This window comes from Cupressus sempervirens, chromosome 6 (genome assembly GCF_028749045.1).
Source record: "Cupressus sempervirens isolate cs-2001-9-10 chromosome 6, ASM2874904v1, whole genome shotgun sequence".
NCBI classification, from domain to species: Eukaryota; Viridiplantae; Streptophyta; class Pinopsida; order Cupressales; family Cupressaceae; genus Cupressus; species Cupressus sempervirens.
The window spans coordinates 699,142,799-699,199,750 of record NC_143123.1 but is presented as its reverse complement, the minus strand read 5'-3'; the positions used below and the strand labels follow the sequence as shown (position 1 = coordinate 699,199,750).

At 31.3% G+C, this 56,952-nt stretch overlaps 5 protein-coding genes and 2 pseudogenes across 5 annotated transcripts; all 7 read left to right on the top strand.

Moving 5' to 3' along the window:
- Positions 1-14,011: 14,011 nt before the first annotated feature.
- On the top strand, positions 14,012-14,767 carry LOC149554180 (G-type lectin S-receptor-like serine/threonine-protein kinase At2g19130). The gene is made up of 2 exons (XM_089790473.1): positions 14,012-14,500; positions 14,576-14,767. Exons 1-2 carry the CDS (start codon positions 14,012-14,014, stop codon positions 14,765-14,767), a joined length of 681 nt encoding a protein of 226 aa, XP_089646599.1.
- Positions 14,768-14,861: 94 nt separating this feature from the next.
- On the top strand, positions 14,862-15,855 carry LOC149554179 (G-type lectin S-receptor-like serine/threonine-protein kinase At2g19130 pseudogene; annotated as a pseudogene).
- A 16,706-nt stretch (positions 15,856-32,561) lies between these two features.
- LOC149554178 (G-type lectin S-receptor-like serine/threonine-protein kinase At2g19130) lies at positions 32,562-33,317 on the top strand. Its single transcript, XM_089790472.1, has 2 exons — positions 32,562-33,050; positions 33,126-33,317. Exons 1-2 carry the CDS (start codon positions 32,562-32,564, stop codon positions 33,315-33,317), a joined length of 681 nt encoding a protein of 226 aa, XP_089646598.1.
- A 94-nt stretch (positions 33,318-33,411) lies between these two features.
- Positions 33,412-34,405, top strand: LOC149554177 (G-type lectin S-receptor-like serine/threonine-protein kinase SD2-2). The gene is made up of 2 exons (XM_089790471.1): positions 33,412-33,582; positions 33,911-34,405. The coding sequence occupies exons 1-2, from the start codon at positions 33,412-33,414 to the stop codon at positions 34,403-34,405; spliced, it is 666 nt and encodes a 221-aa protein (XP_089646597.1).
- Positions 34,406-39,225: 4,820 nt separating this feature from the next.
- LOC149554176 (G-type lectin S-receptor-like serine/threonine-protein kinase SD2-2 pseudogene) lies at positions 39,226-40,636 on the top strand (annotated as a pseudogene).
- On the top strand, positions 40,633-53,872 carry LOC149554175 (S-locus-specific glycoprotein-like). Its single transcript, XM_089790470.1, has 3 exons — positions 40,633-40,637; positions 53,114-53,278; positions 53,338-53,872. The coding sequence occupies exons 1-3, from the start codon at positions 40,633-40,635 to the stop codon at positions 53,870-53,872; spliced, it is 705 nt and encodes a 234-aa protein (XP_089646596.1).
- Positions 53,873-53,992: 120 nt separating this feature from the next.
- Positions 53,993-55,160, top strand: LOC149554174 (G-type lectin S-receptor-like serine/threonine-protein kinase SD2-2). The gene is made up of 4 exons (XM_089790469.1): positions 53,993-54,056; positions 54,196-54,332; positions 54,420-54,456; positions 54,676-55,160. The coding sequence occupies exons 1-4, from the start codon at positions 53,993-53,995 to the stop codon at positions 55,158-55,160; spliced, it is 723 nt and encodes a 240-aa protein (XP_089646595.1).
- The last annotated feature ends 1,792 nt before the right edge of the window (positions 55,161-56,952 follow it).

The following is a 56,952-nucleotide window of genomic DNA, read 5'->3' as shown; positions in this document are numbered from 1 at the left end:
AAGTGGCCATCAATGAGACCTCACCTTAAATCATGGAGACGAGCAACAAGGAGTTAAAATACAAAGACAAGCATGGGCCTTATCTAATATGCACGAGATGAGGGATTCATAGTTGAGTGTAAAAGTATCTAAATACTTACACCACCAACTCTTAAACTATATGCAAGGACATTTTTTTTAAGGCTCATCATTTGTTATATAAATTGTACTAGTAGTTACGTGCTTATATGCATGCGATGAGGAGGAGCCAATAGGTTTTATTTATCAACAAGTTGGTAATAATGGCTACTAAGCACATAGGAGAAGGGAAAATTGATATCAAATACAATATAGGTGTGTAAATCCTAATGAGCCTTTGATAAGCTTAATAAAGTGTGTGAAACTATTGATGACATGAGGTATTGAAATTTGGTTAGGCAATGATTCTCTTTCTATGCTTTCTTTTCTTTTTGCAATTTGTGGGCCACCCTTTCTAGGTAGATCAATGAAACTTGGGATCTTTGACAAGATTAGGTATTATATTGGAAGTGGCCTTTATAGATTCTGACCAAGGAGAAAAGAGTGATATTGTAACTTCATATTTGATCTATTTGAAATACTATAATTTTTTTGTATTGTTGAATGATATATTAAATAAATCCCCTCAATCAATATTTTAAAGTAATCTAATAATTATCCTTATGAATTCTTTGAGAATCTTTATTAATAATATATGAGGTTTATTAGGGTTTACAAATCTATTCTTGTGTTACTCATAATTGCATTTTTCATGTGCTTCTCTTTCCTTATTTTTGCTTTTTTTTTTCTGAATACATTTACCATTGAGTTGTTTGTTTTTTTCCTATTTAAATTGTACACCGAGTCATTCTCTTATAGATGGAAAGATGACTTTATTTATTTTATTAAAATAAATAAGAAGTCTACGTGTGTTAGTTGACAAAGCATTATAAATGATGTTAAGTGTTATTTGAATTAAATATATGTTTTGGATAAAGCTATTTTTAATCTAATGATAAAATTATATGAAATTATTATTTATAAATAATAATATGACTTATTCTAATGGAAATAAAGTATTTAATAATCACTTTAATATTTTAGTAAATAATCAATTTAGTATTTTCAAAATATTTTTTTATTATATTTATCTTTTATTAATATAATAATAAATGTTAAGTAATTTTTGAAGAAATATAGTTAAAGTATCTAATAATGATTTTTTTTTTTTATGTTGTGTTGTATTTAGGTAAGAATTAGTTTTATTTACTTAAATGTAATAGCTAAAAGTTTTAGTAAATAAATAGAATTTAAATAATTGATAAAAATCTATCTAAACTAAGAGTGTTTATTATGCCAGGGTCTATATTTTTTTAGATATCATTAATTAATATTCTATCAAATTGATACTTATTTTTTGGTGGATATTATGTATATATTTTTTAGTATTAATTATAATTTTTGGTAATTATTTAACTTAACATTGATAAAAAGATTTAAAAAAAATAAATGTGATAAATATTTTTGATTGGCTATTAATTTTTATAAAAGAGTTCTAAATAATGATGAAAAAATATATAAAGAGTACAAACTAGAATATTAAATACAAAAGAAGTCACTTATTTCAAATGTAACAATATTAAATAACTTATTTTTCCTTTTTAAAATTGATTTTTGAGATAAAATTAGTAAAATAATTTTTTAAAAAATCCATTAAAAATATTATAAAGATTTAAATAAATAGAAATGATTATTTATTAAAAAATAATAATTTACAATGAAATATTTAAGATATTTTTTTTTCTTAAATATCAATCATAAAATGGTCAACTTACATTACATTTTAATTTTTTTACTATTATAAAATTTATATATATATTTACATTTGAAAATTAAATATTAATTAAATGAGAAAATGTCTTTTTGTAATTATAAATTTTAATGAGTAAAATTTATGAATTATATGGTCCAATATTGATTATGAAAAATTAAAATATTATTAAAAGTAAAAATAAAAATAAAAATAATAAAAATATATTTTAAATAGTCAATATTATAAAACTAATTAAATTCACCTAGTAAAGGAAGAACATTAGTAATGACAATTAGATTGAACAATGATCCTAATAGTTAAATACTTGAAGATTATTTTTTGATTGGGATTATGTTGGTTTTTGACTCACTTTGTGTCTTTAGTCTAGAATATTCACTATAAAAGATATTAATAGTTTATTTCTCTCTTTCAAACTATTCCCAAGAAACCAACAATTCTCAAAGTTCTCATGACTTTAGTAGTACAATAATCATAAGCTACCTAACTAAATGTTGGCTTCCATTCTTCCTACACTTCCAACATCTACTCTCAAGCACCCAAGGGTTCTTGTGGTTCTAGAATGTTACAAGCACGACAACAATAATTAGAAAAAACCAAGATAAAAATACTCATTCAACACACACTAAAGTTACTTGACCATTTTCTCATTGCTAATTTGTAAGCACAAATCTAATAGAAGGAAAAGTTCTAAAACCATATGTAAGTTTTTCTTTAAAATTTGTATGTAATATGCTCTACAAACTGAGGTAGCTAAATTGTTTTCCACAAATGCAACTATAAATATAATAAAACTACTCAAAAATATCTTGGTTATATATGTAATATAATAAACTAATAGATTGTTACTTTCTTTCAAAAACTATTCCCAAACAACCAACAATCCTCATGGTTCCTATAACATTATGAGTACAACAATGATAAGCTACACTACTAAATAATGGACCTTACATTATAAGCATTAATGTAGTACTTGTACGAGATCTTTCATATTCACAATTAAATTCTTTGCTTCAAATTTTTCGTGTAAGAAATCTGTAACTTGATTAATTCATAAAAGTTTGTTACCAAAAATTCTCATTATTGACCTTGCTAATCCCAGTTGACAACAACAAGTATTTTATATTTTAGTGCCTTTGTATCATATATGTATGTGGCATCACAAAAGTAATACAAATAATTTTATATATCATTTTTATGGAGTTGAGAGTATTTCAATAGTTGATTTGGACATTACTTTATAACTATACTAGCAGTCCAAGTTCCAAGGGTCTAATGATTGCTTAAAGTGCTTCTCTAACATGTGTTCAATTGTTATTGTATTTGCCATAGCAATATACTATTGCAATCACTTCTATTTAACAAGTGATTAATCCTTTTCCTTCGAACCAATTATGTTTAAATATTTTAATTTTGAATTTTGAATTTTTATTTTTCTAAGGTATATATGTGATATTTTTAGTTTTTAAACCAATAAAACTATTTTACTTGCAATTGATTGGCTTAGATATTTGGGTCTTATAGGAGAAAATTTACAGGAAGTATCCCTATTCTAAGGCTATATTTTTGGATGCACAAATATATAAACATATGAAGGTGGGTGTGTGTGTGTGTGTGTGTGTGTGTGTGTGTGTGTGTGTATACTTTAAATAAAATAAAATAAAATATTAATACACTAAGATACAACTATTCTTTATTTTTAATATACAACTGTGCTATAAATATATTATTTAATAATATACAAATTTGAAATAGTTTTTTTTTTTAAAAAGTAAAATGAAATTATTTATGATGATAACCATTTTTGCTGAATTTTGACTTCATGCTTAGTTAATTTTCTATGGGTTGGTGATTTGTTATTGAATTTTCTTTTTCTACCTAAAATTTCGTTGATGTTGCAATTTTTTTTATATTGACCTCTATATCAAGTACTTTTGGAATGTTTTGAATGAGTTTAATCCACGAGTAGTTTTAATGAAACTTTAGTTGATTTTGGAACTATTTTTAAAAGTGAATGTTTGAATTGACTGAAGAAACTTTGAGCAATTTGTAAGATGAAAAGGAATCACTAAAATTGGTGCATGGGAAAATGGCTATAAAAAAATGAAAAAAGTGTCATAATTGAATTTAAGCAATGTAAAATTTAGAAATGCGCATGTTTACCTTATAGATTTCATTAGGAAGTTGACAATACCAATTATTCTTCAAACATCTGTGAAATGGCCCCAATTGAATAGTTACATAAAACTTGTGAAAATTGTATTCAGCTATCTTTGCTACAAATTCCAAATGTATAGATGACATATATATCAATATTATTCTTTCTTGGTTTTCCTTCACATCCAATCTCAATTCATGTTATATTAAGACCGAACTTCAAACTTGGAGGGCTTTGGAGGTTGACATGTGCTCCCAAAAGGATAGTGTTGTAGGCAGGGTTGTATGGAGGACTGTTTGTTATTTTGTTGGGCTCTATTGTTCTATACTGCTCATCATCCCTAATTCTATTTTTTCTTTCCTGATATTTGTAAAACTAGAAACGTCGAACAAATGGGTTGCCATTACTTTTTGGCACAAAGTTTGGATTGTAAAAGCCATCAAAATTTTGATTTGGCCTCATTGCCCTTGTTTTCTATTTGGATCTTCTGATTCATGCCTAGTCAATTGTATAATCTATAATTAGTTGATTGGAGAGAGAGAACAACATAATTTTTTGCAGGCATGATTATTTGCGAGTTTTCCAAACATAGGTAATTTTTCTTTGTTTAGAAGGTGGAGACCAACATATTTTTTTATACATGATTATTTGTGAGTTGTCCAAATAGAGATAACTTTTCTTTGTTTAGAAGGTGGGGATTAATGTTTTTGACTTGCTATTACACATTTATTGTTGCATTGGGACCTGAAAAAATTGCAAAACAAGCCCATTTATACTATAGACTGAGATAAATTCCTATTAAATCGAATTTCTAGATTTCAATTATTTTTTATCAGCATTCAATTTTCCTAGTAGTATTTTTAATTTTATATTGAGAAAATTTGATGAAAAATAGAAAGATGAACTCTTTCTTAAAAGTGGGTGAGTCATCTTCAAGGAACGTTAGGGTTCTTGTTGACAGTTTGAAAGATAAGATAGAATTTTTAGCATTTTTTGATGTTACTAGTAGATTATTTATATATTATATTTTATTAAAGGGCTTGACTAGTCACTTGGAAATGTTAAAACAATACTAGTGCCTCACTTGTGCTTTCAAATTTGGCATGCATTTTTGATAGAGTTAGCCACATAAGTGTGTTTCTAACATGTCAGTTAGACAGTAGCTTGTAGGATACAATAATATACTTAGTAGGACTGGTATTTTCTTCAACATATTGCATAGATAATATCTTGTCTATGTTCCCACATTTTACATACATGTCTAGCATGGTAATTTCAATGATAATATGGCAATGCCCTAAAAAAATTTTATGGATAATATCTAGGTGCTATGACACATATAATTTTTTTTCCCTTTATCTTGACACCTTTCTCCTCACAATTTTCGGTCCCAGAGGTAACTGCTCTTGCTAAGAGGGTTGCATTTCTTGAATATGAGTTGTCTTATTACAAATAACTTAAATCTCATTTTAATCCTATTAAATAACTCTAAAAATTATATTTTATCTATTTATCTCTGTTATGTTGCTAATATTTAGTTGTGAAGCTTTTCTTAAGAAAAAAGTCGGTGAAATTTGATTCTTACAAGAACAATTAGCAAGAATTCATCAGCTTTATGTTAGCAATCTTAGCAATGATCATTTTCGATAATAATTAAAATATAAGTTTGATAAACTTTTTTGATCTATATCTATAAAGGCTTATACAATTTAATATTTTTATATAGATTTTTAAAGAAAATTTATATGAAAACAAATGGAATCTCATTGATTACAATAGTAAATATTTTTAAATAAAGAATAGATTGTGTATATAGGGATAGTCTGATTAAATTCAATTGTTGAACGTGCATTGTAATTTTAATGAAGATTTTATCAAAGTTTACAAAAATATTTGGAATAAGTATATAAGAATATAAGAATCTTACAGTCATTTATTATTAAAATTTATTTTTCAATTCTTATTTTTGAAATAGACCGTGTAAGGATTTTTTCGTCAACTTTTAGATCACATTGTATGATCCAACATTCTTTCCTTTTATTTCTCTTTCGTTCAGATGATAGATATGGAAGTATGATCTGAAAAAATATTTACATAATCATTTCTAAAAATAGCTTACCACTATTATTAAAATTCATTTCAAATAAAAATTTAAAGTATAATAAATCAAATAACAAAAGATCAACACTTTACGTAGCCAAAAGAAAAAAACTATTTAATGCGAATGGTGTGGACTAAGAAGTCATGTGACATGTCCCTTTACTAATTTTGTATGATATTTCACGCCTCTAATTAGATTTTCAAGATCAAACAACTAATATCACAAAGATCCACCAAATTTATCAAGAAACCCCAAATCGGGTATGCCAGAAATAGTGCCAAAAGCTTCACAGCTTCACCTATTATTAATAAATTTGAAAGTGGACATTTTTACAAAAATTTGAGCAGCATAACAGGCTTAAGCAGAACTTTTTCCTTGATTTCACCCATCGTTAGTTATGGAAGGAACCTCCTCAAGCCTTAAAATGTACTTAAAAATAAATGCTAAGATGGATATTTTCGTCAAAGATAAACGCCACTTCCAAGAGGCCTTGGATTTAGAAATTAACTCCCCAGTTTTCCAAACATGTGAGCTGCAGATTCATACCAAAGAGCTAGGAATGCACTACGCTCTCACATTTAATAATCTTAAAGTAATGCTTTAAATTTTGTGGCCAAGAAACAACTGTGTTGGTTCATAGTTAGGTGGGAAAGGGTTTGGAGAAATGTTTTTGGGTAGACAAGTCCAATAAACTAGTCGTCGCAGAAGCAGCTCCCCGGGATTAAGTCAGTCGTTCTAGTCAAGCTGCTCCGTGGCTAAGCCAGTCATACAAGTCTACGTGTGGATAAGTCAATTGTCGTAGTCCACAAAGTAGAATTTGTTTCTCGTGTTTCATGGAAAACGGTTCTAAAAAATATAGCCAAGCCAAATTTTAATGTAAATGTATAAGTCAATTGTAATAGTATGCAAAGTTTAATTATACTATCATAGTATATAAAGATAATGGAGAGAATCATAGGTATGTTGGAGATATGTAGGAGGTTTAAACTTCTACTTTCAAGGAAGAAGAGATAACATGAAGATTTATTTTTGTTATGTGAATATTTGAAATATTTTCCTAAATTGTATTTAGGAGATCTTATTTTTCAGTAAGCGGATGAAAATGAGATGGGAACAAAATTTTTCTCAGATTGTTATTTGCCATTTAGTAACCATTTATGTTTAAATTTTCAGTAAAAATAAAATTAGAAGGAAAATATTTTTTTTAACTTGTTTTTATTGTTGCACGACATAGATATGTATTAATGAGAGGACCAACTTATTTCAATTTTAGAGATTAAACTTTTAATCCAAAATTGACTACAAGATTGCTGGGACCAACAACTTTGAAATATTCCTAAACAAAATCCATAATCTCGAACTCTATTTTTTAGGAAGTGGCCATCAATGAGACCTCACCTTAAGTCATGGAGATGAGCAACAAGGAGTTAAAATACAAAGACAAGCATGGGCCTTATCTAATATGCACGAGATGAGGGATTCATAGTTGAGTGTTAAAGTATCTAAATACTTACACCACCAACTCTTAAACTATATGCAACGACATTTTTTTTAAGGCTCATCATTTGTTATATAAATTGTACTAGTAGTTACGTGCTTATATGCATGCACTGAGGAGGAGCCAATAGGTTTTATTTATCAACAAGTTGGTAGTAATGGCCGCTAAGCACATAGAAGAAGGGAAAATTGATATCAAATACAATATAGGTGTGTAAATCCTAATGAGCCTTTGATAAGCTTAATAAAGTGTGTGAAACTGTTGATGACATGAGGTATTGAAAATTGGTTAGGCAATGATTCTCTTTCTATGCTTTTACTTTTCTTTTTGCAATTTGTGGGCCATCCTTTGTAGGTAGATCAATGTAACTTGGGATCTTTGACAAGATTAGGTATTATATTGGAAGTGGCCTTTATAGATTCTGACCAAGGAGAAAACAGTGATCTATTTGAAATACTATAATTTTTTTGTATTGTTGAATGATATATTAAATAAATCCCCTCAATCAATATTTTAAAGTAATCTAATAATTATCCTTATGAATGCTTTGAGAATCTTTATTACTAATATATGAGGTTCATTAGGGTTTACAAATCTATTCTTGTGTTACTCATAATTGCATTTTTCATGTGCTTCTCTTTCCTTATTTCTGCTTTTTTTTTCTGAATACCTTTACCGTTGAGTTGTTTGTTTTTGTCCTATTTAAATTGTACACCGAGTCATTATCTTATAGATGGAAAGATGACTTTATTTATTTTATTAAAATAAATAAGAAGTCTACGTGTGTTACTTGACAAAGGATTATAAATGATGTTAAGTGTTATTTGAATTAAATATATGTTTTGGATAAAGCTATTTTTAATCTAATGATAAAATTATATGAAATTATTATGTATAAATAATAATATGACTTATTCTAATTGAAATAAAGTATTTAATAATCACTTTAATATTTTAGTAAATAATAAATTTAGTATTTTCAAAATATTTTTTTATTATATTTATCTTTTATTAATATAATAATAAATGTTAAATAATTTTTGAAGAAATATACTTAAAGTATCTAATAATGATTTTTTTTTGATGTTGTGTTGTATTTAGGTAAGAATTAGTTTTATTTACTTAAATTTAATAGCTAAAAGTTTTAGTAAATAAATAGAATTTAAATAATTGATAAAAATCTATGTAAACTAAGAGTGTTTATTATGCCAAGGTCTATATTTTTTTAGATATCATTAATTAATATTCTATCAAATTGATACTTATTTTTTGGTGGATATTATGTATATTTTTTTTAGTATTAATTATAATTTTTGGTAATTATTTAACTTAACATTGATAAAAAGATTTTAAAAAATAAATGTGATAAATATTTTTGATTGGCTATTATTTTTTATAAAAGAGTTATAAATAATGATGAAAAAATATATAAAGAGTACAAATTAGAATATTAAATACTAAAGAAGTCACTTATTTCAAATGTAACAATATTAAATAACTTATTTTTCCTTCTTAAAATTGATTTTTGAGATAAAATTAGTAAAATAATTTTTTTTAAATCAATTAAAAATATTATAAAGATTTAAATAAATATAAATGATTATTTATTAAAAAATAATAATTTACATTGAATTATTTAAGATATTTTTTTTTCTTAAATATCAATCATAAAATGGTCAACTCACATTACATTTTAATTTTTTTACTATTATAAAACTTTTATATATATTTACATTTGAAAATTAAATATTAATTAAATGAGAAAATGTCTTTTTGTAATTATAATTTTTAATGAGTAAAATTTATGAATTATATGGTCCAATATTGATTATGAAAAATTAAAATATTATTAAAAGTAAAAATAAAAATAAAAATAAAAATAATATATTTTAAATAGTCAATATTATAAAACTAATTAAGTTCACCTAGTAAAGGAAGAACATTAGTAATGACAATTAGATTGAACAATGATCCTAATAGTTAAATACTTGAAGATTATTTTGTGATTGGGATTATGTTGGTTTTTGACTCACTTTGTGTCTTTAGTCTAGAATATTCACTATAAAAGATATTAATAGTTCATTTCTCTCTTTCAAACTATTCCCAAGAAACCAACAATTCTCAAAGTTCTCATGACTTTAGTAGTACAATAATCAAGCTACCTAACTAAATGTTGGCTTCCATTCTTCCTACACTTCCAACATCTACTCTCAAGCACCCAAGGGTTCTTGTGGTTCTAGAATGTTACAAGCACAACAACGATAATTAGAACAAACCAAGGTAAAAATACTCTTTCAACACACACTAAAGTTAGTTGACCATTTTCTCATTGCTAATTTGTAAGCACAAATCTAATAGAAGGAAAAGTTCTAAAACCATATGTAAGTTTTTCTTTAAAATTTATATGTAATATGCTCTACAAACTGAGGTAGCTAAATTGTTTTCCACAAATGCAACTATAAATATAATAAAACTACTCAAAAATATCTTGGTTATATATGTAATATAATAAACTAATAGATTGTTACTTTCTTTCAAAAACTATTCCCAAACAACCAACGATCCTCATGGTTCCTATAACATTATGAGTACAACAATGATAAGCTACACTACTAAATAATGGACCTTACATTATAAGAATTAATGTAGTACTTGTACGAGATCTTTCATATTCACAATTACATTCTTTGCTTCAAATTTTTTGTGTAAGAAATCTATAACTTGAATAATTCATAAAATTTTGTTACCAAAAATTCTCATTATTGACCTTGCTAATCCCAGTTGACAACAACAAGTATTTTATATTTTAGTGCCTTTGTATCATATATGTATGTAGCATCACAAAAGAAATAAAAATAATTTTATATATCATTTTTGTGGAGTTGAGAGTATTTCAATAGTTGATTTGGACATTACTTTATAACTATACTACCAGTCCAAGTTCCAAGGGTCTAATGATTGCTTAATGTGCTTCTCTAACATGTGTTCAATTGTTATTGTATTTGCCATAGCAATATACTATTGCAATCACTTCTATTTAACAAGTGATTAATCTTTTTCCTTCCAACCAATTAGGTTTAAATATTTTAATTTTGATTTTTGATTTTTGATTTTTGATTTTTCTAAGGTATATATGTGATATTTTTAGTTTTTAAACAAATTAAACTATTTTACTTGCAATTGATTGGCTTAGATATTTGGGTCTTATAGGAGCAAATTTACAAGAAGTATCCCTATTCTAAGGCTATATTTTTGGATGCACAAATATATAAACATATGAAGGGGTGTGTGTGTGTGTGTGTACTTTAAATAAAATTAAATAAAATATTAATACACTAAGATACAACTATTCTTTATTTTTAATATACAACTGTGCTATAAATATATTATTTAATAATATATAAATTTGAAATAGTTTTTCAAAAAAAAAGTAAAATGAAATTATTTTTGATGATAACCATTTTATTCTACTTAATTAAATCGTTATGTCTTACAAAAAATACAAGCAACTACATCGCGCTTGTTTCATAGATAATCTGCACAACTAATTATATTAAACAAGTAGTTAACTAAATAAATTTGTAGTCTTTAACAGATGGTTTACATATAGTGCTTCTAAATTTATATTTCTAAAATTATACATCAAGAGTTTTCCTCTACAAATAGTTTGACTTGTTGATGTTCATTTTATTATTGAAACTTAAAGACCTCTTTAAAAATTATTAAACCACCCCAACTTAAATTTAAGTCCAAGACAAATAGTAAGTCAGGATCGACAAACTAGGCAAACACACATTCCTGTATGAGGGCTCCCAACTGCCACCTTCTTTTGTGTTATTTTTTAAATGTGCTAATTTTGTCTCCCAAAATAGAAGAAACTAAAACATGATTGAAACTACCATGGCATGTTGGAAACTAAAGATTCAAACATTTAGAAGAGTGTTATGTCTAAACAAGGCTATGTAAAACTTTAAATATACTTATCTACATTATTTGTTTTTAATATTTTATCTAATTTACAACTTTATAAGTACCAAATATATTAAAATTTAATATCCATGAAATTACTAAATATACTCTCATTCACACAATAATAAATTAAATAAAAGTTTAAAGAAGAAAAGGGCAATAGGCATGTGCTTGATCAAACTGAACTATTATAAAATCTATGAAAAACTCTTAGTTAAATAATTTCTCTTGAGATGACGGTTCACCTTTGTCAATATTTAAAAGATGATTCTACAAGCATGACAAGAACACAGAGCATACAAAATAGTTGATAAAGATGATGTTTATGATGTATATTTTGTTGATAAATAAGTGACAAACAATCGTAGGAGAGTAGATAATAAAATTGAGATTCTATATGGCCAAGGGGTGACCTATTGTTGGAGTTGAAAGAAAAAAATTATAGGGTCTGAGAATGATCAGAAGGAAAGTTGCATTGTTCGAAGACACACAAATACAGAATTTGTAGCTCCTCAATTAGTGCATTCATTTTTTATTTCATCAAACATAAAAAATAGAATGGGACTGCTCATGGTCAGCCTGACTCTCACCCTTGGCATCATGGGAGGGCACTTGTTTCTTCTACTTATATATTTCCAATTTAGGGAACAATTTCTTCATGAAGTATTTTATTTTACATATCTAGTAGTCAACAAACGATTTCACATTTAGATAGAATCTTGCAAAAGATTCTTGGTCTACTTTTTCCTGTTAAAACCATCAGGGGCCAATGTATTCTTATATAATTAGAAATTTTTTCTTGGATTAATCTTAGAAGACCAAGTCACTATTACCACCAAGGCCATCTCCACCCTATTGCCAACTCTCGTAAGTCACCCTATAACATTTTGTAAACTATTAAGACACCAACATAATAAATGTTGACAATATGATAGTCATCAAGCAGGACTTTCAAGAACCACCATTTCCTTGCTCTGTTGTCGTCACCTTTTTCCGTTGCCTCCAAAACATTTTTTGTATTAGACATCACCAAATTGGTGAATGTCTCAACTATAATAGCCTATCGGCTAACAAGGTATGCATGTTAGACAATAAACAAATAGTACTATGGACAAATATTTTAATAGAAAGTTGGGAATTTGACAAAAAGAGAAAATACAAGAGGGGTCTACAATTGAGAACATGCTAAGTCAAAGCTTAGTGTGTTATGTGTAAGACTAGTTTACCTATTGCACACTGAAATACCATGACTAATTTTAATTTCAATGGAATTATTTTCTTGTTTCAAACTTCTTGTCAAGGTCCACCACTCTTTTGAAATAAATCTCATTAAATATTTTACCTCATATTTTTCAAATATGCTAGTAGGTATATGCCATATTCAACAAGAGCTCTGTAGCGCTGGAGTCCCACCTAATGAATAAATAGATTGTGAAATTTGTCAAGTGTTCAAGTAATATTTTAATCAAAATTAAGCTTCTCATAATTGAAAATAATTAAATTTTTGATAAAATAATAAGATAAAAAAAAGTGAGTAAGTTCTTTTTTTTTTCAAAAATCAATAGAAAATTAATACATATGCTTTATAAAATGAAGACACTATGAAGGATGCAAATATTCAATAAATAAAGAAACCAATTAAATTACTTGGAGTTCGTAAATAAAAATGCCTATAAAATTTTGCCCACATAAGCATCTTCCAAAGATTTAGGCAGATCAAAGTGGTATCATGTAACATGCGGTTGGATGCCTAAGAGTTGAAACAAAAGAATGAATGTCAAGATTTCCACTTACATCAAATGTTTATACACAAAAGTATATAATGTTAACAAGGAATAGAGGCACATACACCTTTTGGATTGGGTCTAGTCATGCCATACAAAATGATATAGTTAAATCCCAATAGTATCACACTATAGTATTTAAAATGAAATACATAGAAATAGAAATAATAAAAAATAAAAACAAATAAAAAATTGTAGAAATAAATAAATAAATGTGACTTTTCTATAAATGACTATAAATTTATCCCTCCACATGCCCAATGGTAAACAAACAACTTTAGAAAATAGAGTAAATCTATTTTACCCTCTATCCCACATATAGGGCACTCTTAAAGGTTTACCACGTATAATGCTAACACAAGGTCAAAGGAAAATTCTCAAAAAATAGACTTTCTACAATACCCGATTATCCACCTACTACTGCTTTGATCAATTAAATTTGCATTCGAGCTGAAAAGAATGTAAAAGAAATGTGTGTACAAAATCTATTCAAAGATTCAAAGGGAGATATAGTGAATTTGACATGGTGGAGATTGGGGACTTAATTTTTAGATGTAAAGTCCTCATTGTCATGCAATTGAACTTAGCCAATTTCTCTTGACGCAATGGGTGCATCTCTTTAGTCTGCCAATGTGACCAAAAGGCTATTTTACTAGATTCTGGTAATTTTGTGATGTTCAGTGATGCCAACAAATCTGAAGCTGTTTGGAAGAGTTTTGACTATCACGTCGACACCTTGTTGCCAGGGATGAGCTTCGGTGGGCAGCAAAAGCACGTCTATTGGAAAAGCCCAGTAGATCCTGCTCCTGGGATTTTCTCTTGTCAAGCAGACCCATCTGGAACCAAACAAACGGAGAAATATGGAACTTGGGATGGCAAGTCTTTCAGTGAAATCCCATGGATGATAAACCAAGTCTACTTCTACAATGTCGGCGTTGAAAGCACTCACTCTGGCTGTTATGTCAAGTATACATTGAATGGTACCAAGAATATGCTCTCACGTTTCGTCCTAACAAAGTCTGGAGGAATGCAAGCATATGATCTGCTTGATGATAGTAAATGGAATATGTTCTGGTCTCGACCAGCAGAACCCTGTTCCATATATGGTCTCTGCGGCGCCTACGGAATCTGCAACTCCAACAATCTTCAGTTCTGCAGCTGCGTACAAGGCTCCACCCCAAAAGACACTCGTGCTTGGGATTCGCGAGAGTCGTGATCGAGTGGCTGTGTTCGACAGAGCCCCTTAAACTGCCATGCCAAAAACGGAAGCACCTACGGATTACGAGATCCGAGCAACAGTTTGGCTGCTGCTAAATCTGCATCGTCACACCCTGCAACGACAAAGATAGATTGCCAGAAAGCCTGCCTCCTCAACTGCTCTTGCACTGCGTTTGCTTTCAGTCCGCCTTCAGGGCCCTGCCAAATCTAGTCAGGCGATATTTTGAACTTGCGTACCTCTCTTCCATCAAAAAACAATGCAAATATTTTTATTCGAGTAGCTGCCTCTGCAGACGCTACGATCGATGGAGAGTCATGCAGATTCCTCAATTTCTCTTCTAAGAATGTTTAGCTACATTGAGTTGAAGATTGCGACTAGGAATTTCAGGACAAAGCTGGGGGGCGGAGCATTTGGCACGGTGTACAAAGGACGTCTGGTAGACTGTACACTTGTGGCGGTAAAGAAGATGAACGGTGTACAGAGACAAGATGAGAAGCAATTCCGAGCAGAAATCAGCTCTCTATAACTAATTTATCATTCTTAGTAAGGCTCCGAGGCTTTTATGCAGAAGGCAAGAGAAGGTATTTGATTTATGATTTCATGTGTAATGGCTCTCTTAGTTCCTTACTCTTCTCAAATAAATCTAAAGGTAAACATAAGGTACTCGACTGGAAGACTCGATTTGAGATCGCATTAGGCATAGCAAGAGGATTACTTTATCTCCATGAAGAATGCAGAGATTGTATCATTCACTGCGATGTTAAGCCCGAAAATATTCTTCTCGACAATAATTTTTCGACTAGAAGTTGGCAGATTTTGGACGGGCAAAGCTTGTGGGTAGAGATTTCAGCCGTGTTCTCACTACAACAAGAGGAACGAGAGGATACTTGGCTCCAGAGTGGATCTCTGGTCCTTCCATTACTCCCAAGGTTGATGTGTACAGTTTTGGTATGATGCTTTTGGAAATCATTTCTGGCTGAAGAAATTTGGATTTAAGCATTCAAGACTCAACTAAGTATTACTTTCCCTCGTGGGCTGCCTCCCAAATTTTCAACGGCAACACAATTAATATTGTGGAGACAGGAACTGCAGAGGAAACTGACAGTGAAGGGGTAAGAAGAACAATTATTGCGGGGTTGTTATGCATTGAAAAGTACGAGGGAGTGAGGCCGAACATAAGGAAAGTGGTGCTAATGCTGGAAGTGAAGTTGCAGCCACAAATTTCACAAATTCAGTACTATGCGCTTATGGACAATCCAATAGACCAAAGAAACACTAGTAGCAGTGGCGATATATGATGTAAATAGATTTCAATAGTTGTGAAAGACACGAAAATTAGACTTGCAGTGTTTTATGCACATGGATTGTGGCTGCCTCTTGGTATCAACATGGAAAATGCTTTACCTTCCCAATTCTATTGTATAGTTTAGATTTTTGAAGATCTGAAAGATTAATCATTGACTATTTTTAAGCCAATAGGCTTATTTCTATTGGGCTTGCCGCCTTAATGTTGTGACATTCTGGTGTTGTCGGAAATCATAAAATAAAATCCGGTCATTAACAACAATCTGTAGAAAGGTCCAAAAGACATAATCAAATTTAGGATTTCTAAATCGGCTTAAATATTGTATGTCATGCAAAGATTAGTTTTAAAGCCCTTCTTGTCCAGTAAGACCATGTACGGAGCTCCTTCCTCCAAATCTTCACAATACCATTTTCCAAATTATAATTGAATAATGCAAGAGATTAGTGAAACATGTAAGGTATCACAATGGAAACTCTCAAGGGAATTCGCTCTCCTTTCCTTTGCCAAATTTCTTAATGTTTGTTTTGTTATATTAGTAGTCCCAGGAACTAAAGTTATTAATGCTCTATTTCTCATTAGTTCTGCTTAGGTAATTGTGCATGTTCTTCAGTCTTCATTTTAACCTATAGTTGGCATGAAAAATTTCATTATACGCAATTTAGAGCATTTTAATATCTCCTTTTTGATTGGGCATGTTGCTTTTTCTCGGTGGTCTTTTTGTTTTTTAGCCTCAAAAATTGAACAAAAATAGAGTTAGGATAACTAGCAGGGACAAGAGATGTGTCTTTCTCTAGAAATTTTATGTGTCTTGTTACATGAGCTCCACGTGACTCACTCAAATAACAGGCTGCTACAGATGAGGCTATTACAGATGGCTAATATCTTTCAGCATGCAACATTTTATCTTTGTTCATCCATATCTGGTGAAACTTGTCAAATTCAACTGAAAAGAAAAGAAGAAATTTATACCTGGCAAAAAATATTTCTACAATTTTTCGCTGGACTAACTAGACATTAAGATGGCTTTTTTGAAACAATACTAGTTAGGGTTGAGGAATTTCATGTGTTCATTAGACAATCACCAGTTTTATCTAATCCGATATGTAAATTATTACTCGCTAAACTGGTTTCTCTACGACTTGTTTGTCGTATCTTAAATTGTGTTATTTTAATATGGAGATTCAGATCTTCATTTCTTTTCTGCAAAATTTACTTGGTGTGGATTAGCGAAGCTTGTATTAAAGGATTCTTTGCATTTGGTGAGATATTTTAAAGATTGATGACAACTGAGACTTTTTTCCTTGCACAAATTCATGTTTCTAGAGAATTTATGTTGATTTTATTTTTTTTATATGCAACTTCATATAATTTTTTATTTTATTTTTGCTTATGTTGAGTATCTGATGGAACCATTTTTGCTGAATTTTGACTTCACGCTTAGTTAATTTTCTATGGGTTGGTGATTTGTTATTGAATTTTCTTTTTCTACCTAAAATTTCGTTGATGTTGCAATTTTTTTTATATTGACCTCTATATCAAGTACTTTTGGAATGTTTTGAATGAGTTTAATCCACGGGTAGTTTTAATGAAACTTTAGTTGATTTTGGAACTATTTTTAAAAGTGAATGTTTGAATTGACTGAAGAAGCTTTGAGCAATTTGTAAGATGAAAAGGAATCACTAAAATTGGTGCATGGGAAAATGGCTATGAAAAAGTGAAAAAAGTGTCATAATTGAATTTAAGCAATGTAAAATTTAGAAATGCGCATGTTTACCTTATAGATTTCATTAGGAAGTTGACAATACCAATTATTCTCCAAACATCTATGAAATGTTAGATTGTGGTGACTGATCAAGAAAGTATTGTACATACTTCATAAATAGTGGGGTTCGGGGCATCGGCCTGAAATTTTTTTTTTTTTGGAAGTAGCCGACATGGTAGCCGACATATTATGGCTGAGATATGGCCAACATGTTATAACCCTAAAGCGGTTTAATACTTGTATAAAAAGGGCTTAGGGTTGGGTATTTTATATATGTGGTGATACGAAATTGGTTCTTGCGGCGGTATTGAGCTGTAAGGGATTACGGATTGTAATCAGGTTGTAATCACTGGATTGTAATAAGATCGAACTTGCTGTTTGGTGGACGTAGCCCAGGGATTGGGTGAACCACGTTAAATCTTGGTGCCTTGTGTTCATTTCTGTGTGTTCTATTATTTTCTATTATTATTTATATTTGCATGTAGTTTTTAATTTTGTTCTGTGGTTTATCCTAACAAGTGGTATCAGAGCCTAGTTGTTTTTTTCAGTTATCCTCTGCAGGAAAATCTCACGGTTAAGTGGGAGTCTCACGGTTGAGTGGGAGCAATGGCAGATGAGGGTAAGCTGAGGGTTGATAGGTTTAATGGGCAGAACTTTCAGTTATGGAAGATGCAAATGGAAGACTATTTATATCAGAAGGATTTATGGAAGCCGTTGGAAGGAAAAGCCAAGAATCAGGGAACTATGTCAGAGGCTGAATGGGATCTTTTGGACAAAAAGGCACTCGGAAGCATTCGGTTATGCTTGGCACCATTGGTGGCATTTAATATTACAAAAGCAAAGACGATAGAAGATTTGATGAAAACCCTAGCGACACTGTATGAAAAGCCCTCCGCTTCAAATAAGGTATTTCTCATGAAGCGTTTATTTAATATGAAAATGGAAGAAGGTGGATCTGTTGCAGATCATTTAAATGAGTTTAATACTATTACTAGTCAATTATCTTCTGTGGGTATCAATTTTGATCAAGAAATTAGGGCTCTCTTGATTTTGTGTTCCTTGCCTGAAAGCTGGAATGGCTTGGTAATGGCGGTGAGTAATTCTGTTCCTGGATCTAGTACCCTAAAATATGATGATGTGATCGGTGTTATTTTAAGTGAGGAAACTCGTAGAAAATCCTCAGGTGGATCTACATTAGGAAGTGCTTTAAATGCACAAAGCAGGGGCAGAACGACTGAAAGAGGAAGTAACTCTGGAAATCATGGGAAATCAAGAGGAAAGTCAAAGGGGAGGAGGTCTCAATCGAGAGGACCAAATGATTTCTGGTACTGTGGGAAACCAGGGCACAAAAAGAAGGATTGCTGGACTCGAAAGAAAAATGAAGGAGATAAATTAGATGGAGACAAAGAGGCAAATGTGGTAAGTAACAAATCCGAAGAGGATGCTTTGCTTCTGTCTTTAGAGAGTGTTGATGATTCATGGGTTTTAGATTCTGGTGCTTCTTTTCATGCTACACCTCATAGAGGTTATTTCATTGATTATGTCCAAGGGGATTTTGGGCTTGTTTATTTGGGGGATAATGAACCCTGTCAGATTGTTGGAAAGGGAAAAATTAAGATTAAGTTGCAGAATGGGAATCATTGGCTACTACATGAGGTAAGACATGTTCCAAAGCTGAGTAGGAATTTAATTTCAGCAGGGCAACTCGGTGATGAGGGTTGTGTAGTTACTTTTAATGATAAAAATTGGAAGGTTTCAAAAGGTTCCCTTGTAGTAGCAAAAGGTGTGAAAGTAGGCACCTTATATCTTTGTACAGGTCATATTGTTCCTTCTACTTTGATTGTTTAAGAGAAAAATGAATATTCAGGAACAATTACTGCAGTTGAGCAGGGAGAACAAATAGCTGCTGTAGATTCTGATATAGCGCTGTGGCACAATAGACTTGGGCACATGAGTGAGAAAGGTATGAAAGTACTTCATTCAAGGAAAGTTTTACCAGGTCTAAAATGTGTGAATATGGATTTCTGTGAAAGTTGTGTGTATGGAAAACAAAAGAGAGTGAGTTTTGTAAAGACAGGAAAGGAAAACAAAAAGGAGAAATTAGAGCTTGTGCATACAGATGTATGGGGACCGGCTCAGGTATCTTCCCTTGGCGGCTCTCATTATTATGTTACATTTATTGATGACGCAACTAGAAAAGTATGGGTTTATTTCCTTAGACATAAATCTGATGTATTTCAAACTTTTAAGAAATGGAAATGCTTGGTTGAAAATGAGACTGGCAAGAAATTAAAATGTCTCAGATATGATAATGGTGGTGAGTATTGCAGTCATGAATTTGAAGATTATTGCTCCACTAATGGTATTCGTAGACAAAAAACTATTCCAAGGACTCCACAGGAAAATGGAGTGGCTGAACGCATGAACAGGACTATAATGGAGCGTGCAAGGAGCATGCGATTGCATGCTGGGTTGCCCTTACACATGTGGGCGGAGGCTGTCAATACTGCAGTATATTTGATTAATAGAGGTCCCTCTACTCCTTTGGGTTGTGGTATTCCAGAGGAAGCATGGACTGGTAAGAAGGTGAGTTATTCTTTTCTCAAGACCTTCGGTTGTGAAGCTTTTGCTCATATAGACTCTGAAAATAGAACCAAGCTAGAAGCTAAATCAAAGAAATGTGTCTTTGTTGGATATGGCATTAATGAATTTGGCTATAGGCTTTGGGATTTTGAAAATCATAAAATTATAAGAAGCCAGGATGTCATATTCAATGAAAAAGTGTTGTACAAAGATCTGTTGCAGCAACATGAGAAGAAAGAAGATGATTATGTAGTGCTGGATGATACTCCAAAAGCTGATGTTCCAGCCATTCCTCATGATGTGCAACAACTGCAACAACAAATACCACACACACCAGTGAATGTTAGACGGTCAACAAGGCCAATTAGACCTCCACAAAGGTTTTCTCCCTCTTTGTATTCTATTTTACTTACTGATGCTAGTGAACCTGAAAGTTATGATGAAGCTATGTAGGTGGATACTAAGATTCAGTGGGAGTCTGCAATGAAAGATGAAATGGACTCTTTGCTGAAAAATAAGACATGGGATTTGTGCAAGTTGCCTGCAGGTAAAAAGGCTTTACAGAATAAATGGGTTTATAGGTTGAAAGAAGAGGAAGGAGGTAAGAAAAGATTTAAGGCCAGGTTAGTTGTAAAAGGATTTGCACAGAAAAAGGGAATTGATTTTGATGAGATATTTTCTCCTATTGTTAAAATGACTTCTATTCGTACTATTTTAAGTCTTGTGGCTACTGAAGATTTGCATTTAGAGCAGATGGATGTTAAAACAACCTTTCTTCATGGTGATTTGGATGAAGAAATATATATGGCTCAGCCACAGGGTTTTGAGGTCAAAGGTAAGGAGAACTTAGTGTGCAAATTGAAGAAAAGTTTATATGGCTTGAAGCAAGCACCTCGGCAATGGTATCTGAAATTTGACAGTTTTATGCATGAGCATGGATATAATAGGTGTCATTCAGATTACTGTGTTTATTTTAAGAGGTTGGATGATGATAGCTACATTATTTTATGTTTATACGTTGATGATATGCTTGTAGCTGGGTCTAACATGGATCATATTAAGGGGCTGAAACGCCAATTAGAACATGCATTTGCTATGAAGGATTTGGGGGCAGCAAAACAAATCCTTGGTATGAAGATTTGCAAAGATAGGAAGAACAGAACATTGACGCTATCTCAAGCTGATTATGTTGAGAAGGTGTTGCAACGTTTCTCTATGGAGAATGCTAAAGCTGTCAGCACACCTTTACCTGGTCATTTGAAATTGACTAAGGAGATGTGTCCCAAGACACAGGAAGAGGAGGATAAGATGTCCAAGGTACCCTATGGTTCAGCTGTAGGAAGTTTGATGTATGCTATGGTATTCACTAGGCCAGATATTGCACATGCAGTGGGAGTTTTTAGCAGGTATATGAGTCATCCAGGATTTGAGCATTGGAATGCTGTCAAGTGGATTCTCAGATATTTGAGAGGAACATCCAATAAGTGTTTACACTTTGGGGGCTCTACTATTGATTTACAGGGCTATGTTGACTTAGATTTGGCTGGGGATATTGATACCAGGCAGAGTACTACAGGTTATGTCTTTACTATTGGTGGGGCAGCCGTGAGCTGGGTTTCTAGGTTATAGAAGATTAATGCTCTCTCCACTACAGAGGCAGAGTATGTTGCTGCTACAGAGGCAGCCAAGGAGATGATATGGCTTCAGTTCTTCTTGGAAGAATTGGAACATCCTCAGAAGGATAATTATTTGTTCACAGATAGTCAGAGTGCCATTCATCTTGCTAAGAATTCAGCTCTACATTCTAAGACCAAACACATACAGTTGCGGTACCATTTCATTCGGTCAGTTTTGGAGGATGGACAGTTAAAGCTGGAGAAGATACATACCAATGAAAATCCAGCAGATATGTTGACAAAGGTTGTAACAAGGGAGAAGTTGAACTCATCTTCAGCTTCAGTTGGTCTTTTAGACTAAATGTGAATAAAAGAACAGTAGAGTCCGGGATGGTTTGATCCAGTGGGAGCCCCATGTGGTAGTTGTATTGCTACAGGATCAGTCTCCAAGTGGGAGATTGTTGTTTAGTGTGGAGCCTGATCAGTCCCCAAGTGGGAGATTGTTAGATTGTGGTGACTGATACGAAATTGGTTCTTGCAGCGGTATTGAGCTGTAAGGGATTACAGATTGTAATCAGGTTGTAATCACTGGATTGTAATAAGATCGGACTTGTTGTTTGGTGGACGTAGACCAGGGATTGGGTGAACCATGTTAAATCTTGGTGCCTTGTGTTCATTTCTGTGTATTCTATTATTTTCTGTTATTGGTTATATTTTCATGTAGTTTTTATTTCTGTCCGTGGTTTATCCTAACATGAAATGGCCCCAATTGAATAGTTACATAAAACTTGTGAAAATTGTATTCAGCTATCTTTGCTACAAATTCCAAATGTATAGATGACATATATATATCAATATTATTCTTTCTTGGTTTCCCTTCACATCCAATCTCAATTCATGTTATGTTAAGACCGAACTTCAAACTTGGAGGGCTTTGGAGGTTGACATGTGCTCCCAAAAGGATAGCGTTGCAGGTAGGGTTGTATAGAGGACTGTTTGTTATTTTGCTAGGCTCTATTGTTCTATACTGCTCATCATCCCTAATTCTATTTTTTCTTTCCAGACATTTGTAAAACTAGAAACGTCGAACAAATGGGTTGCCATTACTTTTTGGCACAAAGTTTGGATTGTAAAAGCCATCAAAATTTTGATTTGGCCTCATTGCCCTTCTTTTCTATTTGGATCTTCTGATTCATGCCTAGTCAATTGTATAATCTATAATTAGTTGATTGGAGAGAGAGAACAACATAATTTCTTGCGGGCATGATTATTTGCGAGTTGTCCAAACATAGGTAATTTTCCTTTGTTTAGAAGGTGGAGACCAACATATTTTTTTATACATGATCATTTGTGAGTTGTCCAAATAGAGATAACTTTTCTTTGTTTAGAAGGTGGGGATTAATGTTTTTGACTTCCTATTACACATTTATTGTTGCATTGGGACCTAAAAAAATTGCAAAACAAGCCCATTTATACTATAGACTGAGATAAATTCCTATTAAATCGAATTTCTAGATTTTAATTATTTTTTATCAGCATTCAATTTTCCTAGTAGTATTTTTAATTTTATATTGAGAAAATTTGATGAAAAATAGAAAGATGAACTCTTTCTTAAAAGTGGGTGAGTCATCTTCAAGCAACGTTAGGGTTTTTGTTGAAGGTTTAAAAGATAAGATAGAATTTTTAGCATTTTTTGATGTTACTAGTAGATTATTTATATATTATATTTTATTAAAGGGCTTGACTAGACACTTGGAAATGTTAAAACAATACTAGTGCCTCACTTGTGCTTTCAAATTTGGCATGCATTTTTTATAGAGTTAGCCACATAAGTGTGTTTCTGACATGTCAGATAGATAGTAGCTTGTAGGATACAATAATATACTTAGTAGGACTGGTATTTTCTTCAACATATTGCATAGATAATATCTTGTCTATGTTCCCACATTTTACTTACATGTCTAGCATGGTAATTTCAATGATAATATGGCAATGCCCTAAAACAATTTTATGGATAATATCTAGGTGCTATGACACATATAATTTTTTTTCCCTTTATCTTGACACCTTTCTCCTCACAATTTTCGGTCCCAGAGGTAACTGCTCTTGCTAAGAGGGTTGCATTTCTTGAATATGAGTTGTCTTATTACAAATAACTTAAATCTCATTTTAATCCTATTAAATAACTCTAAAAAATATATTTTATCTATTTATCTCTGTTATGTTGCTAATATTTAGTTGTGAAGCTTTTCTTAGGAAAAAAGTCGATGAAATTTGCTTCTTACAAGAACAATTAGCAAGAATTCATCAGCTTTATGTTAGCAATCTTAGCAATGATCATTTTCGATAATAATTAAAATATAAGTTTGATAAACTTTTTTGATCTATATCTATAAAGGCTTATACAATTTAATATTTTTATATAGATTTTTAAAGAAAATTTATACGAAAACAAATGGAATGTCATTGATTACAATAGTAAATATTTTTAAATAAAGAATAGATTGTGTATATAGGGATAGTCTGATTAAATTCAATTGTTGAACGTGCATTGTAATTTTAATGAAGATTTTATCAAAGTTTACAAAAATATTTGGAATAAGTATATAAGAATATAAGAATCTCACAGTCATTTATTATTAAAATTTATTTTTCAATTCTTATTTTTGAAATAAACCGTGTAAGGATTTTTTCGTCAACTTTTAGATCACATTGTATGATCCAACATTCTTTCCTTTTATTTCTCTTTCGTTCAGATGATAGATATGGAAGTATGATTTGAAAAAATATTTACATAATCATTTCTAAAAATAGCTTACCACTATTATTAAAATTCATTTCAAATAAAAATTTAAAGTATAATAAATCAAATAACAAAAGATCAACACTTTACGTAGCCAAAAGAAAAAAACTATTTAATGCGAATGGTGTGGACTAAGAAGTCATGTGACATGTCCCTTTACTAATTTTGTATGATATTTCACGCCTCTAATTAGATTTTCAAGATCAAACAACTAATATCACAAAGATCCACCAAATTTATCAAGAAACCCCAAATCGGGTATGCCAGAAATAGTGCCAAAAGCTTCACAGCTTCACCTATTATTAATAAATCTGAAAGTGGACATTTTTACAAAAATTTGAGCAGCATAACAGGCTTAAGCAGAACATTTTCCTTGATTTCACCCATCGTTAGTTATGGAACGAACCTTCTCAAGCCTTAAAATGTACTTAAAAATAAATGCTAAGGTGGATATTTTCGTCAAAGATAAACGCCACTTCCAAGAGGCCTTGGATTTAGAAATTAACTCCCCAATTTTCCAAACATGTGAGCTGCAGATTCATACCAAAGAGCTAGGAATGCACTACGCTCTCACATTTAATAATCTTAAAGTAATGCTTTAAATTTTGTGGCCGAGAAACAACTGTGTTGGTTCATAGTTAGGTGGGAAAGGGTTTGGAGAAATGTTTTTGGGCAGACAAGTCCAATAAACCAGTCGTCGCAGAAGCAGCTCCCCGGGATTAAGTCAGTCGTCGTAGTCAAGCTGCTCCGTGGCTAAGCCAGTCATACAAGTCTACGTGTGGATAAGTCAGGTGTTGTAGTCCACAAAGTAGAATTCGTTTCTCATGTTTCATGGAAAATGGTTCTAAAAAATATAGCCAAGCCAAATTTTAATGTAAATGTATAAGTCAATTGTAATAGTATGCAAAGTTGAATTATACTATCATAGTATATAAAGATAATGGAGAGAATCATAGGTATGTTGGAGATATGTAGGAGGTTTAAACTTCTACATTCAAGGAAGAAGAGATAACATGAAGATTTATTTTTGTTATGTGAATATTTGAAATATTTTCCTAAATTGTATTTAGGAGTTCTTATTTTTCAGTAAGCGGATGAAAATGAGATGGGAAAAAAATTTGTCTCAGATTGTTATTTGCCATTTAGTAACCATTTATGTTTAAATTTTCAGTAAAAATAAAATTAGAAGGAAAATATTTTTTTTAACTTGTTTTTATTGTTGCACGACATAGATATGTATTAATGAGAGGACCAACTTCTTTCAATTTTAGAGATTAAACTTCTAATCTGAAATTGACTACAAGATTGCTGGGACCAACAACTTTGAAATATTCCTAAACAAAATCCATTGTCTCGAACTCTATTTTTTAGGAAGTGGCCATCAATGAGACCTCACCTTAAGTCATGGAGACGAGCAACAAGGAGTTAAAATACAAAGACAAGCATGGGCCTTATCTAATATGCACGAGATGAGGGATTCATAGTTGAGTGTTAAAGTATCTAAATACTTACACCACCAACTCTTAAACTATATGCAATGACATTTTTTTTAAGGCTCATCATTTGTTATATAAATTTTACTAGTAGTTACGTGCTTATATGCATGCGATGAGGAGGAGCCAATAGGTTTTATTTATCAACAAGTTGGTAGTAATGGCCGCTAAGCACATAGAAGAAGGGAAAATTGATATCAAATACAATATAGGTGTGTAAATCCTAATGAGCCTTTGATAAGCTTAATAAAGTGTGTGAAACTGTTGATGACATGAGGTATTGAAAATTGGTTAGGCAATGATTCTCTTTCTATGCTTTTACTTTTCTTTTTGCAATTTGTGGGCCATCCTTTGTAGGTAGATCAATGTAACTTGGGATCTTTGACAAGATTAGGTATTATATTGGAAGTGGCCTTTATAGATTCTGACCAAGGAGAAAACAGTGATCTATTTGAAATACTATAATTTTTTTGTATTGTTGAATGATATATTAAATAAATCCCCTCAATCAATATTTTAAAGTAATCTAATAATTATCCTTATGAATGCTTTGAGAATCTTTATTAATAATATATGAGGTTCATTAGGGTTTACAAATCTATTCTTGTGTTACTCATAATTGCATTTTTCATGTGCTTCTCTTTCCTTATTTCTGCTTTTTTTTCTTGAATACCTTTACCGTTGAGTTGTTTGTTTTTGTCCTATTTAAATTGTACACCGAGTCATTATCTTATAGATGGAAAGATGACTTTATTTATTTTATTAAAATAAATAAGAAGTCTACGTGTGTTACTTGACAAAGGATTATAAATGATGTTAAGTGTTATTTGAATTAAATATATGTTTTGGATAAAGCTATTTTTAATCTAATGATAAAATTATATGAAATTATTATGTATAAATAATAATATGACTTATTCTAATGGAAATAAAGTATTTAATAATCACTTTAATATTTTAGTAAATAATAAATTTAGTATTTTCAAAATATTTTTTTATTATATTTATCTTTTATTAATATAATAATAAATGTTAAATAATTTTTGAAGAAATATACTGAAAGTATCTAATAATGATTTTTTTTTGATGTTGTGTTGTATTTAGGTAAGAATTAGTTTTATTTACTTAAATTTAATAGCTAAAAGTTTTAGTAAATAAATAGAATTTAAACAATTGATAAAAATCTATCTAAACTAAGAGTGTTTATTATGCCAAGGTCTATATTTTTTTAGATATCATTAATTAATATTCTATCAAATTGATACTTATTTTTTGGTGGATATTATGTATATTGTTTTTAGTATTAATTATAATTTTTGGTAATTATTTAACTTAACATTGATAAAAAGATTTTAAAAAATAAATGTGATAAATATTTTTGATTGGCTATTATTTTTTATAAAAGAGTTATAAATAATGATGAAAAAATATATAAAGAGTACAAATTAGAATATTAAATACTAAAGAAGTCACTTATTTCAAATGTAACAATATTAAATAACTTATTTTTCCTTCTTAAAATTGATTTTTGAGATAAAATTAGTAAAATAATTTTTTTTAAATCAATTAAAAATATTATAAAGATTTAATTAAATATAAATGATTATTTATTAAAAAATAATAATTTACATTGAATTATTTAAGATATTTTTTTTTCTTAAATATCAATCATAAAATGGTCAACTCACATTACATTTTAATTTTTTTACTATTATAAAAATTTTATATATATTTACATTTGAAAATTAAATATTAATTAAATGAGAAAATGTCTTTTTGTAATTATAATTTTTAATGAGTAAAATTTATGAATTATATGGTCCAATATTGATTATGAAAAATTAAAATATTATTAAAAGTAAAAATAAAAATAATAATAATAATAATATATTTTAAATAGTCAATATTATAAAACTAATTAAGCTCACCTAGTAAAGGAAGAACATTAGTAATGACAATTAGATTGAACAATGATCCTAATAGTTAAATACTTGAAGATTATTTTGTGATTGGGATTATGTTGGTTTTTGACTCACTTTGTGTCTTTAGTCTAGAATATTCACTATAAAAGATATTAATAGTTCATTTCTCTCTTTCAAACTATTCCCAAGAAACCAACAATTCTCAAAGTTCTCATGACTTTAGTAGTACAATAATCAAGCTACCTAACTAAATGTTGGCTTCCATTCTTCCTACACTTCCAACATCTACTCTCAAGCACCCAAGGGTTCTTGTGGTTCTAGAATGTTACAAGCACAACAACGATAATTAGAACAAACCAAGGTAAAAATACTCTTTCAACACACACTAAAGTTAGTTGACCATTTTCTCATTGCTAATTTGTAAGCACAAATCTAATAGAAGGAAAAGTTCTAAAACCATATGTAAGTTTTTCCTTAAAATTTATATGTAATATGCTCTACAAACTGAGGTAGCTAAATTGTTTTCCACAAATGCAACTATAAATATAATAAAACTACTCAAAAATATCTTGGTTATATATGTAATATAATAAACTAATAGATTGTTACTTTCTTTCAAAAACTATTCCCAAACAACCAACGATCCTCATGGTTCCTATAACAATATGAGTACAACAATGATAAGCTACACTACTAAATAATGGACCTTACATTATAAGCATTAATGTAGTACTTGTACGAGATCTTTCATATTCACAATTACATTCTTTGCTTCAAATTTTTTGTGTAAGAAATCTATAACTTGATTAATTCCTAAAAGTTTGTTACCAAAAATTCTCATTATTGACCTTGCTAATCCCAGTTGACAACAACAAGTATTTTATATTTTAGTGCCTTTGTATCATATATGTATGTGGCATCACAAAAGTAATACAAATAATTTTATATATCATTTTTGTGGAGTTGAGAGTATTTCAATAGTTGATTTGGACATTACTTTATAACTATACTACCAGTCCAAGTTCCAAGGGTCTAATGATTGCTTAAAGTGCTTCTCTAACATGTGTACAATTGTTATTGTATTTGCCATAGCAATATACTATTGCAATCACTTCTATTTAACAAGTGATTAATCTTTTTCCTTCCAGCCAATTAGGTTTAAATATTTTAATTTTGAATTTTGATTTTTGATTTTTGATTTTTCTAAGGTATATATGTGATATTTTTAGTTTTTAAACAAATTAAACTATTTTACTTGCAATTGATTGGCTTAGATATTTGGGTCTTATAGGAGCAAATTTACAGGAAGTATCCCTATTCTAAGGCTATATTTTTGGATGCACAAATATATAAACATATGAAGAGGTGTGTGTGTGTGTGTGTGTGTGTGTGTGTACTTTAAATAAAATTAAATAAAATATTAATACACTAAGATACAACTATTCTTTATTTTTAATATACAACTGTGCTATAAATATATTATTTAATAATATATAAATTTGAAATAGTTTTTCAAAAAAAAAGTAAAATGAAATTATTTTTGATGATAACCATTTTATTCTACTTAATTAAATCGTTATGTCTTACAAAAAATACAAGCAACTACATCGCACTTGTTTCATAGATAATCTGCACAACTAATTATATTAAACAAGTAGTTAACTAAATAAATTTGTAGTCTTTAACAGATGGTTTACATATAGTGCTTCTAAATTTATATTTCTAAAATTATACATCAAGAGTTTTCCTCTACTAATAGTTTGACTTGTTGATGTTCATTTTATTATTGAAACTTAAAGACCTCTTTAAAAATTATTAAACCACCCCAACTTAAATTTAAGTCCAAGACAAATAGTAAGTCAGGATCGACAAACTAGGCAAACACACATTCCTGTATGAGGGCTCCCAACTGCCACCTTCTTTTGTGTTATTTTTTAAATGTGCTAATTTTGTCTCCCAAAACAGAAGAAACTAAAACATGATTGAAACTGCCATGGCATGTTGGAAACTAAAGATTCAAACATTTAGAAGAGTGTTATGTCTAAACAAGGCTATGTAAAACTTTAAATATACTTATCTACATTATTTGTTTTTAATATTTTATCTAATTTACAACTTTATAAGTACCAAATATATTAAAATTTAATATCCATGAAATTACTAAATATACTCTCATTCACACAATAATAAATTAAATAAAAGTTTAAAGAAGAAAAGGGCAACAGGCATGTGCTTGATCAAACTGAACTATTATAAAATCTATGAAAAACTCTTAGTTAAATAATTTCTCTTGAGATGACGGTTCACCTTTGTCAATATTTAAAAGATGATTCTACAAGCATGACAAGAACACAGAGCATACAAAATAGTTGATAAAGATGATGTTTATGATGTATATTTTGTTGATAAATAAGTGACAAACAATCGTAGAAGAGTAGATAATAAAATTGAGATTCTATATGGCCAAGGGGTGACCTATTGTTGGAGTTGAAAGAAAAAAATTATAGGGTCTGAGAATGATCAGAAGGAAAGTTGCATTGTTCAAAGACACACAAATAGGGAATTTGTAGCTCCTCAATCAGTGCATTCATTTGTTATTTCATCAAACATAAAAAATAGAATGGGACTGCTCATGGTCAGCCTGACTCTCACCCTTGGCATCATGGGAGGGCACTTGTTTCTTCTACTTATATATTTCCAATTTAGGGAACAATTTCTTCATGAAGTATTTTATTTTACATATCTAGTAGTCAACAAACGATTTCACATTTAGATAGAACCTTGCAAAAGATTCTTGGTCTACTTTTTCCTGTTAAAACCATCAGGGGCCAATGTATTCTTATATAATTAGAAATTTTTTCTTGGATTAATCTTAGAAGACCAAGTCACTATTACCACCAAGGCCATCTCCACCCTATTGCCAACTCTCGTAAGTCACCCTAGAACTTTTTGTAAACTATTAAGACACCAACATAATAAATGTTGACAATATGATAGTCATCAAGAAGGACTTTCAAGAACCACCATTTCCTTGCTCTGTTGTCGTCACCTTTTTCCGTTGCCTCCAAAACATTTTTTGTATTAGACATCACCAAATTGGTGAACGTCTCAACTATAATAGCCTATCGGCTAACAAGGTATGCATGTTAGACAATAAACAAATAGTACTATGGACAAATATTTTAATAGAAAGTTGGGAATTTGACAAAAAGAGAAAATACAAGAGGGGTCTACAATTGAGAACATGCTAAGTCAAAGCTTAGTGTGTTATGTGTAAGACTAGTTTACCTATTGCACACTGAAATACCATGACTAATTTTAATTTCAATGGAATTATTTTCTTGTTTCAAACTTCTTGTCAAGGTCCACCACTCTTTTGAAATAAATCTCATTAAATATTTTACCTCATATTTTTCAAATATGCTAGTAGGTATATGCCATATTCAACAAGAGATCTGTAGCGCTGGAGTCCCACCTAATGAATAAATAGATTGTGAAATTTGTCAAGTGTTCAAGTAATATTTTAATCAAAATTAAGCTTCTCATAATTGAAAATAATTAAATTTTTGATAAAATAATAAGATAAAAAAAAGTGAGTAAGTACTTTTTTTTTTCAAAAATCAATAGAAAATTAATACATATGCTTTATAAAATGAAGACACTATGAAGGATGCAAATATTCAATAAATAAAGAAACCAATTAAATTACTTGGAGTTCGTAAATAAAAATGCCTATAAAATTTTGCCCACATAAGCATCTTCCAAAGATTTAGGCAGATCAAAGTGGTATCATGTAACATGCGGTTGGATGCCTAAGAGTTGAAACAAAAGAATGAATGTGAAGATTTCCACTTACATCAAATGTTTATACACAAAAGTATATAATGTTAACAAGGAATAGAGGCACATACACCTTTTGGATTGGGTCTAGTCATGCCATACAAAATGATATAGTTAAATCCCAATAGTATCACACTATAGTATTTAAAATGAAATACATAGAAATAGAAATAATAAAAAATAAAAACAAATAAAAAATAGTAGAAATAAATAAATAAATGTGACTTTTCTATAAATGACTATAAATTTATCCCTCCACATGCCCAATGGTAAACAAACAACTTTAGAAAATAGAGTAAATCTATTTTACCCTCTACCCCACATATAGGGCACTCTTAAAGGTTTACCACGTATAATGCTAACACAAGGTCAAAGGAAAATTCTCAAAAAATAGACTTTCTGCAATACCCGATTATCCATCTACTACTGCTTTGATCAATTAAATTTGCATTCGAGCTGAAAAGAATGTAAAAGAAATGTGTGTACAAAATCTATTCAAAGATTCAAAGGGAGATATAGTGAATCTAACATGGTGGAGATTGGGGACTTAATTTTTAGATGTAAAGTCCTCATTGTCATGCAATTGAACTTAGCCAATTTCTCTTGACGCAATGGGTGCATCTCTTTAGTCTGCCAATGTGACCAAAAGGCTCTTTTACTAGATTCTGGTAATTTTGTGATGTTCAGTGATGCCAACAAATCTGAAGCTGTTTGGAAGAGTTTTGACTATCCCGTCGACACCTTGTTGCCAGGGATGAGCTTCGGTGGGCAGCAAAAGCACGTCTATTGGAAAAGCCCAGTAGATCCTGCTCCTGGGATTTTCTCTTGTCAAGCAGACCCATCTGGAACCAAACAAACGGAGAAATATGGAACTTGGGATGGCAAGTCTTTCAGTGAAATCCCATGGATGATAAACCAAGTCTACTTCTACAATGTCGGCGTTGAAAGCACTCACTCTGGCTGTTATGTCAAGTATACATTGAATGGTACCAAGAATATGCTCTCACGTTTCGTCCTAACAAAGTCTGGAGGAATGCAAGCATATGATCTGCTTGATGACGGTAAATGGAATATGTTCTGGTCTCGACCAGCAGAACCCTGTTCCATATATGGTCTCTGCGGCGCCTACGGAATCTGCAACTCCAACAATCTTCAGTTCTGCAGCTGCGTACAAGGCTCCGCCCCAAAAGACACTCGCGCTTGGGATTCGCGAGAGTCGTGATCGAGTGGCCGTGTTCGACAGAGCCCCTTAAACTGCCATGCCAAAAACGGAAGCACCTACGGATTACGAGATCCGAGCAACAGTTTGGCTGCTGCTGAATCTGCATCGTCACACCCTGCAACGACGAAGATAGATTGCCAGAAAGCCTGCCTCCTCAACTGCTCTTGCACTGCGTTTGCTTTCAGTCCGCCTTCAGGGCCCTGCCAAATCTAGTCAGGCGATATTTTGAACTTGCGTACCTCTCTTCCATCAAAAACCAATGCAAATATTTTTATTCGAGTAGCTGCCTCTGCAGACGCTACGATCGATGGAGAGTCATGCAGATTCCTCGATTTCTCTTCTAAGAATGTTTAGCTACATTGAGTTGAAGATTGCAACTAGGAATTTCAGGACAAAGCTGGGGAGCGGAGCATTTGGCACGGTGTACAAAGGACGTCTGGTAGACTGTACACTTGTGGCGGTAAAGAAGATGAACAGTGTACAGAGACAAGATGAGAAGCAATTCCGAGCAGAAATCAGCTCTCTATAACTAATTTATCATTCTTAGTAAGGCTCCGAGGCTTTTATGCAGAAGGCAAGAGAAGGTATTTGATTTATGATTTCATGTGTAATGGCTCTCTTAGTTCCTTACTCTTCTCAAATAAATCTAAAGGTAAACATAAGGTACTCGACTGGAAGACTCGATTTGAGATCGCGTTAGGCATAGCAAGAGGATTACTTTATCTCCATGAAGAATGCAGAGATTGTATCATTCACTGCGATGTTAAGCCCGAAAATATTCTTCTCGACAATAATTTTTCGACTAGAAGTTGGCAGATTTTGGACTGGCAAAGCTTGTGGGTAGAGATTTCAGCCGTGTTCTCACTACAACAAGAGGAACGAGAGGATACTTGGCTCCAGAGTGGATCTCTGGTCTTCCCATTACTCCAAAGGTTGATGTGTACAGTTTTGGTATGACGCTCTTGGAAATCATTTCTGGCCGAAGAAATTTGGATTTAAGCATTCAAGACTCAACTAAGTATTACTTTCCCTCGTGGGCTGCCTCCCAAATTTTCAACGGCAACACAATTAATATTGTGGAGGCAGGAACTGCAGAGGAAACTGACAGTGAAGAGGTGAGAAGAACAATTATTGCGGGGTTGTTATGCATTGAAAATTACGAGGGAGTGAGGCCGAACATAAGGCAAGTGGTGCTAATGCTGGAAGGGAAGTTGCAGCCACAAATTTCACAAATTCAGTACTATGCGCTTATGGACAATCCAATAGACCAAAGAAACACTAGTAGCAGTGGCGATATATGATGTAAATAGATTTCAATAGTTGTGAAAGACACGAAAATTAGACTTGCAGTGTTTTATGCACATGGATTGTGGCTGCCTCTTGGTATCAACATGGAAAATGCTTTACCTTCCCAATTCTATTGTATAGTTTAGATTTTTGAAGATCTGAAAGATTAATCATTGACTATTTTTAAGCCAATAGGCTTATTTCTATTGGGCTTGCCGCCTTAATGTTGTGACATTCTGGTGTTGTTGGAAATCATAAAATAGAATCCGGTCATTAACAGCAATCTGTAGAAAGGTCCAAAAGACATAATCAAATTTAGGATTTCTAAATCGGCTTAAATATTGTATGTCATGCAAAGATTACTTTTAAAGCCCTTCTTGTCCAGTAAGACCATGTACGGAGCTCCTTCCTCCAAATCTTCACAATACCATTTCCCAAATTATAATTGAATAATGCAAGAGATTAGTGAAACATGTAAGGTATCACAATGGAAACTCTCAAGGGAATTCGCTCTCCTTTCCTTTGCCAAATTTCTTAATGTTTTTTTTGTTATATTATTAGTCCCAGGAACTAAAGTTATTAATGCTCTATTTCTCATTAGTTCTGCTTAGGTAATTGTGCACGTTCTTCAGTCTTCATTTTAACCTATAGTTGGCATGAAAAATTTCATTATACGCAATTTAGAGCATTTTAATATCTCTTTTTTCATTGGGCATGTTGCTTTTTCTCAGTGGTCTTTTTGTTTTTTAGCCTCAAAAATTGAACAAAAATAGAGTTAGGATAACTAGCAGGGACAAGAGATGTGTCTTTCTCTAGAAATTTTATGTGTCTTGTTAAATGAGCTTCACATGACTCACTCAAATAACAGGCTGCTACAGATGAGGCTATTACAGATGGCTAATATCTTTCAGCATGCAACATTTTATCTTTGTTCATCCATATCTGGTGAAACTTGTCAAATTCAATCGAAAAGAAAAGAAGAAATTTATACCTGGCAAAAAATATTTCTACAATTTTTCGCTGGACTAACCAGACATTAAGATGGCTTTTCTGCAACAATACTAGTTAGGGTTGAGGAATTTCATGTGTTCATTAGACAATCACCAGTTTTATCTAATCCGATATGTAAATTATTTCTCGCTAAACTGGTTTCTCTACGACTTGTTTGTCGTAGCTTAAATTGTGTTATTTTAATATGGAGATTCAGATCTTCATTTCTTTTCTGCAAAATTTACTTGGTGTGGATTAGCGAAGCTTGTATTAAAGGATTCTTTGCATTTGGTGAGATATTTTAAAGATTGATGACAACTGAGACTTTTTTCCTTGCACAAATTCATGTTTCTAGAGAATTTCTGTTGATTTTATTTTTTTTATATGCAACTTCATATAATTTTTTATTTTATTTTTGCTTATGTTGAGTATCTGATGGAACCATTTTTGCTGAATTTTGACTTCACGCTTAGTTAATTTTCTATGGGTTCGTGATTTGTTATTGAATTTTCTTTTTCTACCTAAAATTTCGTTGATGTTGCAATTTTTTTTATATTGACCTCTATATCAAGTACTTTTGGAATGTTTTGAATGAGTTTAATCCACGGGTAGTTTTAATGAAACTTTAGTTGATTTTGGAACTATTTTTAAAAGTGAATGTTTGAATTGACTGAAGAAACTTTGAGCAATTTGTAAGATGAAAAGGAATCACTAAAATTGGTGCATGGGAACATGGCTATGAAAAAGTGAAAAAAGTGTCATAATTGAATCTAAGCAATGTAAAATTTAGAAATGCGCATGTTTACCTTATAGATTTCATTAGGAAGTTGACAATACCAATTATTCTCCAAACATCTGTGAAATGGCCCCAATTGAATAGTTACATAAAACTTGTGAAAATTGTATTCAGCTATCTTTGCTACAAATTCCAAATGTATAGATGACATATATATCAATATTATTCTTTCTTGGTTTCCCTTCACATCCAATCTCAATTCATGTTATATTAAGACCGAACTTCAAACTTGGAGGGCTTTGGAGGTTGACATGTGCTCCCAAAAGGATAGCGTTGCAGGCAGGGTTGTATGGAGGACTGTTTGTTATTTTGCTGGGCTCTATTGTTCTATACTGCTCATCATCCCTAATTCCATTTTTTCTTTCCTGATATTTGTAAAACTAGAAACGTCGAACAAATGGGTTGCCATTACTTTTTGGCACAAAGTTTGGATTGTAAAAGCCATCAAAATTTTGATTTGGCCTCATTGCCCTTGTTTTCTATTTGGATCTTTTGATTCATGCCTAGTCAATTGTATAATCTATAATTAGTTGATTGGAGAGAGAGAACAATGTAATTTTTTGTGGGCATGATTATTTGCGAGTTGTCCAAACATAGGTAATTTTTCTTTGTTTAGAAGGTGGAGACCAACATATTTTTTTATACATGATTATTTGTGAGTTGTCCAAATAGAGATAACTTTTCTTTGTTTAGAAGCTGGGGATTAATGTTTTTGACTTGCTATTACACATTTATTGTTGCATTGGGACCTGAAAAAATTGCAAAACAAGCCCATTTATACTATAGACCGAGATAAATTCCTATTAAATCGAATTTCTAGATTTCAATTATTTTTTATCAGCATTCAATTTTCCTAGTAGTATTTTTAATTTTATATTGAGAAAATTTGATGAAAAATAGAAAGATGAACTCTTTCTTAAAAGTGGGTGAGTCATCTTCAAGGAACGTTAGGGTTTTTGTTGACAGTTTAAAAGATAAGATAGAATTTTTAGCATTTTTTGATGTTACTAGTAGATTATTTATATATTATATTTTATTAAAGGGCTTGACTAGACACTTGGAAATGTTAAAACAATACTAGTGCCTCACTTGTGCTTTCAAATTTGGCATGCATTTTTGATAGAGTTAGCCACATAAGTGTGTTTCTGACATGTCAGTTAGACAGTAGCTTGTAGGATACAATAATATACTTAGTAGGACTGGTATTTTCTTCAACATATTGCATAGATAATATCTTGTCTATGTTCCCACATTTTACTTACATGTCTAGCATGGTAATTTCAATGATAATATGGCAATGCCCTAAAACAATTTTATGGATAATATCTAGGTGCTATGACACATATAATTTTTTTTCCCCTTATCTTGACACCTTTCTCCTCACAATTTTAGGTCCCAGAGGTAACTGCTCTTGCTAAGAGGGTTGCATTTCTTGAATATGAGTTGTCTTATTACAAATAACTTAAATCTCATTTTAATCCTATTAAATAACTCTAAAAATTATATTTTATCTATTTATCTCTGTTATGTTGCTAATATTTAGTTGTGAAGCTTTTCTTAGGAAAAAAGTCGGTGAAATTTGATTCTTACAAGAACAATTAGTAAGAATTCATCAGCTTTATGTTAGCAATCTTAGCAATGATCATTTTCGATAATAATTAAAATATAAGTTTGATAAACTTTTTTTATCTATATCTATAAAGGCTTATACAATTTAATATTTTTATATAGATTTTTAAAGAAAATTTATACGAAAACAAATGGAATGTCATTGATTAAAATAGTAAATATTTTTAAATAAAGAATAGATTCTGTATATAGGGATAGTCTGATTAAATTCAATTGTTGAACGTGCATTGTAATTTTAATGAAGATTTTATCAAAGTTTACAAAAATATTTGGAATAAGTATATAAGAATATAAGAATCTTACAGTCATTTATTATAAAAATTTATTTTTCAATTCTTATTTTTGAAATAGACCGTGTAAGGATTTTTTCGTCAACTTTTAGATCACATTGTATGATCCAACATTCTTTCCTTTTATTTCTCTTTCGTTCAGATGATAGATATGGAAGTATGATCTGAAAAATTATTTACATAATCATTTGTAAAAATAGCTTACCACTATTATTAAAATTCATTTCAAATAAAAATTCAAAGTATAATAAATCAAATAACAAAAGATCAACACTTTACGTAGCCAAAAGAAAAAAACTATTTAATGCGAATGGTGTGGACTAAGAAGTCATGTGACATGTCCCTTTACTAATTTTGTATGATATTTCACGCCTCTAATTAGATTTTCAAGATCAAACAACTAATATCACAAAGATCCACCAAATTTATCAAGAAACCCCAAATCGGGTATGCCAGAAATAGTGCCAAAAGCTTCACAACTTCACCTATTATTAATAAATCTGAAAGTGGACATTTTTACAAAAATTTGAGCAGCATAACAGGCTTAAGAAGAACTTTTTCCTTGATTTCACCCATCGTTAGTTATGGAACGAACCTCCTCATGCCTTAAAATGTACTTAAAAATAAATGCTAAGGTGGATATTTTTGTCAAAGATAAACGCCACTTCCAAGAGGCCTTGGATTTAGAAATTAACTCCCCAGTTTTCAAAACATGTGAGCTGCAGATTCATACCAAAGAGCTAGGAATGCACTACGCTCTCACATTTAAGAATCTTAAATTAATGCTTTAAATTTTGTGGCCGAGAAACAACTGTGTTGGTTCATAGTTAGGTGGGAAAGGGTTTGGAGAAACGTTTTTGGGCAGACAAGTCCAATAAACCAGTCGTCGCAGAAGCAGCTCCCCGGGATTAAGTCAGTCATCGTAGTCAAGCTGCTCTGTGGCTAAGCCAGTCATACAAGTCTACGTGTGGATAAGTCAGGTGTCGTAGTCCACAAAGTAGAATTCGTTTCTCATGTTTCATGGAAAACGGTTCTAAAAAATATAGCCAAGCCAAATTTTAATGTAAATGTATAAGTCAATTGTAATAGTATGCAAAGTTTAATTATACTATCATAGTATATAAAGATAATGGAGAGAATCATAGGTATGTTGGAGATATATAGGAGGTTTAAACTTCTACTTTCAAGGAAGAAGAGATAACATGAAGATTTATTTTTGTTATGTGAATATTTAAAATATTTTCCTAAATTGTATTTAGGAGTTCTTATTTTTCAGTAAGCGGATGAAAATGAGATGGGAACAAAATTTGTCTCAGATTGTTATTTTCCATTTAGTAACCATTTATGTTTAAATTTATAGTAAAAATAAAATTAGAAGGAAAATAATCTTTTTTAACTTGTTTTTATTGTTGCACGACATAGATATGTATTAATGAGAGGACCAACTTCTTTCAATTTTAGCGATTAAACTTTTAATCCGAAATTGACTACAAGATTGCTGGGACCAACGACTTTGAAATATTCCTAAACAAAATCCATAATCTCGAACTCTATTTTTTAGGAAGTGGCCATCAATGAGACCTCACCTTAAGTCATGGAGACGAGCAACAAGGAGTTAAAATACAAAGACAAGCATGGGCCTTATCTAATATGCACGAGATGAGGGATTCATAGTTGAGTGTTAAAGTATCTAAATACTTACACCACCAACTCTTAAACTATATGCAATGACATTTTTTTCAAGGCTCATCATTTGTTATATAAATTGTACTAGTAGTTACGTGCTTATATGCATGCGATGAGGAGGAGCCAATAGATTTTATTTATCAACAAGTTGGTACTCGACTGGAAGACATAGCAAGAGGATTACTCTTCTCAAATAAATCTAAAGGTAAACATAAGGTACTCGACTGGAAGACTCGATTTGTGATCGCGTTAGGCATAGCAAGAGGATTACTTTATCTCCATGAAGAATGCAGAGATTGTATCATTCACTGCAAAGTTAAGCCCGAAAATATTCTTCTCGACAATAATTTTTTGACTAGAAGTTGGCAGATTTTGGACTGGCAAAGATTGTGGGTAGAGATTTCAGCCGTGTTCTCACTACAACAAGAGGAACGAGAGGATACATGGCTCCAGAGTGGATCTCTGGTCTTCCCATTACTCCCAAGGTTGATGTGTACAGTTTTTGTATGATGCTTTTGGAAATCATTTTTGGCCGAAGAAATTTGGATTTAAGAATTCAAGACTCAACTAAGTATTACTTTCCCTCATGGGCTGCCTCCCAAATTTTCAACGGCAACACAATTAATATTGTGGAGGCAGGAACTGCAGAGGAAACTGACAGTGAAGAGGTGAGAAGAACAATTATTGCCGGGTTGTTATGCATTGAAAAGTATGAGGGAGTGAGGCCGAACATAAGGCAAGTGGTGCTAATGCTGGAAGGGAAGTTGCAGCCACAAATTTCACAAATTCAGTACTATGCGCTTATGGATAATCCAATAGACCAAAAAAACACTAGTAGCAGTGGCGATATATGACGTAAATAGATTTCAATAGTTGTGAAAGACACAAAAATTAGACTTGCAGTGTTTTATGCACATGGATTGTGGTTGCCTCTTGGTATCAACATGGAAAATGCTTTACCTTCCCAATTCTATTGTATAGTTTAGATTTTTGAAGATCTGAAAGATTAATCATTGACTATTTTTAAGCCAATAGGCTTATTTCTATTGGGCTTGCCGCCTTAATGTTGTGACATTCTGGTGTTGTGGGAAATCACAAAATAAAACCCGGTCATTAACAACAATCTGTAGAAAGGTCCAAAAGACATAATCAAATTTAGGATTTCTAAATCGGCTTAAATATTGTATGTCATGCAAAGATTAGTTTTAAAGCCCTTCTTGTCTAGTACGACCATGAACGGAGCTCCTTCCTCCAAATCATCACAATACCATTTTCCAAATTATAATTGAATAATGCAAGAAATTAGTGAAACATGTAAGGTATCACAATGGAAACTCTCAAGGGAATTCGCTCTCCTTTCCTTTGCCAAATTTCTTAATGTTTGTTTTGTTATATTATTAATCCCAGGAACTAAAGTTATTAATGCTCTATTTCTCATTAGTTCTGCTTAGGTAATTGTGAACGTTCTTCAGTCTTCATTTTAACCTATAGTTGGCATGAAAAAATTCATTATATGCAATTTAGAGCATTTTAATTTCTCTTTCTTCATTGGGCATGTTGCTTTTTCTCTGTGGTCTTTTTGTTTCTTAGCCTCAAAAATTGAACAAAAATAGAGTTAGGATAACTAGCAGGGACAAGAGATGTGTCTTTCTCTAGAAATTTTATGTGTCTTGTTACATGAGCCTCACGTGACTCACTCAAATAACAGGCTGCTACAGATGAGGCTATTACAGATGGCTAATGTCTTTTAGCATGCAACATTTTATCTTTGTTCATCCATATCTGGTGAAACTTGTCAAATTCAACTAAAAAGTCAAGAAGAAATTTATACCTGGCAAAAAATATTTCTACAATTTGTCGCTGGACTAACCAGACATTAAGATGGCTTTGCTGCAACAATACTAGTTAGGGTTGAGGAATTTCATGTGTTCATTAGACAATCACTAGTTTTATCTAATCCGATATGTAAATTATTACTCGCTAAACTGGTTTCTCTATGACTTGTTTGTCGTATCTTAAATTGTGTTATTTTAATATGGAGATTCAGATTTTCATTTCTTTTTTGCAAAAATTGCTTGGTGTGGATTATCGAAGCTTGTATTAAAGGATTCTTTGCATTTGGTGAGATATTTTAAAGATTGATGACAACTGAGACTTTTTTCCTTGCACAAATTCATGTTTCTAGAGAATTTCTGTCGATTTTTATTTTTTTATATGCAACTTCATATAATTTTTTATTTTATTTTTGCTTATGTTGAGTATTTGATGGAACCATTTTTGCTGAATTTTGACTTCACGCTTAGTTAATTTTCTATGGGTTGGTGATTTGTTATTGAATTTTCTTTTTCTACCTAAAATTTCATTGATGTTGCAGTTTTTTTTATATTGACCTCTATATCAAGTACTTTTGGATTGTTTTGAATGAGTTTAATCCACGGGTAGTTTTTATTGAAACTTTAGTTGATTTTGGAACTATTTTTAAAAGTGAATGTTTGAATTGACTGAAGAAACTTTGAGCAATTTGTAAGATGAAAAGGAATCACTAAAATTGGTGCATGGGAAAATGGCTATGAAAAAGTGAAAAAAGTGTCATAATTGAATTTAAGCAATGTAAAATTTAGAAATGTGCATGTTTACCTTATAGATTTCATTAGGAAGTTGACAATACCAATTGTTCTCCAAACATCTGTGAAATGGCCCCAATTGAATAGTTACATAAAACTTGTGAAAATTGTATTCAGCTATCTTTGCTACAAATTTCAAATGTATAGATGACATATATATCAATATTATTCTTTCTTGGTTTCCCTTCACATCCAATCTCAATTCATGTCATATTAAGACCAAACTTCAAACTTGGAGGGCTTTGCAGGTTGACATGTGCTCCCAAAAGGATAGCGTTGCAGGCAGGGTTGTATAGAGGACTGTTTGCTATTTTGCTGGGCTCTATTGTTCTATACTGCTCATCATCCCTAATTCTATTTTTTCTTTCCAGATATATGTAAAACTAGAAACGTCGAACAAATGGGTTGCCATTACTTTTCGGCACAAAGTTTGGATTGTAAAAGCCATCAAAATTTTGATGTGGCCTCATTGCCCTTGTTTTCTATTTGGATCTTCTGATTCATGCCTAGTCAATTGTATAATCTATAATTAGTTGATTGGAGAGAGAGAACAACATAATTTTTTTTGGGCATGATTATTTGCGAGTTGTCCAAACATAGGTAATTTTTCTCTGTTTAGAAGGTGGTGACCAACATATTTTTTTATACATGATTATTTGTGAGTTGTCCAAATAGAGATAACTTTTCTTTTTTTAGAAGGTGGGGATTAATGTTTTTGACTTGCTATTACACGTTTATTGTTGCATTGGGACCTGAAAAAATTGCAAAACAAGCCCATTTATACCATAGGCTGAGATAAATTCCTATTTAATCAAATTTCTAGATTTCAATTATTTTTTATCAGCTTTCAATTTTCCTAGTAGTATTTTTAATTTTATATTGAGAAAATTTAATGAAAAATAGAAAGATGAACTCTTTCTTAAAAGTGGGTGTGTCATGTTCAAGGAATGTTAGGGTTTTTGTTGACAGTTTAAAAGATAAGATAGAATTTTTAGCATTTTTTGATGTTACTAGTAGATTATTTATATATTATATTTTATTAAAGGGCTTGACTAGACACTTGGAAATGTTAAAACAATACTAGTGCCTCACATGTGCTTTCAAATTTGGCATGCATTTTTGATAGAGTTAGCCACATAAGTGTGTTTCTAACATGTCAGATAGACAGTAGCTTGTAGGATACAATAATATACTTAGTAGGACTAGTATTTTCTTCAACATATTGCATAGATAATATCTTGTCTATGTTCCCACATTTTACTTACATGTCTAGCATGGTAATTTAAATGATAATATGGCAATGCCCTACAACAATTTTATGGATAATATCTAGGTGCTAGGACACATATAATTTTTTTCCCTTTATCTTGACACCTTTCTCCTCACAATTTTCGGTCCCAGAGGTAACTGCTCTTGCTAAGACGGTTGCATTTCTTGAATATGAGTTGTCTTATTACAAATAACTTAAATCTCATTTTAATCCTATTAAAGAAATCTAAAAACTGTATTTTATCTATTTATCTTTGTTATGTTGCTAATATTTAGTTGTGAAGCTTTTCTTAGGAAAAAAGTCGGTGAAATTTGATTCTTACAAGAACAATTAGCAAGAATTCATCAGCTTTATGTTAGCAATCTTAGCAATGATCATTTTCAATAATAATTAAAATATAAGTTTGCTAAACTTTTTTGATCTATATCTATAAAGGCTTATACAATTTAATATTTTTATATAGATTTTTAAAGAAAATTTATAGGAAAACAAATGGAATGTCATTGATTAAAATAGTAAATATTTTTAAATAAAGAATAGATTGTGTATATAGGGATAGTCTAATTAAATTCAATTGTTGAACGTGCATTGTAATTTTAATGAAGATTTTATCAAAGTTTACAAAAATATTTCGAATAAGTATATAAGAATATAAGAATCTTACAGTCATTTATTATTAAAATTTATTTTTCAATTGTTATTTTTGAAATAGACTGTGTAAGGATTTTTCCTTCAACTTTTAGATCACGTTGTATGATCCAACATTCTTTCCTTTTATTTCTCTTTCATTCAGATGATAGATATGGAAGTATGATCTGAAAAAATATTTACATAATCATTTCTAAAAATAGCTTACCACTATTATTAAAATTCATTTCAAATAAAAATTTAAAGTATAATAAATCAAATAACAAAAGATCAACACTTTACGTAGCCAAAAGAAAAAAACTATTTAATGTGAATGGTGTGGACTAAGAAGTCATTTGAAATGTCCCTTTACTAATTTTGTATGATATTTCAGGCCTCTAATCAGATTTTCAAGATCAAACATCTAATATCACAAAGATCCACCAAATTTCTCAAGAAACCCCAAATTGGGTATGCCAGAAATAGTGCCAAAAGCTTCACAGCTTCACCTACTGTTAATAAATCTAAAAGTGGACATTTTTATAGAAATTTGAGCAGCATAACAGGCTTAAGCAGAACTTTTTCCCTGATTTCACCCATCGTTAGTTATGGAATGAACCTCCTCACGCCTTAAAATGTACTTACAAATAAATGCTAAGGTGGATATTTTCGTCAAAGATAAATGCCACTTCCAAGAGGCCTTGGATTTAGAAATTAACTACGCAGTTTTCCAAACATGTGAGCTGCAGATTCATACCAAAGAGCTAGGAATGCACTACGCTCTCACATTTAATAATCTGAAAGTAATGCTTTAAATTTTGTGGCCGGGAAACAACTATGTTGGTTCATAGTTAGGTGGGAAAGGGTTTGGAGAAACATTTTTGGGCAAACAAGTCCAGTAAAGCAGTCATCGCAGAAGCAACTCCCTAGGATTAAGTCAGTCGTCGTAGTCAAGCTGATCTTTGGCTAAGCCAGTCATACAAGTCTACGTGTGGATAAGTCAGGTGTCATAGTCCACAAAGTAAAATTTGTTTCTCGTGTTTCATGGAAAACGGTTCTAAAAAATATAGCCAAGCCAAATTTTAATGTAAATGTATAAGTCAATTGTAATAGTATGAAAAGTTTAATTATACTATCATAGGTATGTTGGAGATATGTAGGAGGTTTAAACTTCTACTTTCAAGGAAGAAGAGATAACGTGAAGATTTATTTTTGTTATGTGAATATTTGAAATCTTTTCCTAAATTGTATTTAGGAGTTCTTATTTTTCAGTAAGCGGATGAAAATGAGATGGGAACAAAATTTGTCTCAGATTGTTATTTGCCGTTTAGTAACCCTTTATGTTTAAATTTTCAGTAAAAATAAAATTAGAAGGAAACTAATTTTTTTAACTTGTTTTTATTGTTGCATGACATAGATATGTATTAATGAGAGGACCAACTTTTTTCAATTTCAGAGATTAAACATTTAATCCGAAATTGACTACAAGATTGCTGGGACCAACAACTTTGAAATATTCCTAAACAAAATCCATAATCTCGAACTCTATTTTTTAGGAAGTGGCCATCAATGAGACCTCACCTTAAGTCATGGAGATGAGCAACAAGGAGTTAAAATACAAAGACAAGCATGGGCCTTATTTAATATGCACGAGATGAGGGATTCATAGTTGAGTGTTAAAGTATCTAAATACTTACACCACCAACTCTTAAACTATATGCAAGGACATTTTTTTCAAGGCTCATCATTTGTTATATAAATTGTACTAGTAGTTACATGCTTATATGCATGTGATGAGGAGGAGCCAATAGGTTTTATTTATCAACAAGTTGGTAGTAATGGCTGCTAAGCACATAGGAGAAGGGAAATTTGATATCAAATACAATATAGGTGTGTAAATCCTAATGAGCCTTTGACAAGCTTAATAAATTGTGTGAAACTATTGATGACATGAGGTATTGAAATTTGATTAGGCAATGATTCTCTTTCTATGCTTTTTCTTTTCTTTTTGCAATTTGTGGGCCATCCTTTCTAGGTAGATCAATGTAACTTGGGATCTTTGACAAGATTAGGTATTATATTGGAAGTGGCCTTTATAGATTCTGACCAAGGAGAAAACAGTGATATTGTAACTTGATATTTGATCTATTTGAAATACTATATTTTTTTTGTATTGTTGAATGATATATTAAATAAATCCCCTCAATCAATATTTTAAAGTAATCTAATAATTATCCTTATGAATGCTTTGAGAATATTTATTAATAATATATGAGGTTCATTAGGTTTTACAAATCTATTCTTGTGTTACTCATAAATGCATTTTTCATGTGCTTCTCTTTCCTTATTTCTGCTTTTTTTTTTTCTGAATACCTTTACCGTTGAGTTGTTTGTTTTTGTCCTATTTAAATTCTACACCGAGTCATTATCTTATAGATGGAAAGATGACTTTATTTATTTTATTAAAATAAATAAGAAGTCTACATGTGTTACTTGACAAAGGATTATAAATGATGTTAAGTGTTATTTGAATTAAATATATGTTTTGGATAAAGCTATTTTTAATCTAATGATAAAATTATATGAAATTATTATTTATAAATAAAAATATGACTTATTCTAATGGAAATAAAGTATTTAATAATCACTTTAATATTTTAGTAAATAATCAATTTAGTGTTTTCAAAATATTTTTTTATTATATTTATCTTTTATTAATATAATAATAAATGTTAAATAATTTTTGAAGAAATATACTTAAAGTATCTAATAATGATTTTTTTTTTTATGTTAAGTTGTATTTAGGTAAGAATTAGTTTTATTTACTTAAATGTAATAGCTAAAAGTTTTAGTAAATAAATAGAATTTAAATAATTGACAAAAATCTATCTAAACTAAGAGTGTTTATTATGCCAAGGTCTATATTTTTTTAGATATCATTAATTAATATTCTATCAAATTGATAGTTATTTTTTAGTGGATATTATGTATATTTTTTTCAGTATTAATTTTAATTTTTTGTAATTATTTAACTTAACATTGATAAAAAGATTTTTAAAAAAAAATGTGATAAATATTTTTGATTGGCTATTATTTTTTGTAAAATAGTTATAAATAATGATGAAAAAATATATAAAGAATACAAACTAGAATATTAAATACAAAAGAAGTCACTTATTTCAAATGTAACAATATTAAATAACTTATTTTTCCTTCTTAAAATTGATTTTTGAGATAAAATTAGTAAAATAATTTTTTTTTTAAATCAGTTAAAAATATTATAAAGATTTAAATAAATAGAAATGATTATTTATTAAAAAATAATAATTTAAAATGAATTATTTAAGATATTTTTTTTCTGAAATATCAATCATAAAATGGATAACTTACATTACATTTTAATTTTTTTACTATTATAAAATACTTATATATATTTACATTTGATAATTAAATATTAATTAAATGAGAAAATATCTTTTTGTAATTATAAATTTTAATGAGTAAAATTTATGAATTATATGGTCCAATATTGATTATGAAAAGTTAAAATATTATTAAAAGTAAAAGTAAAAATAAAAATAACAAAAATATATTTTAAATATTCAATATTATAAAACTAATTAAATTCACCTAGTAAAGGAAGAACATTAGTAATGACAATTAGATTGAACAATGATCCTAATAGTTAAATACTTGAAGATTATTTTGTGATTGGGATTATGTTGGTTTTTGACTCACTTTGTGTCTTTAGTCTAGAATATTCACTATAAAAGGTATTAATAGTTCATTTCTCTCTTTCAAACTATTCCCAAGAAACCAACAATTCTCAAAGTTCTCATGACTTTAGTAGTACAATAATCATAAGCTACCTAACTAAATGTTGGCTTCCATTCTTCCTACACTTCCAACATCTACTCTCAAGCACCCAAGGGTTCTTGTGGTTCTAGAATGTTACAAGCACAACAATGATAATTAGAACAAACCAAGATAAAAATACTCTTTCAACACACACTAAAGTTACTTGACCATTTTCTCATTGCTAATTTGTACGCACAAATCTAATAGAAATTAAAAAAAAAAAATAAAATAAAAACAAAAAAAAAATGTTGAAGCCTTTAGTGAAGATGAAGATGGATGCATATCTTTCTTTTGGCATCAAAGTGTGGGACACACTTTTCTATCTACCAAGGGAGTCTGATGCAGGAGCATCTTGCATGGGAAAATTAAATTGTTAGGAAAAAAAAAAAAAAAGAGAAAAAAAAAAAAGAGGGAAAAAAAAAAAAAATTGTGGAGGAGAGAGAAAGTGACGAAAATGAAAGGAAAATAATTAAAAATAGAAAATAGGAAAAGTGGAGAAAAGAGGAATCTCTATTTTTAAGGTGCATGGGTGGCATAAATAGAAAATAATAAAAATAGTTGTCATTCCATTAATCAAGGTGTGTAGGTGGCATCTTAGAAGTTTGTGGAAAGTTCCTTAAATCATGCATTTAATATTTGTTGGGTGCTTAGTTGTATTTGGGTGGGAATTTAATATTTATTTAAAGGTAGTTGTATTTACCTTTTATCCCACATCGCTTGTGTTTGTAATGTCTTGGGTTAGAAGTGCCTATTTAAGCAAGGCTTATAATCGTTTGTAATCAAGTTCAAGAAGTTCGAGAAATGGAAGCTCTTCTAATGGAAGTTGGAGAAATAGAAGCTCTTCAGATGTAATTTCTTGTAGAAGCTCTTAGAGAGAAAATATCTCTTATATTTTAATAGAAAGTTGGGAATTTAACAAAAAGAGAAAATACAAGAGGGGTCTACAATTGAGAACATGCTAAGTCAAAGCTTAGTGAGTTATGTGTAAGACTAGTTTACCTATTGCACACTGAAATACCATGACTAATTTTAATTTCAATGGAATTATTTGCTTGTTTCAAACTTCTTGTCAAGGTCCACCACTCTTTTGAAAAAAATCTCATTAAATATTTTACATCATATTTTTCAAATATGCTAGTAGGTATATGCCATATTCAACAAGAGCTCTGTAGAGCTGGAGTCCCACCTAATGAATAAATAGTTTGTGAAATCTGTCAAGTGTTCAAGTAATATTTTAATCAAAATTAAGCTTCTCATAATTGAAAATAATTAAATTTTTGATGAAATCATAAGATAAAAAAAAGTGAGTAAGTTCTTTTTTTTTTTCAAAAATCAATAGAAAATTAATACATATGCTTTATAAAATGAAGACACTATGAAGGATGCAAATATTCAATAAATAAAGAAACCAATTAAATTACTTGGAGTTCGTAAATAAAAATGCCTATAAAATTTTGCCCACATAAGCATCTTCCAAAGATTTAGGCAGATCAAAGTGGTATCATGTAACATGCGGTTGGATGCCTAAGAGTTGAAACAAAAGAATGAATGTGAAGATTTCCACTTACATCAAATGTTTATACACAAAAGTATATAATGTTAACAAGGAATAGAGGCACATACACCTTTTGGATTGGGTCTAGTCATGCCATACAAAATGATATAGTTAAATCCCAATAGTATCACACTATAGCATTTAAAATGAAATACATAGAAATAGAAATAATTAAAAATAAAAATAAAAAATAAAAAATAAAAACAAATAAAAAATAGTAGAAATAAATAAATAATTGTGACTTTTCTATAAATGACTATAAATTTATCCCTCCACATGCCCAATGGTAAACAAACAACTTTAGAAAATAGAGTAAATCTATTTTACCCTCTATCCCACATATAGGGCACTCTTAAAGGTTTACCACGTATAATGCTAATCACAAGGTCAAAGAAAAATTCTCAAAAAATAGACTTTCTGCAATACCCAATTATCCATCTACTACTGCTTTGATCAATTAAATTTGCATTCGAGCTGAAAAGAATATAAAAAAAATGTGTGTACAAAATCTATTCAAAGATTCAAAGGGAGATATAGTGAATCTAACATGGTGGAGATTGGGGACTTAATTTTTAGATGTAAAGTCCTCATTTTCATGCAATTGAACTTAGCCAATTTCCTAAAGATATCAGGTTTTTGATTCTTAAAGACATTTTATTGCTACACTATTCAAAATGTGGATGATGCCATGCTTGAAGGATTCAAGACCATGTGGCCATAGCTTCAAAATTTGGCAGGTCGTATTTATTTTAAGTTGAGAAACTATAATATGCGCTCTTCCAATCTCATGCACCTAAACATAGGCTATCTAAGCCATAATGACAGAAACAAGCCTCATGGATGTTGAACAATACACTAGGCTTAAATTACTACATGAAATTTCAAAAGGAGAATTAGTTAATAAAATCGGTCTTCAAAATTATAATCGAGGCAATGTTGTAAACCAAGAATTCCTAGAATAAGGGTTCTTAATAGGTTTCTAGCACTAGAAGAGTTGGTAATCCATGGCCTATGTTTCCAGGTAAATTGTTGTACATTGAGCTAAATATTTGTAGAATAATATTTATTTCTTTCAAATTCTTGTATAAATTTGATGACAATGGCATTGCTTCTTTTAAATTCTTGGATATGAATGAACATATATTATGTTTGATGAAGGAGATGATTCTGAATGAGATTTGAGTACAACAGATGAAATTGATAAATTTGAAAAATGGTGCAAGCCCATATTGGGGCAGACAACGCTAAAAAAGCATTGAATTTTTTACATTTTCTTTTCAAAGATTGGTCCATTGAGTGTCACAATTTTTTTTTTTCAAGAAGACTATCCTAATAACATGCATAGTAAATTGCTAGATTAGGAAAATGAGTTTTCAAAATCAAGATTGTTCACTGCCATAAGAAAATAGTCAATGCAGGGGAGAACAAATTTTTAATTTTGTGGAAAAAACCTCTAGTCAGTGATGAAAATAGTAGTGGGAAAACTAGAAGCCTTGGAATGTGCAGATAGATTGATAAATTGAATTTAGCAAAAACTTCATTCATGATTGAAATATATATATAGGAAAAACTAGAAGTCAAAAGCAATTATACATCATATATTGTACACCATTTTTTAATCACTAAAGGATGGAACAAAAATTGAATTACTAAAGATCTCAAATAAATTTAGATAAGTTTTGCAAAAGATCCATGCTTAGACTGTCATATACCTGAAAAAATCACATTATAGACTAAAAAATCTGCAACAATTTAACACAGTTTTTTTCTTTTCTCTTGAAACACAATTTAAATAATATATTTAAATACATAAAAAAATTAACATCTCACTTAATTGAAAAATAAAATTAAGTTTCATAGATTTGTGTTCATAACTAGTAAAATGGACCTCACTTTATTTAAATGATATTTATTCCCAACAACATCTCTAGTGCCTCCATCCATAGTATTCTCTGCAATCATACAACAAACAAAAAATGAGGAATGAAATAAAATCAAATAAGTCAGTCTAAATTTAAAATATAAGAGCATCTGATGTGAAAATTTAATATGAACAAAGGTGTTCAAATTGTAGGCTTTCAACCATCTTCTGTTGCAACACCTTCATACTCCAATAATGGAAGTGTTTAAAGATTATATTTTTTCATTGCACAATACACCATAGAAAGTATTCTAGAAATGGGAACTGACTTGATAAGCAACAAAATCAGCACTAAAAATGAATCCCAGTGGAAAATCTTGTGGCAAATTTCTTATGTTGAATGTGAAGCTAACCCAAGAAAAGTTAATGTTCCTGAGTCCATAATTACAATTCTCACCACACGAGGCCCCCTGACCTCTAAAGATTTTTTCTATTTACATGCACATGCAACACAAGACAGGTTACACCGTGAGATGCCATCACATGGAAGATGTTTCCTTTGAAAATTGCCACGCGTCTATTGAACAATTTGAAAAATGGCACTTGCTCTACTTCTCTAATTTTCAGTTGAATTTTTTTTTAAATCTAAAATTTCACTTAATAGAGAAATTAACTTAGACCATAAGATTAATGAACATTTTTTTCCCTTTGCACAGTTTTCAAAACATGAACTATTAGTTAAAAAGAGACTGAAAACTATAGTCTCCGCCTACATATGCAGGACTAATAAGCATTATGATTGTTCAAGAGGTCACGGAACATGCCAAGCTTAATGTGAAATAGTTAAAATCACACGCCTAGACTCTTCCTCTATTAATAATTCATTGCCCTTTCGATGCCTATTGCTCATATGACCGACTTTGGCCCTTTCAAAGACTTTTGCACATATGACCAACTTTTCATATGTTTCCCGTGCCAAATGTCTTCGCATATTAATTCCCCTGGATGACTCTGCCACTCTTTCTCCTCTCGCTATCGTGGCCAACGTTTGACATATGAGCAGAGTTGCTTCTCTCAAGTCTTTGTTACGCAACACTACCAAATAAATTTCCATGCGTTTGGAAGAACACTATACTTTTCACCCTCAGCTTAATTTTGTGAATGGCTGTCATATCCCCAAAAAACAATTTTATTTTATTTTAAACCCTACGTTATGCAACCACACCAACCTCTTTAAAATGAATTTTCACATCTCGCTTCTGGGAAATTGGAAACTTTGAGTTGGGAGTGAGGTTTCTCTTTCTGGGGTGTTTCCGGCTGAGCATAATTTCCTTTCTACTTGAGCGCTAGATAGTAAATTATATTGGGAGTGATGGACGAAACCAATAAAAAGTTCTGGATCTGTGTATTTATAGTGTGTATCCAACTGAAAACTCACGGCTCTGCAGTCAAAGGTGGACACTCTCTTGGGCGAATCGATGACTAGAAATCAGACAATAATTTCGAGAAATGGCACATCTGAATTGGGATTTTCAGCCCAGATGGTACGAGTAACTGGTATATTGGCATCTGGAATGCCAATATAACAGAGATTGTTTCGGTGGCCAACAGGGAGACTCCTGCGAGAGAAAGTTCTGGCGTTTTGAAGCTTTCAGGAGGAGGTGATCTTGGACTGTTTGACGCAATGGGTGCATCTCTTTGGTCTGCCAATGTGACCAAAAGGCTGTTTTACTAGATTCTGGTAATTTTGTGATGTGCAGTGATGCCAACAAATCTAAAGCTGTTTGGCAGAGTTTTGACTATCCCGTCGACACCTTGTTGCCAGGGATGAGCTTCGGTGGGCAGCAAAAGCTCGTCTGTTGGAAAAGCCCAGTAGATCCTTCTCCTGGGATTTTCTCTTGTCAAGCAGACCCATCTGGAACCAAACAAACGGAGAAATATGGAACTTCGGACGGCAAGTCTTTCAGTGAAATCCCATGGATGATAAACCAAGTCTACTTCTACAATGTCGGCGTTGAAAGCACTCACTCTGGCTGTTATGTCAAGTATACATTGAATGGTACCAAGAATATGCTCTCATGTTTCGTCCTAACAAAGTCTGGAGGAATGCAAGCATATGATCTGCTTGATGACAGTAAATGGAATATGTTCTGGTCTCGACCAGCAGAACCCTGTTCCATATATGGTCTCTGCGGCGCCTACGGAATCTGCAACTCCAACAAATTTCAGTTCTGCAGCTGCGTACAAGGCTTAGCCCCAAAAGACACTCGCGCTTGGGATTTGCGAGAGTCGTGATCGAGTGGCTGTGTTCGACAGAGCCCCTTAAACTGCCATGCCAAAAATGGAAGCACCTAAGGATTACGAGATCCGAGCAACAGTTTGGCTGCTGCTGAATCCGCATCGTCACACCCTACAATGACGAAGAAAGATTGCCAAAAAGCCTGCCTCCTCAACTGCTCTTGCACTGCGTTTGCTTTCAGTCCGCCTTCAGGGCCCTGCCAAATCTAGTCAGGCGATATTTTGAACTTGCGTACCTCTCTTCCATCAAAAATCAATGCAAATATTTTTATTCGAGTAGCTGCCTCTGTAAACGCTACGATCGATGGAGAGTCATGCAGATTCCTCGATTTCTCTTCTAAGAAAGTTTAGCTACATTGAGTTGAAGATTGCAACTAGGAATTTCAGGACAAAGCTGGGGAGCGGAGGATTTCGCACGGTGTACAAAGGACGTCTGGTAGACTGTACACTTGTGGCGGTAAAGAAGATGAACAGTGTACAGAGACAAGATGAGAAGCAATTCCGAGCAGAAATCAGCTCTCTATAACTAATTTATCATTCTTAGTCAGGCTCCGAGGCTTTTATGCAGAAGGCAAGAGAAGGTATTTGATTTATGATTTCATGTGTAATGGCTCTCTTAGTTCCTTACTCTTCTCAATTAAATCTAAAGGTAAACATAAGGTACTCGATTTGAGATCGCGTTAGGCATAGCAAGAGGATTACTTTATCTCCATGAAGAATGCAGAGATTGTATCATTCACTGCGAAGTTAAGCCCGAAAATATTCTTCTCGACGATAATTTTTTGACTAGAAGTTGGCAGATTTTGGACTGGCAAAGCTTGCGGGTAGAGATTTCAGCCGTGTTCTCACTACAACAAGAGGAACGAGAGGATACTTGGCTCCAGAGTGGATCTCTGGTCTTCCCATTACTCCCAAGGTTGATGTGTACAGTTTTGGTATGATGCTTTTGGAAATCATTTTTGGCCGAAGAAATTTGGATTTAAGCATTCAAGACTCAACTAAGTATTACTTTCCCTCATGGGCTGCCTCCCAAATTTTCAACGGCAACACAATTAATATTGTGGAGGCAGGAACTGCAGAGGAAACTGACAGTGAAGAGGTGAGAAGAACAATTATTGCCGGGTTGTTATGCATTGAAAAGTATGAGGGAGTGAGGCCGAACATAAGGCAAGTGGTGCTAATGCTGGAAGGGAAGTTGCAGCCACAAATTTCACAAATTCAGTACTATGCGCTTATGGATAATCCAATAGACCAAAAAAACACTAGTAGCAGTGGCGATATATGACGTAAATAGATTTCAATAGTTGTGAAAGACACGAAAATTAGACTTGCAATGTTTTATGCACATGGATTGTGGTTGCCTCTTGGTATCAACGTGGAAAATGCTTTACCTTCCCAATTCTATTGAATAGTTTAGATTTTTGAAGATCTGAAAGATTAATCATTGACTATTTTTAAGCCAATAGGCTTATTTCTATTGGGCTTGCCGCATTAATGTTGTGACATTCTGGTGTTGTGGGAAATCATAAAATAAAATTCGGTCATTAACAACAATCTGTAGAAAGGTCCAAAAGACATAATCAAATTTAGGATTTCTAAATCGGCTTAAATATTGTATGTCATGCAAAGATTAGTTTTAAAGCCCTTCTTGTCTAGTACGACCATGAACGGAGCTCCTTCCTCCAAATCTTCACAATACCATTTTCCAAATTATAATTGAATAATGCAAGAAATTAGTGAAACATGTAAGGTATCACAATGGAAACTCTGAAGGGAATTCGCTCTCCTTTCCTTTGCCAAATTTCTTAATGTTTGTTTTGTTATATTATTAATCCCAGGAACTAAAGTTATTAATGCTCTATTTCTCATTAGTTCTGCTTAGGTAATTGTGCACGTTCTTCAGTCTTCATTTTAACCTATAGTTGGCATGAAAAAATTCATTATACGCAATTTAGAGCATTTTAATTTCTCTTTCTTCATTGGGCATGTTTCTTTTTCTCGGTGGTCTTTTTGTTTTTTAGCCTCAAAAATTGAACAAAAATAGAGTTAGGATAACTAGCAGGGACAAGAGATGTGTCTTTCTCTAGAAATTTTATGTGTCTTGTTACATGAGCCTCACGTGACTCACTCAAATAACAGGCTGCTACAGATGAGGCTATTAGAGATGGCTAATGTCTTTTAGCATGCAACATTTTATCTTTGTTCATCCATATCTGGTGAAACTTGTCAAATTCAACTGAGAAGACAAGAAGAAATTTATACCTAGCAAAAAATATTTCTACAATTTGTCGCTGGACTAACCAGTCATTAAGATGGCTTTGCTGCAACAATACTAGTTAGGGTTGAGGAATTTCATGTGTTCATTAGACAATCACCAGTTTTATCTAATCCGATATGTAAATTATTACTCGCTAAACTGGTTTCTCTATGACTTGTTTGTCGTATCTTAAATTGTGTTATTTTAATATGGAGATTCAGATCTTCATTTCTTTTTTGCAAAATTTGCTTGGTGTGGATTATCGAAGCTTGTATTAAAGGATTCTTTGCATTTGGTGAGATATTTTAAAGATTGATGACAACTGAGACTTTTTTCCTTGCACAAATTCATGTTTCTAGAGAATTTCTGTCGATTTTTATTTTTTTATATGCAACTTCATATAATTTTTTATCTTATTTTTGCTTATGTTGAGTATTTGATGGAACCATTTTTGCTGAATTTTGACTTCACGCTTAGTTAATTTTCTATGGGTTGGTGATTTGTTATTGAATTTTCTTTTTCTACCTAAAATTTCGTTGATGTTGCAGTTTTTTTTATATTGACCTCTATATCAAGTACTTTTGGATTGTTTTGAATGAGTTTAATCCACGGGTAGTTTTTATTGAAACTTTAGTTGATTTTGGAACTATTTTAAAAAGTGAATGTTTGAATTGACTGAAGAAACTTTGACCAATTTGTAAGATGAAAAGGAATCACTAAAATTGGTGCATGGGAAAATGGCTATGAAAAAGGGAAAAAAGTGTCATAATTGAATTTAAGCAATGTAAAATTTAGAAATGTGCATGTTTACCTTATAGAT

Coding starts and splice junctions, on each gene's coding strand:
- LOC149554177 (XM_089790471.1), top strand. CDS start 33,412: ATGGAGAGTCATGCAGATTCCTCGATTTCTCTTCTAAGAATGTTTAGC. Junction 33,583..33,910: donor CGGTAAAGAAGATGAACAGT/GTACAGAGACAA, acceptor TTTTTCGACTAG/AAGTTGGCAGATTTTGGACT.
- LOC149554175 (XM_089790470.1), top strand. Junction 53,279..53,337: donor GCAATGGGTGCATCTCTTTG/GTCTGCCAATGT, acceptor TGTGATGTGCAG/TGATGCCAACAAATCTAAAG.
- LOC149554178 (XM_089790472.1), top strand. CDS start 32,562: ATGTTCAGTGATGCCAACAAATCTGAAGCTGTTTGGAAGAGTTTTGAC. Junction 33,051..33,125: donor ATCTTCAGTTCTGCAGCTGC/GTACAAGGCTCC, acceptor CGTGTTCGACAG/AGCCCCTTAAACTGCCATGC.
- LOC149554180 (XM_089790473.1), top strand. CDS start 14,012: ATGTTCAGTGATGCCAACAAATCTGAAGCTGTTTGGAAGAGTTTTGAC. Junction 14,501..14,575: donor ATCTTCAGTTCTGCAGCTGC/GTACAAGGCTCC, acceptor TGTGTTCGACAG/AGCCCCTTAAACTGCCATGC.
- LOC149554174 (XM_089790469.1), top strand. CDS start 53,993: ATGACGAAGAAAGATTGCCAAAAAGCCTGCCTCCTCAACTGCTCTTGC. Junction 54,333..54,419: donor TAGACTGTACACTTGTGGCG/GTAAAGAAGATG, acceptor TATCATTCTTAG/TCAGGCTCCGAGGCTTTTAT. Junction 54,457..54,675: donor TATGCAGAAGGCAAGAGAAG/GTATTTGATTTA, acceptor AGAAGTTGGCAG/ATTTTGGACTGGCAAAGCTT.